Below are 72,089 nucleotides of genomic sequence, written 5' to 3' on the forward strand. Positions count from 1 at the left end.
CAGCCTTTCCTGAACGTCTATGACAGGCAGAGAGAGTGCTGTTTCTGGTGCGATCTTTTGCAGCTGACATTTCACTGTTTTAAACAAACAAGAAATTAGATTGCTCATAAATCAGTTATTCTATATAAACACAGCGTAATTGCCCTCCGAAAATCCTCTTTTTCTTGTTCGTTTTAGAGACCTTGATCGAAACTGATTTTAGATGTCAGAAAGGATTTATTTTCTCTGTATTTCCTACATTGCTTTGTCGAGATTTTAACTTTATATCTAACTTTATATCTAGGCTCAGATTTCAACTATAAATCGTACAGTAATTAATAGCAGTAAATACTGATGTTTTGCGCCCTCTTACCACAAAAATATATGTTTTGTAGTTGGGATTAACTTTATTTCGTATGCGTAGCTACTCCGATTCGGACACCGAACAGTTAAAGATGGCGGCAAATCAGACACCCAGAGAGGGGGGGGGGGTGGGGGGCGTCTTCTCGCCTCCATAACTAAAATGCCAAATAGGAGTGGCTTAAGCGACATACACAGTCGTGTAACTGACAGTTTGAGGTAGCCTATCGTGTAAATTTCGTTTTGTTGCTGATAGGTTAAGCTTTCGAAACTCTGCCCCAAAGTCATGTGACTGATTTTTCGCCCTGTTTCGTTGGTTAAATGCAATGATCACAAGCACCACCATGGTAACTGGGATGTGTAGTTTTTAATTCCGTTTGAATTATAACTGTACGTACTGTCTTCATATTTGGCCAGGGCTTTAAAGAGAAGGCGCGCCAAAAAAATTCGGTGCCGTCGTCTCCGCTTTAAAGGTGCCCCCGTGCTGGAAGAATTTGACCTCGGAACGTTTGCCCAGCGTAGTTATAGTGGACATAAAAACAAGAGTTCGCTGGCATTATATCCTAGAAGACACAGACCGGCACCAGACCGGTAAATGCTTGATGAACTAGGGATTGGACAGTTTCCAAGTGCTTGTACAATCGATGGAAATGTTCAAATAAATGTGCAAAAGAAATAAACAAAATAATCATTTATTTCTTTATCATATTGGCTAGCTAATGTCCTCTCTTTGCTAGTTAGTGGCTGTGTTTCTGCGTTGGGTAGCAACGGGTGACTGTTCTCAGGCGGAAGATGTAAACAGCTTAATTTTCGTCTTAAATAATTTTTAAAAATTAAAATTCATTCTATACAGCAATCACATATTTGGGTACCGTTTCATAAAACTTTCATGCTTAAAATGTTTAGGGAGAAATGGAAGACTGGTGTGTATTTTTTCTTTAAACTATTGTAGTGGCAATGCTTGTTAATAAGACAGAATTAAGCTTTGGTATGCTCCTAAAGGAGGCCCCATCTCACCCTCTATCTCTGTGGTGCAGCCACAGAGAAAGAATTCATGCAAGCTGATTTAAGATGTTTTTCTTTTGATAAGAAGCAAGCTCCCAGACGGGGATGCAATTAGCTAAGCCTGGCTATCATGATCAATGGTCATCCACTGGCGCCTATCTGTCTAGGGAGTGCCGAATGGACATCTGGACTGCATTTCTAAGTGTCAAGAGTAAGTGACTTATATCTCACCTTGACCAACCAATCAGGGACTGGCAGGGCGTGGTAATACCACGTGGGTCTCCAATGCCCGCCAAACTCTCAACCAATCAGCACACATCTGGGTCTTGATCAAAAAGGGAGCGCAAGCTCAGTTCTGGGCTCTCCTTGGCCATTTTCACGCATCCTCAGAGACAATCACGTGACAACTGCTGTTGTCTGCAAAAGGACTTGGACTTTGTTCTAAACGCGAGGCCGAGGATCCCGTACGTATTTAGAATTCTACCAACGTGAATGCTCCGCTTGATCAACGGCAGCCTACAGTTGGACCCTCGTCGACAACCTGAATAGCTTATTCAGAAGCAGCGCTGGACCGGGAACGAACCAGCTTCTTCCCAGGCAAAAGAGTGACTTGTGAGGACTCGCGGTCACACTCTGTGCATAGAGACTTTCTACTAGCCAGCCGGACTGCTGGTAGATCCCCTCGGAGCAACGACTGCCCTGCGCGCCGCATTCAGATTCCTCCGCCCGTCCTACTCCGAGCTGCACCTCGACTGGTTGGCCGGTAGCCAGAGGACGCCGACACAACGCCCATTGGACAACCGCTGCAACAGAGCCTGTCAGCTGGTTTGGTGTTCGTGCCGGGAAATTCCAAATCCAAACACAGTGGATAAGTAAACCCCATGTTCTACATTGCGTCTCGAGAATTTAATTGTACCTCAACACAAGTTGTTATCAATTTAATTCATGAGTAATGTATTTACTTCCGAGTTTAGAGTAACAGTGGGTAATAACACTGATTAGCGATTTGGTAACCGAACGATATATATTGACATATATTCTCTGTTGTGTATCTCTTTGTGTTTGCATCTCTTCGAGATTATATACCTTGTATATTGATAACCCTCACAGTAAGGTCTGCCGCTCGTATCCAGGCAGACTAGTATATGTTTGGTGCACAGTTTATATTAATAAATGTATCTCGTGTATTGAACCCGTGTGTGTGCGTTGTTAGTTGTTCTGACGATTGATTTTCTAAAAGCCCCAACGAACAACCTCGTGATTACTGCTACAATTGATAATTGTCTCAGTAAACCCATCAAACCACTACATTTAATGGCGTCCCTGGGTGGGCGAGTTTAGAATGAAATGAGAATCAATCGCACAGAATAACTGATATTGCTGTGAGTTCAAGTTCAGCACAGCACCGCGGCTTCTATACGCGAATACCGGGTGTGCTGATAACTGCGTAAAGAAATCCCCCTGTTTTCTAGCGTTTAGTGTAACGTGTACTGATTGGAAATCCATCTGCTCGGGTGTTTAGATTCCATACTGTATTTTGGTAAAAGAAAAAAAAGTAATACTCTTAAAGTTTCTCTGACGTAATGACAATGGCTGCTAAAATGTCTGAAGTGGAGTCGCTTATAAGTACTATTTCTAGCGACGACAATCCTGGTTACTGGAGCGGTATCGAAAAGTTGAACTTTGATGATATTGAGAAGCTGCAAGTAGATTTAGTAGCTAAGGTAGCGAACCAGCTTAACACAGGAGGGTCCGTGAACGCAGTTCAGGTCCTATCGAGTTTCGCCTTAAATCTAGCTAAACAGCTGGAACTGTCTTTGTCCGAGCTGACAAAGTTTCAAAAGCTTCAGGGAAAGCTAGAAAGATATAAGGCGGAGCGAGTTGAGTTGTTGGATATAATCAGAGAAAAGAGAGTGAAAAATGAGGAAAGTGAAGACAGACTCAGGGAAGTTTTAGGTAAATTAGATGACCTGTCTGCTAGAGAAACTGCGGCTGAGGTAGCTAGGAGAGACCTGGAAGCGAGCTTGAAAGAAAAAGAAAAAGAAATTGAGCGTTTAAATGAGCTCAGCCAGGAAAGGCAAAAGGAGTTAGATGCTGCCGTACTGGAAGCAAAACAGGCTAGATCCCACTTGCATGCCAGCCCACCTAGCAGCCCGGAGCGCTCACCCAGCGCGCCGGGAGGAGGTTTCTCCCGGCCAGGGTCTGTGGTCGGATCGGCATGGGGGAGATCGCCGAGTCCTGCGCGAGACGCAAGGGCGATGCAATTCAGGCATAGACCCCCTGCTCCTGATCACGGCCGTCCCCCTGCCCGTGGAGAAACCGTAAAAATTAACCTCCACTCCCTGAGGCAGTTAGCCAAAGATGTAGAAAGGTTTGACCCGTCAGTGTCAGGGAATAATGTGGAAACCTACATCGATGAGCTGAGACATACTTTGCAGTTTATGCCCGGAGCGTCCGAACAGGAAAAGGCTATGTTAGTAAGGAAAACTACTAGCCGAGCGGTCCACGAGTGGATGTCTAGACAAGGACCGGAGGTCTGTAATAGCTTTGAGGAGCTGTGTCAGGCAATGATCGGAGAATTTTCGGCTTTTATCGATCCCATAGCTGCCGTGGCCGCTGCGCACCATATTAAGCACGAAAAAGCTGAAGCCCCTCGCGACTATTATGAGAGGCTTAGGCGCACTTATTTTGCAGGGCGGAATGAAGAGGGTTGCGAAGAGAACGTGAATTTCAAAGGTTTATTCATTGCTAATCTGCATCCCTCAATCAGGAAAATGATTGTGATGCACACTGATGCAAAAGCGATGAAAATGGCTGACATTAGAAGGTTGGCTCAAAAAGCCTGGGGAGCTGAAGTCTCTGCTTCCTCAGAGCGAAAACCTGCTAAAACGGCCGTGTTCACCACTAAAGCCAGCAGGGTTGACGACTTGCCTCAGCTCGAGGGAGCTGAGGTTCCTGAGCCCGCTAAGCCCCGGCGCAAAATAGGCAGGCAGGACCGCACTAAGCGTCAGAGCCGCCGTGAGCGCTACGGGGAAGGCAAGGGCACAGGCAGAGCCTATCAGAAGGCTGGACGAAGGGAGTCGACTGCAACCCGCCTGGCCAGGCTTGAACAAGCCCTGCTTGAGAGATCAGGACAGGGTAAACCTTCCGCACTGAATGCCGGAAGCGTGAATGAGCTTAGTGGGACCACGCCCCTTCTCACTGGAGGAGGCGGGGATCCATCCCAAACCCCTCCCTCAGTCTATCTGATTGGGTGGGAGGGTTCCTGCCTGGAAGAAGGCTGTGACTCTGAGTTGGGCGCTGACCCCGCCCCTGAAGTCAAAGAAAAGGCAGGCTTCCAACAATTCTTAGGGAATCTCAGCCAGAAAGGCAAAGCAAGGCGTATTTATATCAAGGTTTCTCTTGAAAACGTCTTAGATAGAGAAGCACTGGTTGACACTGGGGCTGAAATTAGTTTGATGTCAGCCGATCTACTCAGCGAGCTCAAACGAGTAGCGAAAGGAAAAGGCATCAGACTTAAGGTAGAACCGTGTAAGATAGATATTTCCAGCTATACCCAGGATCATGCCAGGATCACACACCGAGTGTGGGTGGCACTTAGGTTCAGGCCAATGAACGTGGTGCATCCTGTTTACATCTCTAGGTTTAAAACAGAGCCACTACTCATTGGCCAAGACCTGCTTGACAGGCTGGAGCCTCTGGTGGACTGCCAGCGTGGAAAATTGTGGGCTCAGGTCAAGCACCCTAAGCCTGTCGTACAGCAAAAAGGGGGGTTCAGTGGTTATGCTGTGATCACACAGTGCCCACTGAACACCATAGCTGAGTTGGAGGATTCTCCTGGTTCCTCTGGACGAGAAATAAATGTCTCTTCTTGCTTTCCAAAACTACAGGGAAGTCCTGCCCAGGCCAGCACTCCCACGGTCTCCCATTTACAGGAGCAGTGCTCCGAGCAGCTGCTTGACCCGCCAGGTAAAGCACACCCCTTTTTCATCCCTGAAGAAGAGTGGATCTCCCTGTCCGGTAATGAATGGGAGTCCTTTCTGTGCGCCCTGGTACCTCAGGGGGACAAGGACTACCACCCCATGGTGGTGGGAGGGGTCCAGGTGGCAGAAGTGCAGGTTGATGATGTAATTCTCAGCCTCAGCTCTGAGAAGTCCATAATCAGTGAATGTCTGTTCGAGGACCTGTCGCGAAGCCGTCAGGTGACCCTGGTGACGCAATCACAGGGTCTGTGGTGGGCACCCCCACCTCATAGGTCCATTTGGAGCAAAGGAAGCTGTGCAGCTTCCATCTCCATCGGAAAAAGGAAGTTTGCTCACTACTTCCAGGTAGCACCTCAGCTGACCCATTCGGTCTGTATTGGTGCAGACCTGTTGGTTCGACTGGGCGCCCAGCTGGACACAGTAAACAGTGTGCTGTGGACACGGGTGAACCCAGATGCCCACTCTCTAAGCGGCGACCCCGAGAACATTCGGTCAGGTCAGACGATTCCTCAGGCCTGCCAGGTAGTAAACGAATCGGACCTGATCGTTCCTGCGTCAACAGCAGGGTTTCCGGTACGCCTTGTCCTAAAGAAGGGACAGAGGATGGATGCTGGCCGAGATCAGGCATGTGTTGACTCAGCTCTCCCGTGCAGGGGCCAAACTGTCTCTGGCTAAGGGACAGTGGTGTAGGACCCAAGTGGAGTACGTGGGACTATTGGTTGGAGCCCAAGGCATACAGCCACAGTCCAGCAGAGTCCAAGCTATCCAGAATATGAAGTCGCCCACTAACCTGTCTGAACTGCGCAGCTTTCTGGCAGTATGTAATTATTCCCGGCAGTTCATTGAGGATTACGCTGAAATAGCAAGGCCCCTCCACAAGCTGCTGCAGAAAGACGTGCCCTTTGAGTGGGGACCTTCCTCAGAACAGGCTGTGATGGAGCTGAAGCGCAGACTCGGTAGTGCGCCGTGCTTGGCCTACCCTGACAAAAATAAGGTCTTCTACCTTGAAGCAGGGTTCTCAGAGCACTGCCTTGGGGCTGCTCTGAGTCAGGAATATGACCAAGAGCGAAGGGTGGTGGCGTATGCCAGTCGAGCCCTGAACCCAGTGGAGCAAAAGTTCTTGGACTGCGAGAAGGCCCTGTTGTCTACGGTCTGGTCGGTAGAACACTTCCGTAGTTATGTAGGGGGACAAAAGATCATCATCGAAACCTGCCACCAACCTGTGACATTCCTGCATAGCCAGAGACTCAAAGCGGGCAGGGTGTCAAATAGCAGGATTGTGGCATGGATGATGGCCCTACAAGGCTATGAGATAGAGGTACGTTATGCACAGAGCAAGAAAATGTACCTGGGACAGGGCCTGGCTTTGGGCCAAGTGTGTCACGGCTGTGACACTGACATGGAAGCTCCAGAAACAATTCCCGCTGCTGAGCTACCGAACAATCACCGGTACTACGATGAAAACGTGGGCCAGGGCTTACCCATGGCCTATGTTGACGGTTGCTCTTTTCGCCACGAACAGCAGGTGCTAGCAGGGGTAGGAGTAGTCTGGCAAGACAATACTCCCTGTGGGCCGACCCGCTATAAGCTAGGACCAAAGACTAGTCAGTATGCGGAAGTAGCTGGGGTGCTGATCACCCTCCAGCAGGCCCTGACAAATGGCCTTAAACAATTTGTCATCTGTAGTGACTCGAACTACGCCCGACATAGCTTCGTGTCCCATCTTCCGTATTGGAAGGGTACCGGCATGAAAAATGCCCGGGGCAAGGAAGTAAAGAACAAAGAGTTGTTCCTGGCCAGTGACAAGCTCACGACCGAGGCTGGAATGATGGTTTACTGGAGGAAGGTGAAGGGACACTCCCAGGTGAAGGGACCCGACAAAGACGAGAATGATGAGGCCGACCGGCTGGCTAAATCTGGCGCCTTAGAGGGTGAACCCTGGCAGTTCCAGCAGGAATGGCTACCCCCAGAAACCGTGGCTGAGGTCAAGGCGGTCACCCGAAGCAGGGCTAGACAGGATGTCGGAGCTGACCCTCAATCTGTAGTGCTTGGGTCACAGGGTTTTAACACCGATCTTGCGGAAATGCAGAAACAGGACCCAGCAATTGGGCTAATGTATCAGCATATCGCTGACCCAGTGCATCAACCTCTTTCGGAGCAGGTGCTGAGCCAGTCTCCAGAGCTGAAGGAGCTGGCAGAGGTGAAAGACAACCTAAAAATTATAAAGGGGTTGTTGGTTTGTGTACCAGTTGCACAAGGTGTCCCAAAGTGGGTAGTTCCCCGCTGCCATCGGGGGGTCATGATCCAACACGCTCATGACGAGCCCTGTGGGGGTCACCGGGGAATCAAGGCCACGTACGACACTATCCAGCAGGTGGCATTCTGGCCTCACATGGGCCAAGACATCGCCGCGTATGTAAAGGGGTGTCTGACGTGTAGCCAGTTCCAACCATCACGGCCCTTGCACCGTGCACCACTCCAGAAAAAGGGCATGACATTCCCCTGGTCCAATCTACAAATGGATTGGGTGGGGCCGCTGGTGAGGTCATCCAGAGGGAACAAATATTTCCTCACGGTTACGTGTGCATTCACAAAATGGATTGAGTGCCTCCCAGCACCCAACGACACGGCAGAGACAACTGCAGTGCTGTTGGTGAACCATGTGTTCAGTCGATGGGGACTCCCCCTGACCGTGGACTCGGATCGGGGAACCCATTTTACAGCTACAGTAATGGCAACCCTGTGGAATATGCTTGGGGTCAAGGCCCAGTTGCATATCTCCTACCACCCTCAATCCTCGGGCCAGGCAGAAAGGGCAAACTGAACGGTGGTTAGTATGCTCAAAAAGTTTGTCTCCACCAGCAGTAGGGACTGGGACATTAAGCTGCCCCTGGTTCTGATGGCCATCCGAGCCACGCCCCATTGCTCTACGGGGGTCCCACCTTTTGAGATGATGACAGGTCGGAAGATGACTCTTCCCCTACACTGTCTTTATGGGGTGGAGGACCTGAGCACGACGGGGGCTGCTACGGCCCATCAGTATGTGTCAGCAAGCACATCTGCAGGCAACCTTTGCTTTTGCCCAGAACAATCTGGGAAGGAGTGCAGAGGGTAGGAAAGCATACTATGACCGAAAGGCAGTTAACCAGGAACTCCAAGTAGGAGACAAGGTCCTGTACTTCCAATTTGCCAAACCCACAGGGGTGGCCCGGAAATTCTTACCCAGTTGGACAGGACCCCACGAGATTGTTGATAAGGTATCACCGGTAGCTTATCGAATTCGGATTGAAAAAGGAAGGCAATCTCTGGTCTATAAGTGGGTGCATCGCAACCACCTCCGGTTGTATCGCCCACCTCAAATGGCGCCGGAGGACACAGAATAGGGTTAAAAGTCTAAACCCGATCAAGAGGGGGGTGCCCCTTTGTAGCTGCAGGTAGTTAGGTACTGTAGTGTAGGTCCTCCTAGGAAAATATATTCAAAATTATAGTGGAACTGTACCATGTGCCTCATCTGTGTTCCAGAATGGGAATCCTAAAACTGCCACGGCTGGTCCTGACAGTGCTGTGGATCGCTTCTACACAGCCCCTTGAAGTTGTGGAACCCGGTCCTCCTACCGGCATAGTCCTGCAGGACGCTCCCGGATTGTTGTTAACAAATTGCAGAACATATACTCAGCGAGTGTATGTGCGGCTGGACCCAAGTGATGTGTTTCGGAAGCACATCAACATGAACAGTAGGGTGTCCCATCATGGCAGGCAGTGGGCTAAGGATGCTGTATGGCATGCCCAGCTAGACACTATACACATGCTCCGCCAGCTGAGGAAGGCAACAGTCAGCCAGGAGGAGATGACAGGCCTCAGCCGCCCCAAAAGGTTCTTGGGGGGTCTGATTGCTGCGGCCTCCGCCGTGGGCTCGCTATTTTCAGCTGGTCTGTTTGCTGCTTACACTGTCACCCTGACCACCCTGAGAAGGCAGGTGTCTGGGTTACTTAAGGAAATGCCAGAAATTCAGGACAGGCTGTATCAACAGCAGCAGCGGCTGGAAAGCCTAGGGAAAACCTTACAGGGCACAATATTAGCAGTAAACCTTCATGCAGCAGTGTTAAATAACACCCTCCACACCGTGGGCAGGATTGTCGACGTGTTACAGTGGGATTATGCTTACGTGCAACAGGTCAGGATGCTGATGCAGGATTTGCTTAGGGAGCTTAGTGCCACCATAACTAGCTTAGCCATGGGACAGATTCCAACTTACTTGGTTCCACTGTCCTTAGTAGAAGAAGTACTTAGGACAACCACTTCTGAGATGGTGCAGCCATTACAGGTACATTTTGCATACAGTCTAGGGAGTGCCATTCCTATACATGTCAACCCTGAAGCCAAGGAAATAGGTTTCCTGTTGAACCTTCCCATCGTGAGTGGCAAGGATATCTATAGACTCAAGTCTATATCGAACGTTGGCTTCTGGAGGGGGGACATGCATGTGAAGTTGACCACCCCACCGCTCGTAGCTTACCAGGAGGATGATCCAAATTTGTATCTTGTTCCAAACCTGGAACTGTGTATATCAACCAAGGATATCCACTGGGTATGCCCAAGTAAGCCATTCCTTAGGGACACAACTCAGAGGTTGTGTGGTATCAGAAAGGGGGCTGCCACTGAAAAGTGTAAAGCCACAGTGACGAGCAAAAGTGAGGTTAACGAACCCCAGGTTGAGCAGGTGGGAAAGAAATGGCTGGTCAGCACACCACAGTTAACGGTTACAATAACATATGACAGGCATGATACAGCTACCGAAGTGCAGCTACCCAACCAAACAGTTTTTCTACAAGTTCCTGAAGGAGCGATAGTGCATCTCAACGATTTAGCACTGTATCACCTGGAGTCAGAACTATACGAAACGGAACTCGAGATTGTGGACGCTTTCAGAGGACACGGCATTGACTTGGATGAGAGAATCCAAGAGACAGTAAGTCTTGAGGGTGTACAGGTAGTCGAATTTGTTCTTAACGACACAAACTTAAAAACTACACTGGTAGGTCCCAAGCACAGTCGTTGTGGATCCTCTGGGGCGCTAGGAACAATAAACGTGGTCATCTTGACACTGCTGCTGGGTAGCTGGATCATGGCTGGGGTAATGTGTTGGATGCTGTTCTCTTGTATCAAAGCCTTGCGGGGTAGTTTGAATGAGACAAAGGGAGCAATGGTTTATCACCGAAATCAGGTAACCACTCCCAAACGTCTGCCTGCTGCAGAGCTATCCGATACTGATAGTGAACTGCCGGAAGTTTAAGGTCTAGAGCTAATGATGATGCCCAATGCCTCATTCCTAGGTACCTTATAACTGAGAGCAGGTATACGCAACGTTCTTTCCAACACTATTTCCTGTACAAATTCTCGAGAGGTAATGTGAATATTGGGTGGTAGAATCCACCGTGGTACAACAAACATCACTTAACTCTGTTTTTGTTTTGAAGGCAACAACGCCTCAGGACCTCGTGACCTTCAAAAAGGGGGGATATGTAGCGGCAATGCTTGTTAATAAGACAGAATTAAGCGTTGGTATGCTCCTAAAGGAGGCCCCATCTCACCCTCCATCTCTGTGGTGCAGCCACAGAGAAAGAATTCATGCAAGCTGATTTAAGATGTTTTTCTTTTGATAAGAAGCAAGCTCCCAGACGGGGATGCAATTAGCTAAGCCTGGCTATAATGATCAATGGTCATCCACTGGCGCCTATCTGTCTAGGGAGTGCCGAATGGACATCTGGACTGCATTTCTAAGTGTCAAGAGTAAGTGACTTATATCTCACCTTGACCAACCAATCAGGGACTGGCAGGGCGTGGTAATACCACGTGGGTCTCCAATGCCCGCCAAACTCTCAACCAATCAGCACACATCTGGGTCTTGATCAAAAAGGGAGCGCAAGCTCAGTTCTGGGCTCTCCTTGGCCATTTTCACGCATCCTCAGAGACAATCACGTGACAACTGCTGTTGTCTGCAAAAGGACTTGGACTTTGTTCTAAGCGCGAGGCCGAGGATCCCGTACGTATTCAGAATTCTACCAACGTGAATGCTCCGCTTGATCAACGGCAGCCTACAGTTGGACCCTCGTCGACAACCTGAATAGCTTATTCAGAAGCAGCGCTGGACCGGGAACGAACCAGCTTCTTCCCAGGCAAAAGAGTGACTTGTGAGGACTCGCGGTCACACTCTGTGCATAGAGACTTTCTACTAGCCAGCCGGACTGCTGGTAGATCCCCTCGGAGCAACGACTGCCCTGCGCGCCGCAGTCAGATTCCTCCGGCCTTCCTACTCCGAGCTGCACCTCGACTGGTTGGCCGGTAGCCAGAGGACGCCGACACAACGCCCATTGGACAACCGCTGCAACAGAGCCTGTCAGCTGGTTTGGTGTTCGTGCCGGGAAATTCCAAATCCAAACACAGTGGATAAGTAAACCCCATGTTCTACATTGCGTCTCGAGAATTTAATTGTACCTCAACACAAGTTGTTATCAATTTAATTCATGAGTAATGTATTTACTTCCGAGTTTAGAGTAACAGTGGGTAATAACACTGATTAGCGATTTGGTAACCGAACGATATATATTGACATATATTCTCTGTTGTGTATCTCTTTGTGTTTGCATCTCTTCGAGATTATATACCTTGTATATTGATAACCCTCACAGTAAGGTCTGCCGCTCGTATCCAGGCAGACTAGTATATGTTTGGTGCACAGTTTATATTAATAAATGTATCTCGTGTATTGAACCCGTGTGTGTGCGTTGTTAGTTGTTCTGACGATTGATTTTCTAAAAGCCCCAACGAACAACCTCGTGATTACTGCTACAATTGATAATTGTCTCAGTAAACCCATCAAACCACTACACTATCAAGACCAGCCATACACAGTACAGTTTATGTACATACAGTAATGTTTATGTTCCTAAATTAATATCGTTTATGACCTTCAGATGCGTTATGCTCCTCTTCTTTTTATGCTCAGCTACTAAAATTTCCCTTTAGTGGTAAAATTCCATATAAATATTCAAAACTAAGCGGATTGAAATGTGCACAGTAAAGACATTAGATGATGAAATCTTTTCACTACCAACCAATGCACCACGAGTGCCCCTGTCGGTCATTTTGGCCAGCCAATCACTTACCGCGGTGCCCTACGGTGCCCTGCGGGTTGGTTACTGTACTACGGGTTTTTACCGCTCATTTTGAATGGCTGCATCTGTAGGTTGTCTCTCGCAGTGTTCAGGAATTGCATTCCGAAACTGAGTCAGATCAAAAGTTGTAAGAAAAGCACCTATGGTGTCGGTTCTAACAGCTTTATTGATTCGATGTTAAAGGCCGGAAATGGGGCACAAGACACGCGACCGCAAAAAGCGTCGCCATCTGCTTCCAGCTGCAAAATGCCGTTTGCGGACGCTGAAGCATTTGAACTTGAACTTTATTGCCATATGTAACCGGTACTGGTACAATGGAATTCTTACTTACAGAAGGTCTCTCGATTGTAAAACAAGTGTAAAAAACAAGACAAAGTGCAAACAGTGCATCAAGACAATGTACAAACAAACAATAGACAATGTGCAAGTAAACATGTAGACATTTCTTTCCAAGGCAGCGGGTACAAGCGATCTCGCGTTTTTAAACCACCAGGAAAAGCAAAAAGGCACTTTTCCTTGCTTGCGCCGGCACACAACGACGTGAGGAGGACACCGTAGTCAGCAGGATTCGAACTTGCGCGGGGAGACCCCAATGGATTTCTAGTCCATTGCCTTAACCACTCGGACACGACTACAGCGAGCGCCGCCATTGCTGCGTTCTTGCTACAATCTCACATGGATCGCGAGGCGCCGGCGGAAACCTTTTTCAAAGTCGTTCTCCATTAAAAAAAAAACTTTTCCAAAATACAAGCCTTGCAGACAGACACACCTCAGAGGACTTAAGGGTTGCTTCATGTGGGAATGATAAAGTCTCCCCGTCCGGACAGGAAAATGGCACTTTGTTAGACACAAAAAAACAATCAACAACAGACAAATGTCTACAAGCATTTTAGAAGCCGCTCTTGAAATAGCTCTTACATTCGTGTTAGACGCAGGAATCGCCTTTTTATTGACGCTCTTACGAACGCCATGGAAAGCAAAACAAAGCAAAGCAGAGCAGAACAAAACGAACAAAATAAAACCCTCACGTCCTGCACTTGAATATAATGCCATTACGTTCCGAAGCGGTATTGGACGTCATCCTAGCACTGCAACCCGGGGCGTACGGTATATGGGAACGAGCACACGTCACGAATTGTCTCTAATCACTCTCTGCACTGTAAGGCGCCTTGAAGCGTGCACCCTCAGCATTCATCTTTGCGCATCTGTGAAAGGTAAACTCTTGAGCAAACTCTGAACCAGACACTCAAACTCCAGCTAGCATTAGGGGTGGCATTCCCACGCTACTTGAACACTTTGTTTACGCTCAGTGCTGGATTTTGGGAACTTTAGGACGAGTGGGACTTTTCTTCTATCTGTCAATTCGTTTTGTTTTGGAGACTCTTGGCTGTCTGTGTTGTATAGTGCAGCTTAAATAAAACGTTTTCGAAAACTGTGCCGGCTCAAAAGTTGTAAGAAATCCTCTCCAGCTCTTTTAAGTCTCTTCAGTTTTGTCATTTAAAGTGAAACTAGATGTATAACTGGAGCCTCACTTATGCAAATGGTGAGGCTCCAGTTCGACATCTAGTTTTACTTTATATGACAGAAGTACGTCAGACTGCGCCGGACTGGGGGATCACTTCCGGTTATTTTTACCATCTTAAACATTTGAAATCCTCCCCTAGGCAATTGTGACACTTCATCTTGGCTCCACCTAGGACACTCTTCAATCTTCCATCACTTCTCTCTTCTCCCGCAACACTCTCGTCTGTCGGTAGTATGTGGCGTCTTTGCATTACCACCAATCTCACCACAGCAAGAAAGCAACAGGTTTTGGCAAGAGAGGAGGAGACTGCCTGGCCCAAACAGGGATCGAACCAGAGACTGTGGCGTCACTAGCACCACGCTCAAACCAACTGAGCTAACAGGCCTTGTTCCCACTGTCCTCTCTGTGCTGCAAAAAATGGAATTCAGGGAAGTTTCTTTTGTCCTTCTTTGAATAGAAAGCCCTGCAATTCAGTGTACGGGCTTTCTCGTGCTGTTTAATGGTTCTTCAAAAATTCAAATTCAAATCCTACACTGGCCTGAAGTGCCCCCCCATTTCACAGCATTTTTCAGCTGATTTAAATGTACCTAAAGGAGAAGCATTATTGAAGACCATCAATTACCAAGAGCTTTTGTCAAAGGTTTTGGTGGTCACTTTTAATGACCACAGAGAGCTATGACCTCGGTTTTACATCTCATCCAAAAGACAGCGCCTTTTTACCACACAGCGTCTCCGTCACTATACTGGGGCATTGGGACCCGCACAGACGTCAGGGTGAGCGTCCCACCGCTGGCTCCATTAACACAGCTTCCAGCTGTAAGCTTTGCTTTTCCCTGTAGGTCATCCTCATCCGGGTACTGACCTGGCTCACAGCTTCTAAGCTTCAGTGGGTTTTCAGTTGCGAGTTGAAAGGGGATGCAAGTGATGGAGCCGCTCGCTGCAAAAGCCACTGCATTGGCCAGGAATCGAACCCGGGCCTCCCGCGTGGCAGGCGAGAATTCTACCACTGAACCACCAATGCACGCTGCAAGGGTCTATAAAAAAGACGCTTTTTTACCACTCTGTGCTGGATGTTGGGTCCCAAGGGAACTTCTGGACGAGTGAGAATTTTCTGCTATCAAAATTTGGTTTCGGAGACTTTTGGCAGCCTACAGATGCAGCCATTCAAAATGCGCGGGCGATACCGCATTATTTTGCGGTACGCTGTACGCAGTCTACCGCAAGCTACCGGTAAATACCGCGAGTTACCGTAAATTCTCCTATAATACGACAAGCAAAATAATAGTATCCGGAATTTCCGCAAGGTGGAGCTAATAAAGCTCAACCTCTCATGTTTGAGCTGTGGCCATCAAAGTCTTTAACGAAGATATTACTAATAGTATTAATAATGAATGACCTTGGACAAGCTGTAAGTGTAAACTCAAAGTATTGCCCTGGTCAACATTCTTTTTTTCATTGACCGTCTTTGTAAAAGTAACACCACAGCATTTCGCAATCACGCATTTGTTTCCAATCATGCAAAGTACAGTAATTTTTGAGAATCGATTCACCATGCCTTTCACATGCTCATAAAAGAGATTGATTTAGGAACATAAACATATTACCGTATGAAAACTGTACTGTATACAGTATGTATATGTATATTTAATGTCTTAACTGTGCCCGTTTAAGTATTGAATATTCATATCTGATTTTACCACTGAAGGGAAATCTTAGTAGCTGAGCATAAAAAGAATAGGAGCATACTGCAACGCGTGTGAAGGCCATAAACGATATTAATTTTGGAACATAAACATAGAGTATATGGCTGGTCTCGGTACTTTAAAGAAAACATACACGAAACATGGTTTCATTATGACCAGAATCGGTCTTGAGATATTTTTAACTTGATTTACAGTATTTGAGAGGTATGTCTTAACACCGATACTACAGTGCTTAAGTACTGCTCACGTATATGTTTCTAGGTTTATATTATGCATTTCATACGGTCAAATTACTTTTGAGCAACTAATAAGAAGCGCGAAACGGTATGCGTTTTAGTTTCGTTTTGTGCTGGGACCCGTGGATTGATTAGAGATATCAAGTACATACAAGTCATTTTTTAAATGTTGTAGTTCGTCTTGAAAAAATGTTACGAGTACATCATCTATCAACAATTACACAGGTTCTGTTTCCATATTGCGGATTTTGGTTACGTAATATTATTTTCTAGATTTCACGTTGTGAATATATGATTTGGGCAAACAGAGCCGCAAAGAAGTACATTATGGGTTGTTGTTGTTTTTTTTGCAGTTTTATCTAGAACAAGCGATGCTTAAACCTTTGTCTGATTCTTGTGAAACTATCCACACGACAGTTACAGTACCTAGGAGTTGACTTCAGTGATGTCACTGATGGGATGTTTCTAAAAATCCATCCTCTGTAAAACGTCTTCTCTAGTTGTCCTGCATATGTATTCGCTAATGAAGCTGTGTGTTCTGAGCCTGGATCTCTACATTTCTGTATGAACCAGCTTAGAGGGCTAAAGACAGCTTGTGTTTAAATTGAGTGTAAGGCAATTTATGCTTCTAAAGTCATGGTCAGCATTTATTATTGTACTGTGCTGTAAACTTGTTCTGTGCCTAGTCACATTATTTTATAGCGTTTTTATAGTGTTATCAAATCCGGTGGCGCTGTGTGTTAGTTTCCTGACTCCCATGTCACATGGTCTGTGATTGAAACCTGTGAAACCGGTTTAATTCGTCACAGCCAGCACTCCGGCAGAGAGGGGGTTGTGCTCGTAAAGTAGAAGCAGGCGAGATTTCCAGCGAAAGACACCTCCCCCCCACCCTCATACGATTCGCATTGTAATTACACATTCTAATTGTATTACACATTGTACACATGCTTAAAAGAGAAGAGAGAAAACGCAAGCCTTCTTCAGGTGTGAGGGTCTTCTGCTCAGAATGAAACGCTAAAATGTAATGTAGGCTCTGAATGGGTTCAATTCTGATTTGGGCTTGATTAAGGTCGCTGCCTTTCATCTAAAACCCTACTTGAATCCTTCTAAACTAAAAATCAGTGTTAGTGAGTTCTAAATAAAGAGGTATCCAGGTAACAGTGAAACGGGCGGACAGTCTGGGGAGATCGCCCGTTTTCCATGTAAATAGTTCCCTGGTTCCGCACCCCTTGGTGTTTCTCTCGCTCTCTCTCGGGTCACCTGATCATTAGCTCGAAAGATTTCAGTGCTTTGTGTATATTCTAATGGTAGTGGGGGCAGGGTGTGTGGGAACAGGTTTGGTTGAAATTGCATTGGAGATCTATGTTCTTCACACCTGAAACATTTTCTCTGAAAGCATTTTCTTCGCAGTTTAACCGATCTTGTTACAGCATGTTACAGTTTACTATTATTAACCATATTAATTTTAAGTGCTTAATGCCATTTTTTGACCAGGCACGAATATTCTTAAGTCCATATCTTCGCAAGGGAATCAGTGCGAATTGCAATACTAATTAAATTAAAACTACTAACTACTAACTAATACTAATTAAAACAAACCAGAAACATGTTGTTCTGTCTAATGACATTACAAGTGGAAAGATTACAGATTTTAATCGTCTTTAATTTTGTTACGTTATACATTTTAGAAACGTTTCATCCATACAAACACCACAAAACTATTTTCGATTGTATTTCTGAATAGTACAGATGCAGCCATTCAAAATGCGTGAGGTATTTCGCGGCATACCCCGGTGGGCGTGTCACAGTATCACGCGGTATGACGCAGTTAACGTGGTGTCACGTGGTTAACTATCCGGCGTCGCCTTGTAAAACCGCCAGGGGGAGCTTAACCTCTCATGTACAGCATTTGAGCCTTTAATTTTGAACTGTGTATTACAGCATGTTAATCATCAGTCATTAAAATGTTGGTATATTTTATGAAAGCAAGATTGCTCAGTTGGACAAAAGTACACAACCTACCTTTATCAGAAATATCAAAGCCTTTACTGAAGATATTACTAATAGTATTAATAATGGATGACTTTGGACAAGCTGTATACTCAAAGTATAATTTCTTTAGCACATTTGTACAAGCACTTGGAATCTGTCCAAGCCATACTTTGTCAGGCATTTTGTTTTACTTCAACGGGCATAAAAACTTCCTTGCTTTTAACAGGGCGTTTCATAATTTCTAGCTACGAAAATGATTTAAAATGCGACACCTATCATTCAACTAGAGCTTAAAATATCACAAGGAAAAATACACACCGGTATTCCATTTCTCCCTAAACATTGTAAGCTTCGAAGTCTTTAACTAACGTGATACCGGAGTCAACAAGCATACTTTTAGAATTTGATTAAAAGGGAATATAATATGGAATCGCGTATCTCAAGAATTTAATAACGGTATGATTACATCCGTGTACTGCGGCAGGGCTGTGTAGGGCTGTTTCGCCTGCCTGATCATGCGAGCTCTCTTGTAGCCTACTGGTCTAGGTGCGTGACTACCAACTGGCAGGTTGTGTATTCAAATCCAGCTGGTGCTGGACTTTTATTTTAACAAACATTTCTTCGAAAAAATAGGTAAGCGATATTATGGACAATCAGTTGACTTTTATATTTCAAAATATCGCAACATGATCGATATTTGCGATATTTTGAACATATCTTCCCTTCTGACAGCGGTTCCTGCTTCTATTGTGTGTGTGTGTGTGCAACAGTAAATTTTTATAGAGAAATGGAGGCTGGACAGTATGCGTTACAATATAAACATTTATATTGATTTTAATCGTGTTCTGATTTAAATCGCAAACGCGTGTTTAATTATGTGTTTTTAATCATAATCAGGCTAATGCATTTCTACATTTTCTGTATGAACCAGCTTAGAGGTTCATACAGAAAGACAGCTTGTGTTTAAATTGAGTGTAAGGTAATTTATGCTTCTAAAGTCATGGTCAGTATTATTGTACTGTGCTGTACTGTGTCACATTATTTTATAGCGTTTTTATTGCGTTATTAAATCCGGTGGCACTGTGTTAGTGTCCTGACTCACATTATTTAAACTACCACACTGATCATTCATCTCTAAATAAACTTTATTTTATATAGCGTTTTAAGCGATTAGGTAATTAGATTGCTCATAAACCTAATCGCTTTTTCTACATAAACACAGTGTGATTGCTCTCTGAAAATGCTTTTCCTTTATTTTTAAAGTAGGCTCAGATCGTATTATTATAAACTTTCTTGGAAAAATGTATTTTATGTAAACCATGTTTGCTATTAATTCATTTAGGGCTAAAATACGTTCATTGTCTTCCAATCGAGTCGAGTTGACATTGGAAGCCTGCCACACCCGGACTGTTAAACCAACGCATTAGCACGTCAAAGCCCATTGAGCCAGTATTGGCTTTAGTATCCCCCCCTTCTCCCCTCAATTCAATTCAATTCAAGGTGTTTTATTTGCATGACAGATGGGTACAAGCAGTGTTGGGTATGTATATTGTAACGCTTACAGCAGACAGGCACTGTGTAGGAGCCGACGCACCAGAGCAGCGCCTGCATTTATAACTTAGTTTTTAAAATTAGTCAAGCAATACGAAGCATCTCCTTTTACTTAGTGCCTGAGCATACTGCAACGCGTGTGAAGCCCATAAACGATATTAATTTTGGAACTTAAACATACAGTATATGGCTGGTCTCGGTACTTTAAAGAAAACATACACACCAGTATTCCATTTCTCCCTAAACATTTTAAGCATCGAAGTCTTTAACTAACGCGATACCGGAGTCAACAAGCATACTTTTAGAATTTGATTAAAAGGGAATATAATATGGAATCGCGTATCTCCAGAATTTAAAGACCAGACAATCGCAAACTCGTTTTCAATAAAATTATTTTATTCATTCAGCAGTTTGTGAGAGGGACATCCAGCAGGGAGAGACACACACACCGGTTTTCATTGACAACATTGTTTTTTTTTCAATTCCTCTTGTCTAACAGGAATGTTTTGTTTGTGGACAGACTGTTAGACAAGAGGAAAAGACCGCCTCCTCCTACGAAGCATTTCGTTGATCCGATCACGAATTCTTTTCCAGTCGTACGCAGCAAGGGTTGAGAATCTCCGATTCACCATCGTACTAATGGTTTCCCGGAGATTGCAAGGCAAGGCACTTTTGCCTCTGGACCCATCGAAATTTACAGACATGGTCCACCCCCAGTAAATTTCAAAAGTCACAAGATTTCGAAACACGAGGGCGGCGTAGCGGTCGGCTCTTGCTTTCCCGTCTATGCCGATGCACTGCAAGTACAACCCCCCCTCCATCTCCTGGGTGATGGGTAGCAGTTGGACATCTGGGAGAATTATTCGTCCCACTGGCATCTGTGAATTCCGCTGTGCTTCCTGGGGGGAGATAGCCGGCGGGGACAGCATCAACAGAGTCCTGCGCGGTGGTGAACTGAGAGGCCGGGATGGAGTGTCCTGAGGCGGTGTGTGCTCTGCGGGGGGCAGAGCTTCCGCCAGGCATTGCAACCTGCGCGGCGGGGAGAGGCACTTTTCAGGAGACAGCTGCTCAACTGTTTGACTGCTGGAACATACTGTCTCCTTCCTCTGCATTTTCAGGAGTGTCTCTAGCCTCCCAGTCCTCCCCAGTAATGCATCGTACTGCTCCCGCTGCTGCCGAAATGTCTCCATACAGGTGCTGCTTCTACAGGTTGGCACCCTGGCCAGTGGCCGAGAGCAGAGACCCACGGCCTGTGGCAAAATAACATAAGTCATGTAAGAAATAAAGTCACACAGTAGTATTCATCAGTCGCGGAACAGAAGTCAAAATAAACTTTTCTTTTTTTCCGTCTTACCGCTTTCTTTTTTACTGTCCTTGTGGTAGATCGTTTCGCCCGTGCGGTGTTTTCTTGAAGAACAGGCTACGAAGAAATAATTATAATTGAATTTAAAATTCAAAACGGCAATAATACCTTGTAATATGCGCTGTAATCGCGTATTTCAGATGAAGTCTGCTGTATTTGCTTACCCTTCGCTCTTTGGAAGCTGGGGCGGCAGAAGCACCTCGTCTCTTCCCGTAAAAGGTCTTGGTCTCCATACTGTACTATGGTCGCTGTAGTGCAGGTTCGCAGTTTTTTTTTTTGCGATGGGAGCTCACCCAATCCCTTGGTGTCTTTTATGCTATATTCACCTGTACGGCTAGAGTGTGTTCATTGTCTTCCAATGAAAGGCGGGTGCCTTTTGCCGAAGTCGGGAGACATTGGGGGCTTGCCACACCCGGACTGTTAAACCAACGCATTAGCACGTCAAAGCGCATTGAGGACCCGGGCGCAATAGTTGTTTTGTCCCTTGATTTACTGATCTGCATTAATTAAATCTTGTCAGTCAGGTCTTTTTTTCTCTATTTCAATTGTCGTTTACACATGCACGACTTTAAAAGCTAGCATGACAGGTTTCGATTCACATTAGCTGGCGAGCCTTGTTAAAAAAAACAATGACAATGTAACATGCCACTGTTTGTTCATGAACAAAGTTATACTGAGATTTCCTTAGATACGCGATTAAAAAATAAATAAAAATTTGAATCTCCTGCGGAACACATTCCATAAGAATCAGCGGTTCTACAACATATATCGCCTTTAAAGGTGGCTTCTCAAAACGCTTTACGGGATAAAAACAACCAGAACAGCAGCAACAACAATATTGTATTTCATTGCACTTTGAAAACCAAGTAATAACTTAACTCAGTACGTGCAAACGTTTTGTATGTTGCTGTCTTGAATGCCTGCGTACCCATAAGTATCTTATTTGCCTTGAGGCCTGTCTACAGTATATTTGTCCCCCTATCTCCCTCAATTCAATTCAATTCAAGGTGTTTTATTTGCATGACAGATGGGTACAATTCTTGTTGGGAATGTATACTTTGATATTTACACCCGGCGCGTCACCGAGGGAGCGTCTGCATTTATAACTTAGTTTTTAAAATTAGTCAAGCAATATGAAGCATCTCCTTTAGCTTTTAAGTCCCTTATGGTTTTTTCGTATTATATTCCCTATTAATCAAACTCTAAGAGTATGTATCGGCTTGTCAGTCAGGTCTTTTTTTCTCTTTTTCAATTGTCGTTTACACATGCACGACTTTAAAAGCTAGCAAGACAGGTTTCGATTCACATTAGCTGGCGAGCCTTGTTAAAAAAAACAATGACAATGTAACATGCCACTGTTTGTTCATGAACAAAGTTATACTGAGACTTCCTTAGATACGCGATTAAAAAATAAATAAAAATTTGAATCTCCTGCGGAACACATTCCATAAGAATCAGTGGTTCTACAACATATATCGCCTTTAAAGGTGGCTTCTCAAAACGCTTTACGGGATAAAAACAACCAGAACAGCAGCGACAACAATATTGTATTTCATTGCACTTTGAAAATTGCATTTGAGCACGGTTTTTGACTTTCTTAAAATTGCATTTTGGGCGCGGACAGCACATACAAGGGTTAATGAACTGCGCCAAGAAATTTAAAATAGTTTTCTTTAGGTGTGAGGGTAGGAATGGACCGCAGCAGGCATAATCAGCAAACCAGGAAAACAAAGAACAGGACAGGTGAGATGTGTAGCCAGAAAGCGAGTGATCAGAAAAAGGAAATGGATTTGTCAACTGATTGTCCATAATATCGCTTACCTATTTTTTCGAAGAAATGTTTGTTAAAATAAAAGTCCAGCACCAGCTGGATTCGAACACACAACCTGCCAGTTGGTAGGCACGCACCTAGACCAGTAGGCTACAAGACAGCTCGCATGATCAGGCAGGCGAAACAGCCCTACACAGCCCTGCCGCAGTACACGGATATAATCATACCGTTATTAAATTCTTGAGATACGCGATTCCATATTATATTCCCTTTTAATCAAATTCTAAAAGTATGCTTGTTGACTCCGGTATCACGTTAGTTAAAGACTTCGAAGCTTACAATGTTTAGGGAGAAATGGAATACTGGTGTGTATTTTTTTCTTGAAAGTACCAAGACCAGCTATATACTGTATGTTTATGTTCCAAAATTAATATCGTTTATGGCCTTCACACGCGTTACAGTATGCTCCTATTCTTTTTATGCTCAGCTACTAAGATTTCCCTTCAGTGGTAAAATTCAATATCTACAACGAGCACAGTAAAGACGTTTACAGTAAGTCTTTCTACGACAGACCAATGGACCATGAGTGCCCCTGTCGGTCAACCAATCACGCACCGCGGTATCCCGTGTCATCATACCTGCGGTATCTGTACCGCGGTGTCTGTACCGCGCACTTTGAATGGCTGCATCTGTATGTTACACTTAGTTCACTGTTTTAAATAGATCTAATTAAGAAAGTTAAGTGTTAGCATAAACTATTAGCAATCAATAATATTAAATTTAGCACTGTAATAAGCTGTTGCACTTTCCCCCGCATCTTGTAAAAATATATTTTCATTGTTCAAATATACATTAAGTCTGACTATCATATAATAAGTTAAATACAAAACTAAAGAAAAAATAGGGTTAAATATAATTCAAAATATTTTGCTAACAATGTTAACTGTTTATGAATAATAAAATGTATTAACTAAGGAGTAGGATGGCTCAGTTGTTAGTATGTTTTTTTGTTTTGTTTCTTTTTCATAAATACAACAGTAGTACCTGATGTCTCAGTGGCTTTCAAAAATAAATTATGCATGCAAACCTGTGAACTAGAAAGATAACTAAGATATCCATCCATCTATAATGGTGGCGAAGTGGTTAGCATTGCTATCTTGCAGCACTGGGGTCCTAGGTTCAATTCCTGCCATCCTGTGTGTGAGGGGTTTACATGTTCTCTCTGGGTTAGATGGTTTTTCTCCATATGTGTGATATGACTCCCTCTCGCACTCCAAAACATACTGGTAAGTTAATTGGTTTATGGGAAAACTGGCCCTGGCGTGTGTGTGTTTGTGTCTGTCTGTCCTGTGATGGACTGGCGCTATGTCCAGGGTGTATTCTGCCTTGTGTCCGTTGCTTACTGGGATAGGCTCCAAATCCTCTGTACTGGATAAAGAGATTAGAAATGGATGGAAGTAAAGGCACTGTGTGGATGGAACTATACACAGTGTTAGAAACCCACGATGAAATGGCAGCATCTCACTGAGAATAAAATATTTTATAGTGCTGGCTTAAGGAAACAGCCTTTCCACCTCTCTTGCACATCAGTATCCATACCTAGTTATTTAAACAAATTGCCTCTAAGTATAAACATCTTAATATGCTGGCTCTGTGGATCCGCATCAGCTATGTTTGCCCATTCCTTCAATTCATGTGCATCCAACACACAGTTCAATGCCAGCAACTACACATAATCTAAAATACAATCCTTATTTCAGTATCTATGTAAACATATAGTCTGTTAACTTCATCATCTTCATCAAAAGTATGCCTAACCCCATTAGGAAGTGTTCTTGTTATAAGTGTATTCCTCAGCTTTCCCCAAATTATCTTCTTCTTGCCAACATCTCTAGTCTTTTATCCTGCAATAACTCAGCCAACACTTAAATCTCCAAAAGCTGCTTGTGTTAATTTCTTTAAATCACAAATATCATGTGTAAATACTGGCCATGTAATACTCTGCATTGTGGAATAATAGTTTATTTTAAAGGGAACTAGAGAAATCAAGAAAGGCTTTTTTTCTAGAATTAATAAATGCACATCCTGTTCACTGGGGAAATTAAATCCACACTGAGCAATCTTCAATATGTTCAGAATATGACAGCAAGAATCCTATCAGGGATGCATTACACCTGTTTTCAAGTCCTTGCACTGGTTACCTATCAGATTTCGAGTCAACTTCAAAATCCTTATCCTCCTTATATACTGTCCTACAACTGTTATTATTGATCACCGAATTATTGTACTTGACATGACTTCATTCAGCCTTTCCTGAACGTCTATGACAGGCAGAGAGAGTGCTGTTTCTGGTGCGATCTTTTGCAGCTGACATTTCACTGTTTTAAACGAACAAGAAATTAGATTGCTCATAAATCAGTTATTCTATATAAACACAGCGTAATTGCCCTCCGAAAATCCTCTTTTTCTTGTTCGTTTTAGAGACCTTGATCGAAACTGATTTTAGATGTCAGAAAGGATTTATTTTCTCTGTATTTCCTACATTGCTTTGTCGAGATTTTAACTTTATATCTAACTTTATATCTAGGCTCAGATTTCAACTATAAATCGTACAGTAATTAATAGCAGTAAATACTGATGTTTTGCGCCCTCTTACCACAAAAATATATGTTTTGTAGTTGGGATTAACTTTATTTCGTACGCGTAGCTACTCCGATTCGGACACCGAACAGTTAAAGATGGCGGCAAATCAGACACCCAGAGGGGGGGCGTCTTCTCGCCTCCATAACTAAAATGCCAAATAGGAGTGGCTTAAGCGACATACACAGTCGTGTAACTGACAGTTTGAGGTAGCCTATCGTGTAAATTTCGCTTTGTTGCTGATAGGTTAAGCTTTCGAAACTCTGCCCCAAAGTCATGTGACTGATTTTTCGCCCTGTTTCGTTGGTTAAACGCAATGATCACATGCACCACCATGGTAACTGGGATGTGTAGTTTTTAATTCCGTTTGAATTATAACTGTACGTACTGTCTTCATATTTGGCCAGGGCTTTAAAGAGAAGGCGCGCCAAAAAATTTCGGTGCCGTCGTCTCCGCTTTAAAGGTACCCCCGTGCTGGAAGAATTTGACCTCGGAACGTTTGCCCAGCGTAGTTATAGTGGACATAAAAACAAGAGTTCGCTGGCATTATATCCTAGAAGACACAGACCGGCACCAGACCGGTAAATGCTTGATGAACTAGGGATTGGACAGTTTCCAAGTGCTTGTACAATCGATGGAAATGTTCAAATAAATGTGCAAAAGAAATAAACAAAATAATCATTTATTTCTTTATCATATTGGCTAGCTAATGTCCTCTCTTTGCTAGTTAGTGGCTGTGTTTCTGCGTTGGGTAGCAACGGGTGACTGTTCTCAGGCGGAAGATGTAAACAGCTTAATTTTCGTGTTAAATAATTTTTAAAAATTAAAATTCATTCTATACAGCAATCACATATTTGGGTACCGTTTCATAAAACTTTCATGCTTAAAATGTTTAGGGAGAAATGGAAGACTGGTGTGAATTTTTTCTTTAAACTATCAAGACCAGCCATACACAGTACAGTTTATGTACATACAGTAATGTTTATGTTCCTAAATTAATATCGTTTATGACCTTCAGATGCGTTATGCTCCTCTTCTTTTTATGCTCAGCTACTAAAATTTCCCTTTAGTGGTAAAATTCCATATAAATATTCAAAACTAAGCGGATTGAAATGTGCACAGTAAAGATATTAGATGATTAAATCTTTTCACTACTAACCAATGCACCACGAGTGCCCCTGTCGGTCATTTTGGCCAACCAATCACTTACCGCGGTGCCCTACGGTGCCCTGCGGGTTGGTTACTGTACCAGGGGTTTTTACCGCTCATTTTGAATGGCTGCATCTGTAGGTTGTCTCTCGCAGTGTTCAGGAATTGCATTCCGAAACTGAGTCAGATCGAAAGTTGTAAGAAAAGCACCTATGGTGTCGGTTCTAACAGCTTTATTGATTCGATGTTAAAGGCCGGAAATGGGGCACAAGACACGCGACCGCAAAAAGCGTCGCCATCTGCTTCCAGCTGCAAAATGCAGTTTGCGGACGCTGAAGCATTTGAACTTGAACTTTATTGCCATATGTAACCGGTACTGGTACAATGGAATTCTTACTTACAGAAGGTCTCTCGATTGTAAAACAAGTGTAAAAAACAAGACAAAAACAAGACAAAGTGCAAACAGTGCATCAAGACAATGTACAAACAAACAATAGACAATGTGCAAGTAAACATGTAGACATTTCTTTCCAAGGCAGCGGGTACAAGCGATCTCGCGTTTTAAAACCACCAGGAAAAGCAGAAAGGCACTTGCTTGCGCCGACACACGACGACGTGAGGAGGACACCGTAGTCGGCAGGATTCGAACCTGCGCAGGGAGACCCCAATGGATTTCTAGTCCATCGCCTTAACCACTCGGCCACGACTACAGCAAGCGCTGTGGTTGCTGCGTTCTTGCTACAATCTCACATGGATCGCGAGGCGCCGGCGGAAACCTTTTTCAAAGTCGTTCTCCATTAAAAAAAAAACCTTTCCAAAATACAAGACTTGCAGACAGACACGCCTCAGAGGACTTAAGGGTGGCTTCATGTGGGAATGATAAAGTCTCCCCGTCCGGACAGGAAAATGGCACTTTGTTAGACACAAAGAAACAATCAACAACAGACAAATGTCCACAAGCATTTAAGAAGCCGCACCGTGTTCTTGCTACAATCTCACACGGATCGCGAGACGCCGGCGGAAATCTTTTTCAAAGTCGTTCTCCGTTAAAAAAAAAAAACCTTTCCAAAATACAAACCTTGCAGACAGTCACGCCTCAGAGGACTTAAGGGTTGCTTCATGTGGGAATGATAAAGTCTCCCCGTCCGGACAGGAAAATGGCACTTTGTTAGACACAAAAAAACAATCAACAACATACAAATGTCTACAAGCATTTTAGAAGCCGCACTTGAAATAGCTCTTATATTCGTGTTAGACGCTGGAATCGCCTTTTTATTGACGCTCTTACGAACGCCATGGAAAGCAAAACAAAGCAAAGCAGAGCAGAACAAAACGAACAAAATAAAACCCTCACGTGCTGCACTTGAATATAATGCCGTTACGTGCCGAAGCGGTATTGGACGTCATCCTAGCACTGCAACCCGGGGCGTACGGTATATGGGAACGAGCACACGTCACGAATCGTCTCTAATCACTCCCTGCACTGTAAGGCGCCTTGAAGCGTGCACCCTCAACATTCATCTTTGCGCATCTGTGAAAGGTAAACTCTTGAGCAAACTCTGAACCAGACGCTCAAACTCCAGCTAGGATTAGGGGTTGCATTCCCACGCTACTTGAACACTTTGTTTACGCTCAGTGCTGGATTTTGGGAACTTTAGGACGAGTGGGACTTTTCTCCTATCTGTCAATTCGTTTTGTTTTGGAGACTCTTGGCTGTCTGTGTTGTATAGTGCAGCGTGAAGAAAACGTTTTCGAAAACTGTGCCGGCTCAAAAGTTGTAAGAAATCCTCTCCAGCTCTTTTAAGTCTCTTCAGTTTTGTCATTTAAAGTGAAACTAGATGTATAACTGGAGCCTCACTTATGCAAATGGTGAGGCTCCAGTTCGACATCTAGTTTCACTTTATATGACAGAAGTACGTCAGACTGCGCCGGACTGGGGGATCATTTCCGGTTATTTTTACCATCTTAAACATTTGAAATCCTCCCCTAGGCAATTGTGACACTTCATCTTGGCTCCACCTAGGACACTCTTCAATCTTCCATCACTTCTCTCTTCTCCCGCAACACTCTCGTCTGTCGGCAGTATGTGGCGTCTTTGCATTACCACCAATCTCACCACAACAAGAAAGCAACGGGTTTTGACAAGAGAGGAGGAGACTGCCTGGCCCGAACGGGGATCGAACCCGCGACCTTGGCGTTATTAGCACCACGCTCTAACCAACTGAGCTAACAGGCCTCGTGCCTGCTGTTCTCTCTGTGCTGCAAAAAATGGAATTCAGGGAAGTTTCTTTTGTCCTTCTTTGAATAGAAAGCCCTGCGATTCAGTGTACGGGCTTTCTCGTGCTGTTTAATGGTTCTTGTAACCCAAATCCTACACTGGCCTGAAGTGCCCCCCCATTTCATAGCATTTTTCAGCTGATTTCAAATGTACCTAAAGGAGAAGCATTATTGAAGACCATCAATTACCAAGAGCTTTTGTCAAAGGTTTTGGTGGTCACTTTTAATGAGCACAGAGAGCTATGACCTCGGATTTACATCTCATCCAAAAGACGGCGCCTTTTTACCACACAGCGTCTCCGTCACTATACTGGGGCATTGGGACCCGCACAGACCTCAGGGTGAGCGTCCCACCGCTGGCTCCATTAACACCGCTTCCAGCTGTAAGCTTTGCTTTTCCCTGTAGGTCACCCTCATGCGGTTACTGACCTGGCTCACAGCTTCTAAGCTTCAGTGGGTTTTCAGTTGCGAGTTGAAAGGGGATGCAAGTGATGGAGCCGCTAACTGCAAAAGCCACTGCATTGGCCGGGAATCGAACCCGGGCCTCCCACGTGGCAGGTGAGAATTCTACAACTGAACCACCAATGCACACTGCAAGGGTCTCCAAAAAAGACGTTTTTTTACCACTCTGTGCTGGATGTTGGGTCCCAAGGGAACTTCTGGACGAGTGAGAATTTTCTGCTATCAAAATTTGGTTTCGGAGACTTTTGGCAGCCTACAGATGCAGCCATTCAAAATCCGCAGGCGATACCGCATTATTTTGCGGTACGCTGTACGCAGTCTACCGCAAGCTACCGGTAAATACCGCGAGTTACCGTAAATTCTCCTATAATACGACAAGCAAAATAATAGTATCCGGAATTTCCGCAAGGTGGAGCTAATAAAGCTCAACCTCTCATGTTTGAGCTGTGCCCATCAAAGTCTTTAACGAAGATATTACTAATAGTATTAATAATGAATGACCTTGGACAAGCTGTAAGTGTAAACTCAAAGTATTGCCCTGGTCAACATTTTTTTTTTCATTGACCATCTTTGTAAAAGTAACACCACAGCATTTCGCAATCACGCATTTGTTTCCAATCATGCAAAGTACAGTAATTTTTGAGAATCGATTCACCATGCCTTTCACATGCTCATAAAAGAGATTGATTTAGGAACATAAACATATTACCATATGAAAACTGTAATGTATACAGTATGTATATGTATATTTAATGTCTTAACTGTGCCCGTTTAAGTATTGAATATTCATATCTAATTTTACCACTGAAGGGAAATCTTAGTAGCTGAGCATAAAAAGAATAAGAGCATACTGCAACGCGTGTGAAGGCCATAAACGATATTAATTTTGGAACATAAACATACAGTATATGGCTGGTCTCGGTACTTTAAAGCAAACATACACGAAACATGGTTTCATTATGACCAGAATCGGTCTTGAGATATTTTTAACTTGATTTACAGTATTTGAGAGGTATGTCTTAACACCGATACTACAGTGCTTAAGTACTGCTCACGTATATGTTTCTAGGTTTATATTATGCATTTCATACGGTCAAATTACTTTTGAGCAACTAATAAGAAGCGCGAAACGGTATGCGTTTTAGTTTCGTTTTGTGCTGGGACCCGTGGATTGATTAGAGATATCAAGTACATACAAGTCATTTTTTAAATGTTGTAGTTCGTCTTGAAAAAATGTTACGAGTACATCATCCATCAACAATTACACAGGTTCTGTTTTCATATTGCGGATTTTGGTTACGTAATATTATTTTCTAGATTTCACGTTGTGAATATATGATTTGGGCAAACAGAGCCGCAAAGAAGTACATTATGGGTTGTTGTTGTTTTTTTTGCAGTTTTATCTAGAACAAGCGATGCTTAAACATTTGTCTGATTCTTGTGAAACTATCCACACGACAGTTACCGTACCTAGGAGTTGACTTCAGTGATGTCACTGATGGGATGTTTCTAAAAATCCATCCTCTGTAAAACGTCTTCTCTAGTTGTCCTGCATATGTATTCGCTAATGAAGCTGTGTGTTCTGAGCCTGGATCTCTACATTTCTGTATGAACCAGCTTAGAGGGCTAAAGACAGCTTGTGTTTAAATTGAGTGTAAGGCAATTTATGCTTCTAAAGTCATGGTCAGCATTTATTATTGTACTGTGCTGTAAACTTGTTCTGTGCCTAGTCACATTATTTTATAGCGTTTTTATAGTGTTATCAAATCCGGTGGCGCTGTGTGTTAGTTTCCTGACTCCCATGTCACATGGTCTGTGATTGAAACCTGTGAAACCGGTTTAATTCGTCACAGCCAGCACTCCGGCAGAGAGGGGGTTGTACTCGTAAAGTAGAAGCAGGCGAGATTTCCAGCGAAAGACACCTCCCCCCCACACTCATACGATTCGCATTGTAATTACACATTGTAATTGTATTACACATTGTACACATGCTTAAAAGAGAAGAGAGAAAACGCAAGCCTTCTTCAGGTGTGAGGGTCTTCTGCTCAGAATGAAATGCTAAAATGTAATGTAGGCTCTGAATGGGTTCAATTATGATTTGGGCTTGATTAAGGTCGCTGCCTTTCATCTAAAACCGTACTTGAATCCTTCGAAACTAAAAATCAGTGTTTGTGAGTTCTAAATAAAGAGGTATCCAGGTAACAGTGAAACGGGCGGACAGTCTGGGGAGATCGCCCGTTTTCCATGTAAATAGTTCCCTGGTTCCGCACCCCTTGGTGTTTCTCTCGCTCTCTCTCGGGTCACCTGATCATTAGCTCGAAAGATTTCAGTGCTTTGTGTATATTCTAATGGTAGTGGGGGCAGGGTGTGTGGGAACAGGTTTGGTTGAAATTGCATTGGAGATCTATGTTCTTCACACCTGAAACATTTTCTCTGAAAGCATTTTCTTCGCAGTTTAACCGATCTTGTTACAGCATGTTACAGTTTACTATTATTAACCATATTAATTTTAAGTGCTTAATGCCATTTTTTGACCAGGCACGAATATTCTTAAGTCCATATCTTCGCAAGTGAATCAGTGCGAATTGCAATACTAATTAAATTAAAACTACTAACTACTAACTAATACTAATTAAAACAAACCAGAAACGTGTTGTTCTGTTTAATGACATTACAACTGGAAAGATTACAGATTTTAATCGTCTTTAATTTTGTTACGTTATACATTTTAGAAACGTTTCATCCATACAAACACCACAAAACTATTGTCGATTGTATTTCTGAATAGTATGTTACACTTAGTTCACTGTTTTAAATACATCTAATTAAGAAAGTTAGGTGTTAGCATAAACTATTAGCAATCAATAATATTAAATTTAGCACTGTAATAAGCTGTTGCACTTTCCCCCGCATCTTGTAAAAATATATTTTCATTGTTCAAATATACATTAAGTCTGACTATCATATAATAAGTTAAATACAAAACTAAAGAAAAAATAGGGTTAAATATAATTCAAAATATTTTGCTAACAATGTTAACTGTTTATGAATAATAAAATGTATTAACTAAGGAGTAGGATGGCACAGTTGTTAGTATGTTTTTTGTTTTGTTTCTTTTTCATAAATACAACAGTAGTACCTGATGTCTCAGTGGCTTTCAAAAGTAAATCATGCATGCAAACCTGTGAACTAGAAAGATAACTAAGATATCCATCCATTTATAATGGTGGCGAAATGGTTAGCATTGCTATCTTGCAGCACTGGGGTCCTAGGTTCAATTCCTGTCATCCTGTGTGTGTGGGGTTTACATGTTCTCTCTGGGTTACATGGTTTTTCTCCATATGTGTGATATGACTCCCTCTCGCACTCCAAAACATACTGGTAAGTTAATTGGTTTATGGGAAAACTGGCCCTGGTGTGTGTGTGTTTGTGTCTGTCTGTCCTGTGACGGACTGGCGCTATGTCCAGAGTGTATTCTGCCTTGTGTCCGTTGCTTACTGGGATAGGCTCCAAATCCTCTGTACTGGATAAAGAGATTAGAAATGGATGGAAGTAAAGGCACTGTGTGGATGGAACTATACAAAGTGTTAGAAACCCACGATGAAATGGCAGCATCTCACTGAGAATAAAATATTTTATAGTGCTGGCTTAAGGAAACAGCCTTTCCACCTCTCTTGCACATCAGTATCCATACCTAGTTATTTAAACAAATTGCCTCTAAGTATAAACATCTTAATATGCTGGGTCTGTGGATCCGCATCAGCTATGTTTGCCCATTCCTTCAATTCATGTGCATCCAACACACAGTTCAATGCCAGCAACTACACATAATCTAAAATACAATCCTTATTTCAGTATCTATGTAAACATATAGTCTGTTAACTTCATCATCTTCATCAAAAGTATGCCTAACCCCATTAGGAAGTGTTCTTGTTATAAGTGTATTCCTCAGCTTTCCCCAAATTATCTTCTTCTTGCCAACATCTCTAGTCTTTTATCCTGCAATAACTCAGCCAACACTTAAATCTCCAAAAGCTGCTTGTGTTAATTTCTTTAAATCACAAATATCATGTGTAAATACTGGCCATGTAATACTCTGCATTGTGGAATAATAGTTTATTTTAAAGGGAACTAGAGAAATCAAGAAAGGCTTTTTTTCTAGAATTTATAAATGCACATCCTGTTCACTGGGGAAATTAAATCCACACTGAGCAATCTTCAATATGTTCAGAATATGACAGCAAGAATCCTATCAGGGATGCATTACACCTGTTTTCAAGTCCTTGCACTGGTTACCTATCAGATTTCGAGTCAACTTCAAAATCCTTATCCTCCTTATATACTGTCCTACAACTGTTATTATTGATCACCGAATTATTGTACTTGACATGACTTCAATCAGCCTTTCCTGAACGTCTATGACAGGCAGAGAGAGTGCTGTTTCTGGTGCGATCTTTTGCAGCCTACATTTCACTGTTTTAAACGAACAAGAAATTAGATTGCTCATAAATCAGTTATTCTATATAAACACAGCGTAATTGCCCTCCGAAAATCCTCTTTTTCTTGTTCGTTTTAGAGACCTTGATCGAAACTGATTTTAGATGTCAGAAAGGATTTATTTTCTCTGTATTTCCTACATTGCTTTGTCGAGATTTTAACTTTATATCTAACTTTATATCTAGGCTCAGATTTCAACTATAAATCGTACAGTAATTAATAGCAGTAAATACTGATGTTTTGCACCCTCTTACCACAAAAATATATGTTTTGTAGTTGGGATTAACTTTATTTCGTACGCGTAGCTACTCCGATTCGGACACCGAACAGTTAAAGATGGCGGCAAATCAGACACCCAGAGAGGGGGGGGGGGGGCGTCTTCTCGCCTCCATAACTAAAATGCCAAATAGGAGTGGCTTAAGCGACATACACAGTCGTGTAACTGACAGTTTGAGGTAGTCTATCGTGTAAATTTCGCTTTGTTGCTGATAGGTTAAGCTTTCGAAACTCTGCCCCAAAGTCATGTGACTGATTTTTCGCCCTGTTTCGTTGGTTAAACGCAATGATCACAAGCACCACCGTGGTAACTGGGATGTGTAGTTTTTAATTCCGTTTGAATTATAACTGTACGTACTGTCTTCATATTTGGCCAGGGCTTTAAAGAGAAGGCGCGCCAAAAAAATTCGGTGCCGTCGTCTCCGCATTAAAGGTACCCCCGTGCTGGAAGAATTTGACCTCGGAACGTTTGCCCAGCGTAGTTATAGTGGACATAAAAACAAGAGTTCGCTGGCATTATATCCTAGAAGACACAGACCGGCACCAGACCGGTAAATGCTTGATGAACTAGGGATTGGACAGTTTCCAAGTGCTTGTACAATCGATGGAAATGTTCAAATAAATGTGCAAAAGAAATAAACAAAATAATTATTTATTTCTTTATCATATTGGCTAGCTAATGTCCTCTCTTTGCTAGTTAGTGGCTGTGTTTCTGCGTTGGGTAGCAACGGGTGACTGTTCTCAGGCGGAAGATGTAAACAGCTTAATTTTCGTGTTAAATAATTTTTAAAAATTAAAATTCATTCTATACAGCAATCACATATTTGGGTACCGTTTCATAAAAATTTCATGCTTAAAATGTTTAGGGAGAAATGGAAGACTGGTGTGTATTTTTTCTTTAAACTATTGTAGTGGCAATGCTTGTTAATAAGACAGAATTAAGTGTTGGTATGCTCCTAAAGGAGGCCCCATCTCACCCTCCATCTCTGTGGTGCAGCCACAGAGAAAGAATTCATGCAAGCTGATTTAAGATTTTTTCTTTTGATAAGAAGCAAGCTCCCAGACGGGGATGCAATTAGCTAAGCCTGGCTATCATGATCAATGGTCATCCACTGGCGCCTATCTGTCTAGGGAGTGCCGAATGGACATCTGGACTGCATTTCTAAGTGTCAAGAGTAAGTGACTTATATCTCACCTTGACCAACCAATCAGGGACTGGCAGGGCGTGGTAATACCACGTGGGTCTCCAATGCCCGCCAAACTCTCAACCAATCAGCACACATCTGGGTCTTGATCAAAAAGGGAGCGCAAGCTCAGTTCTGGGCTCTCCTTGGCCATTTTCACGCATCCTCAGAGACAATCACGTGACAACTGCTGTTGTCTGCAAAAGGACTTGGACTTTGTTCTAAGCGCGAGGCCGAGGATCCCGTACGTATTCAGAATTCTACCAACGTGAATGCTCCGCTTGATCAACGGCAGCCTACAGTTGGACCCTCGTCGACAACCTGAATAGCTTATTCAGAAGCAGCGCTGGACCGGGAACGAACCAGCTTCTTCCCAGGCAAAAGAGTGACTTGTGAGGACTCGCGGTCACACTCTGTGCATAGAGACTTTCTACTAGCCAGCCGGACTGCTGGTAGATCCCCTCGGAGCAACGACTGCCCTGCGCGCCGCAGTCAGATTCCTCCGGCCTTCCTACTCCGAGCTGCACCTCGACTGGTTGGCCGGTAGCCAGAGGACGCCGACACAACGCCCATTGGACAACCGCTGCAACAGAGCCTGTCAGCTGGTTTGGTGTTCGTGCCGGGAAATTCCAAATCCAAACACAGTGGATAAGTAAACCCCATGTTCTACATTGCGTCTCGAGAATTTAATTGTACCTCAACACAAGTTGTTATCAATTTAATTCATGAGTAATGTATTTACTTCCGAGTTTAGAGTAACAGTGGGTAATAACACTGATTAGCGATTTGGTAACCGAACGATATATATTGACATATATTCTCTGTTGTGTATCTCTTTGTGTTTGCATCTCTTCAAGATTATATACCTTGTATATTGATAACCCTCACAGTAAGGTCTGCCGCTCGTATCCAGGCAGACTAGTATATGTTTGGTGCACAGTTTATATTAATAAATGTATCTCGTGTATTGAACCCGTGTGTGTGCGTTGTTAGTTGTTCTGACGATTGATTTTCTAAAAGCCCCAACGAACAACCTCGTGATTACTGCTACAATTGATAATTGTCTCAGTAAACCCATCAAACCACTACATTTAATGGCGTCCCTGGGTGGGCGAGTTTAGAATGAAATGAGAATCAATCGCACAGAATAACTGATATTGCTGTGAGTTCAAGTTCAGCACAGCACCGCGGCTTCTATACGCGAATACCGGGTGTGCTGATAACTGCGTAAAGAAATCCCCCTGTTTTCTAGCGTTTAGTGTAACGTGTACTGATTGGAAATCCATCTGCTCGGGTGTTTAGATTCCATACTGTATTTTGGTAAAAGAAAAAAAAGTAATACTCTTAAAGTTTCTCTGACGTAATGACAATGGCTGCTAAAATGTCTGAAGTGGAGTCGCTTATAAGTACTATTTCTAGCGACGACAATCCTGGTTACTGGAGCGGTATCGAAAAGTTGAACTTTGATGATATTGAGAAGCTGCAAGTAGATTTAGTAGCTAAGGTAGCGAACCAGCTTAACACAGGAGGGTCCGTGAACGCAGTTCAGGTCCTATCGAGTTTCGCCTTAAATCTAGCTAAACAGCTGGAACTGTCTTTGTCCGAGCTGACAAAGTTTCAAAAGCTTCAGGGAAAGCTAGAAAGATATAAGGCGGAGCGAGTTGAGTTGTTGGATATAATCAGAGAAAAGAGAGTGAAAAATGAGGAAAGTGAAGACAGACTCAGGGAAGTTTTAGGTAAATTAGATGACCTGTCTGCTAGAGAAACTGCGGCTGAGGTAGCTAGGAGAGACCTGGAAGCGAGCTTGAAAGAAAAAGAAAAAGAAATTGAGCGTTTAAATGAGCTCAGCCAGGAAAGGCAAAAGGAGTTAGATGCTGCCGTACTGGAAGCAAAACAGGCTAGATCCCACTTGCATGCCAGCCCACCTAGCAGCCCGGAGCGCTCACCCAGCGCGCCGGGAGGAGGTTTCTCCCGGCCAGGGTCTGTGGTCGGATCGGCATGGGGGAGATCGCCGAGTCCTGCGCGAGACGCAAGGGCGATGCAATTCAGGCATAGACCCCCTGCTCCTGATCACGGCCGTCCCCCTGCCCGTGGAGAAACCGTAAAAATTAACCTCCACTCCCTGAGGCAGTTAGCCAAAGATGTAGAAAGGTTTGACCCGTCAGTGTCAGGGAATAATGTGGAAACCTACATCGATGAGCTGAGACATACTTTGCAGTTTATGCCCGGAGCGTCCGAACAGGAAAAGGCTATGTTAGTAAGGAAAACTACTAGCCGAGCGGTCCACGAGTGGATGTCTAGACAAGGACCGGAGGTCTGTAATAGCTTTGAGGAGCTGTGTCAGGCAATGATCGGAGAATTTTCGGCTTTTATCGATCCCATAGCTGCCGTGGCCGCTGCGCACCATATTAAGCACGAAAAAGCTGAAGCCCCTCGCGACTATTATGAGAGGCTTAGGCGCACTTATTTTGCAGGGCGGAATGAAGAGGGTTGCGAAGAGAACGTGAATTTCAAAGGTTTATTCATTGCTAATCTGCATCCCTCAATCAGGAAAATGATTGTGATGCACACTGATGCAAAAGCGATGAAAATGGCTGACATTAGAAGGTTGGCTCAAAAAGCCTGGGGAGCTGAAGTCTCTGCTTCCTCAGAGCGAAAACCTGCTAAAACGGCCGTGTTCGCCACTAAAGCCAGCAGGGTTGACGACTCGCCTCAGCTCGAGGGAGCTGAGGTTCCTGAGCCCGCTAAGCCCCGGCGCAAAATAGGCAGGCAGGACCGCACTAAGCGTCAGAGCCGCCGTGAGCGCTACGGGGAAGGCAAGGGCACAGGCAGAGCCTATCAGAAGGCTGGACGAAGGGAGTCGACTGCAACCCGCCTGGCCAGGCTTGAACAAGCCCTGCTTGAGAGATCAGGACAGGGTAAACCTTCCGCACTGAATGCCGGAAGCGTGAATGAGCTTAGTGGGACCACGCCCCTTCTCACTGGAGGAGGCGGGGATCCATCCCAAACCCCTCCCTCAGTCTATCTGATTGGGTGGGAGGGTTCCTGCCTGGAAGAAGGCTGTGACTCTGAGTTGGGCGCTGACCCCGCCCCTGAAGTCAAAGAAAAGGCAGGCTTCCAACAATTCTTAGGGAATCTCAGCCAGAAAGGCAAAGCAAGGCGTATTTATATCAAGGTTTCTCTTGAAAACGTCTTAGATAGAGAAGCACTGGTTGACACTGGGGCTGAAATTAGTTTGATGTCAGCCGATCTACTCAGCGAGCTCAAACGAGTAGCGAAAGGAAAAGGCATCAGACTTAAGGTAGAACCGTGTAAGATAGATATTTCCAGCTATACCCAGGATCATGCCAGGATCACACACCGAGTGTGGGTGGCACTTAGGTTCGGGCCAATGAACGTGGTGCATCCTGTTTACATCTCTAGGTTTAAAACAGAGCCACTACTCATTGGCCAAGACCTGCTTGACAGGCTGGAGCCTCTGGTGGACTGCCAGCGTGGAAAATTGTGGGCTCAGGTCAAGCACCCTAAGCCTGTCGTACAGCAAAAAGGGGGGTTCAGTGGTTATGCTGTGATCACACAGTGCCCACTGAACACCATAGCTGAGTTGGAGGATTCTCCTGGTTCCTCTGGACGAGAAATAAATGTCTCTTCTTGCTTTCCAAAACTACAGGGAAGTCCTGCCCAGGCCAGCACTCCCACGGTCTCCCAACTACAGGAGCAGTGCTCCGAGCAGCTGCTTGACCCGCCAGGTAAAGCACACCCCTTTTTCATCCCTGAAGAAGAGTGGATCTCCCTGTCCGGTAATGAATGGGAGTCCTTTCTGTGCGCCCTGGTACCTCAGGGGGACAAGGACTACCACCCCATGGTGGTGGGAGGGGTCCAGGTGGCAGAAGTGCAGGTTGATGATGTAATTCTCAGCCTCAGCTCTGAGAAGTCCATAATCAGTGAAGGTCTGTTCGAGGACCTGTCGCGAAGCCGTCAGGTGACCCTGGTGACGCAATCACAGGGTCTGTGGTGGGCACCCCCACCTCATAGGTCCATTTGGAGCAAAGGAAGCTGTGCAGCTTCCATCTCCATCGGAAAAAGGAAGTTTGCTCACTAATTCCAGGTAGCACCTCAGCTGACCCATTCGGTCTGTATTGGTGCAGACCTGTTGGTTCGACTGGGCGCCCAGCTGGACACAGTAAACAGTGTGCTGTGGACACGGGTGAACCCAGATGCCCACTCTCTAAGCGGCGACCCCGAGAACATTCGGTCAGGTCAGACGATTCCTCAAGCCTGCCAGGTAGTAAACGAATCGGACCTGATCGTTCCTGCGTCAACAGCAGGGTTTCCGGTACGCCTTGTCCTAAAGAAGGGACAGAGGATGGATGCTGAGATGGTTTTCTTCCAACCATCAGCTCAGTTTATCAGACTGAACCTAGCAGTCTGTGGTACCCCCAGACTGGAAAGGAATGGCCGAGCCACCTGCCTGTTGGTGCAAAACATAGCAAAACAAGATGTCAAAATCCCTGCTCGCACTGACATGGGACTGGTAATTGACAATGGGTTCTATGATTTCGAACTGGCCATCCCAGTACTGGGGCAGCTCCCTGGTCCCTTGGCCAGGGAGGGGGGGACCGAGCAGGTGTACTACACCTACCCCCGGCGGATGATTGCAATTATGCCAATAGAGGGATTCTGCAACCAGGAGGTGTGCAGAGTGGACCTTAGCGATAAGGATGAGATGGTTGTGTATACAGTACACGCAGGGGTTCCGACGGACCACTCAGCCGAGAGTGCGACCCGGGATACCGCCATGCCGTCAAAAGCGGGGTTCCTAGAGCAGGTACAGGATCAGGTTGGTAAGGCAGATGCCCTGGAAACGGAAAGCCAGCGTCAGCAGCTGCATCAGATCTTCCAGGATTTCCAGGAAGTGTTTGCACGGGACGCCTATGACTGCGGGGTGACGGATTTGCACACAGTGCGCATTCCTACGGCCCCTGGCGCCCGCCCAACCTATGTCAGGCAGTATCGCATTCCCCTCACGGCATACGAGTACATAAAGCAGACGTTGGATGCTCTACTAGAGCGTCAGATCATAAGGGAGTGTAACTCCACTTATAACTCCCCACTGTGGCCGGTGCTGAAACCCAATGGTAAGTGGCGTCTGACCATTAACTACCGGCAGTTGAATAAACAGGTTCCTTTGTCACGATGGCCAATGATCTACCTAGATCGGGAGTTAGCCAAGGTGACAACAGCAAAATATTTCACCACAGTGGATGTGGCCAATGGGTTCTGGACCCTTAAGGTAGAACCGACAGACCAGTACAAACTGGCCTTTTCCTTTGGAAACAGGCAGTTCACCTGGAATCGATGCCCCTTTGGGTATTCCAACTCCCCAGCGGAGTTCAACATATTTCTGCACAAAGCCATGAGTGATGCAGCCGCCAGGGGCAACCTGGTCTATGTGGACGATATTCTGATGCGGAGTCAGACCTGGGAAGAACACATGGCCGAGATCAGGCATGTGTTGACCCAGCTCTCCCGTGCAGGGGCCAAACTGTCTCTGGCTAAGGGACAGTGGTGTAGGACCCAAGTGGAGTACGTGGGACTATTGGTTGGAGCCCAAGGCATACAGCCACAGTCCAGCAGAGTCCAAGCTATCCAGAATATGAAGTCGCCCACTAACCTGTCTGAACTGCGCAGCTTTCTGGGAGTATGTAATTATTCCCGGCAGTTCATTGAGGATTACGCTGAAATAGCAAGGCCCCTCCACAAGCTGCTGCAGAAAGACGTGCCCTTTGAGTGGGGACCTTCCTCAGAACAGGCTGTGATGGAGCTGAAGCGCAGACTCGGTAGTGCGCCGTGCTTGGCCTACCCTGACAAAAATAAGGTCTTCTACCTTGAAGCAGGGTTCTCAGAGCACTCCATTGGGGCTGCTCTGAGTCAGGAATATGACCAAGAGCGAAGGGTGGTGGCGTATGCCAGTCGAGCCCTGAACCCAGTGGAGCAAAAGTTCTTGGACTGCGAGAAGGCCCTGTTGTCTACGGTCTGGTCGGTAGAACACTTCCGTAGTTATGTAGGGGGACAAAAGATCATCATCGAAACCTGCCACCAACCTGTGACATTCCTGCATAGCCAGAGACTCAAAGCGGGCAGGGTGTCAAATAGCAGGATTGTGGCATGGATGATGGCCCTACAAGGCTATGAGATAGAGGTACGTTATGCACAGAGCAAGAAAATGTACCTGGGACAGGGCCTGGCTTTGGGCCAAGTGTGTCACGGCTGTGACACTGACATGGAAGCTCCAGAAACAATTCCCGCTGCTGAGCTACCGAACAATCACCGGTACTACGATGAAAACGTGGGCCAGGGCTTACCCATGGCCTATGTTGACGGTTGCTCTTTTCGCCACAAACAGCAGGTGCTAGCAGGGGTAGGAGTAGTCTGGCAAGACAATACTCCCTGTGGGCCGACCCGCTATAAGCTAGGACCAAAGACTAGTCAGTATGCGGACGTAGCTGGGGTGCTGATCACCCTCCAGCAGGCCCTGACAAATGGCCTTAAACAATTTGTCATCTGTAGTGACTCGAACTACGCCCGACATAGCTTCGTGTCCCATCTTCCGTATTGGAAGGGTAACGGCATGAAAAATGCCCGGGGCAAGGAAGTAAAGAACAAAGAGTTGTTCCTGGCCAGTGACAAGCTCATGACCGAGGCTGGAATGATGGTTTACTGGAGGAAGGTGAAGGGACACTCCCAGGTGAAGAGACCCGACAAAGACGGGAATGATGAGGCCGACCGGCTGGCTAAATCTGGCGCCTTAGAGGGTGAACCCTGGCAGTTCCAGCAGGAATGGCTACCCCCAGAAACCGTGGCTGAGGTCAAGGCGGTCACCCGAAGCAGGGCTAGACAGGATGTCGGAGCTGACCCTCAATCTGTAGTGCTTGGGTCACAGGGTTTTAACACCGATCTTGCGGAAATGCAGAAACAGGACCCAGCAATTGGGCTAATGTATCAGCATATCGCTGACCCAGTGCGTCAACCTCTTTCGGAGCAGGTGCTGAGCCAGTCTCCAGAGCTGAAGGAGCTGGCAGAGGTGAAAGACAACCTAAAAATTATAAAGGGGTTGTTGGTTTGTGTACCAGTTGCACAAGGTGTCCCAAAGTGGGTAGTTCCCCGCTGCCATCGGGGGGTCATGATCCAACACGCTCATGACGAGCCCTGTGGGGGTCACCGGGGAATCAAGGCCACGTACGACACTATCCAGCAGGTGGCATTCTGGCCTCACATGGGCCAAGACATCGCCGCGTATGTAAAGGGGTGTCTGACGTGTAGCCAGTTCCAACCATCACGGCCCTTGCACCGTGCACCACTCCAGAAAAAGGGCATGACATTCCCCTGGTCCAATCTACAAATGGATTGGGTGGGGCCGCTGGTGAGGTCATCCAGAGGGAACAAATATTTCCTCACGGTTACGTGTGCATTCACAAAATGGATTGAGTGCCTCCCAGCACCCAACGACACGGCAGAGACAACTGCAGTGCTGTTGGTGAACCATGTGTTCAGTCGATGGGGACTCCCCCTGACCGTGGACTCGGATCAGGGAACCCATTTCACAGCTACAGTAATGGCAACCCTGTGGAATATGCTTGGGGTCAAGGCCCAGTTGCATATCTCCTACCACCCTCAATCCTCGGGCCAGGCAGAAAGGGCAAACCGAACGGTGGTTAGTATGCTCAAAAAGTTTGTCTCCACCAGCAGTAGGGACTGGGACATTAAGCTGCCCCTGGTTCTGATGGCCATCCGAGCCACGCCCCATTGCTCTACGGGGGTCCCACCTTTTGAGATGATGACAGGTCGGAAGATGACTCTTCCCCTACACTGTCTTTATGGGGTGGAGGACCTGAGCACGACGGGGGCTGCTACGGCCCATCAGTATGTGTCAGCAAGCACATCTGCAGGCAACCTTTGCTTTTGCCCAGAACAATCTGGGAAGGAGTGCAGAGGGTAGGAAAGCATACTATGACCGAAAGGCAGTTAACCAGGAACTCCAAGTAGGAGACAAGGTCCTGTACTTCCAATTTGCCAAACCCACAGGGGTGGCCCGGAAATTCTTACCCAGTTGGACAGGACCCCACGAGATTGTCGATAAGGTATCACCGGTAGCTTATCGAATTCGGATTGAAAAAGGAAGGCAATCTCTGGTCTATAAGTGGGTGCATCGCAACCACCTCCGGTTGTATCGCCCACCTCAAATGGCGCCGGAGGACACAGAATAGGGTTAAAAATCTAAACCCGATCAAGAGGGGGGTGCCCCTTTGTAGCTGCAGGTAGTTAGGTACTGTAGTGTAGGTCCTCCTAGGAAAATATATTCAAAATTATAGTGGAACTGTACCATGTGCCTCATCTGTGTTCCAGAATGGGAATCCTAAAACTGCCACGGCTGGTCCTGACAGTGCTGTGGATCGCTTCGACACAGCCCCTTGAAGTTGTGGAACCCGGTCCTCCTACCGGCATAGTCCTGCAGGACGCTCCCGGATTGTTGTTAACAAATTGCAGAACATATACTCAGCGAGTGTATGTGCGGCTGGACCCAAGTGATGTGTTTCGGAAGCACATCAACATGAACAGTAGGGTGTCCCATCATGGCAGGCAGTGGGCTAAGGATGCTGTATGGCATGCCCAGCTAGACACTATACACATGCTCCGCCAGCTGAGGAAGGCAACAGTCAGCCAGGAGGAGATGACAGGCCTCAGCCGCCCCAAAAGGTTCTTGGGGGGTCTGATTGCTGCGGCCTCCACCGTGGGCTCGCTATTTTCAGCTGGTCTGTTTGCTGCTTACACTGTCACCCTGACCACCCTGAGAAGGCAGGTGTCTGGGTTACTTAAGGAAATGCCAGAAATTCAGGACAGGCTGTATCAACAGCAGCAGCGGCTGGAAAGCCTAGGGAAAACCTTACAGGGCACAATATTAGCAGTAAACCTTCATGCAGCAGTGTTAAATAACACCCTCCACACCGTGGGCAGGATTGTCGACGTGTTACAGTGGGATTATGCTTACGTGCAACAGGTCAGGATGCTGATGCAGGATTTGCTTAGGGAGCTTAGTGCCACCATAACTAGCTTAGCCATGGGACAGATTCCAACTTACTTGGTTCCACTGTCCTTAGTAGAAGAAGTACTTAGGACAACCACTTCTGAGATGGTGCAGCCATTACAGGTACATTTTGCATACAGTCTAGACAGTGCCATTCCTATACATGTCAACCCTGAAGCCAAGGAAATAGGTTTCCTGTTGAACCTTCCCATCGTGAGTGGCAAGGATATCTATAGACTCAAGTCTATATCGAACGTTGGCTTCTGGAGGGGGGACATGCATGTGAAGTTGACCACCCCACCGCTCGTAGCTTACCAGGAGGATGATCCAAATTTGTATCTTGTTCCAAACCTGGAACTGTGTATATCAACCAAGGATATCCACTGGGTATGCCCAAGTAAGCCATTCCTTAGGGACACAACTCAGAGGTTGTGTGGTATCAGAAAGGGGGCTGCCACTGAAAAGTGTAAAGCCACAGTGACGAGCAAAAGTGAGGTTAACGAACCCCAGGTTGAGCAGGTGGGAAAGAAATGGCTGGTCAGCACACCACAGTTAACGGTTACAATAACATATGACAGGCATGATACAGCTACCGAAGTGCAGCTACCCAACCAAACAGTTTTTCTACAAGTTCCTGAAGGAGCGATAGTGCATCTCAACGATTTAGCACTGTATCACCTGGAGTCAGAACTATACGAAACGGAACTCGAGATTGTGGACGCTTTCAGAGGACACGGCATTGACTTGGATGAGAGAATCCAAGAGACAGTAAGTCTTGAGGGTGTACAGGTAGTCGAATTTGTTCTTAACGACACAAACTTAAAAACTACACTGGTAGGTCCCAAGCACAGTCGTTGTGGATCCTCTGGGGCGCTAGGAACAATAAACGTGGTCATCTTGACACTGCTGCTGGGTAGCTGGATCATGGCTGGGGTAATGTGTTGGATGCTGTTCTCTTGTATCAAAGCCTTGCGGGGTAGTTTGAATGAGACAAAGGGAGCAATGGTTTATCACCGAAATCAGGTAACCACTCCCAAACGTCTGCCTGCTGCAGAGCTATCCGATACTGATAGTGAACTGCCGGAAGTTTAAGGTCTAGAGCTAATGATGATGCCCAATGCCTCATTCCTAGGTACCTTATAACTGAGAGCAGGTATACGCAACGTTCTTTCCAACACTATTTCCTGTACAAATTCTCGAGAGGTAATGTGAATATTGGGTGGTAGAATCCACCGTGGTACAACAAACATCACTTAACTCTGTTTTTGTTTTGAAGGCAACAACGCCTCAGGACCTCGTGACCTTCAAAAAGGGGGGATATGTAGCGGCAATGCTTGTTAATAAGACAGAATTAAGCGTTGGTATGCTCCTAAAGGAGGCCCCATCTCACCCTCCATCTCTGTGGTGCAGCCACAGAGAAAGAATTCATGCAAGCTGATTTAAGATGTTTTTCTTTTGATAAGAAGCAAGCTCCCAGACGGGGATGCAATTAGCTAAGCCTGGCTATAATGATCAATGGTCATCCACTGGCGCCTATCTGTCTAGGGAGTGCCGAATGGACATCTGGACTGCATTTCTAAGTGTCAAGAGTAAGTGACTTATATCTCACCTTGACCAACCAATCAGGGACTGGCAGGGCGTGGTAATACCACGTGGGTCTCCAATGCCCGCCAAACTCTCAACCAATCAGCACACATCTGGGTCTTGATCAAAAAGGGAGCGCAAGCTCAGTTCTGGGCTCTCCTTGGCCATTTTCACGCATCCTCAGAGACAATCACGTGACAACTGCTGTTGTCTGCAAAAGGACTTGGACTTTGTTCTAAGCGCGAGGCCGAGGATCCCGTACGTATTCAGAATTCTACCAACGTGAATGCTCCGCTTGATCAACGGCAGCCTACAGTTGGACCCTCGTCGACAACCTGAATAGCTTATTCAGAAGCAGCGCTGGACCGGGAACGAACCAGCTTCTTCCCAGGCAAAAGAGTGACTTGTGAGGACTCGCGGTCACACTCTGTGCATAGAGACTTTCTACTAGCCAGCCAGACTGCTGGTAGATCCCCTCGGAGCAACGACTGCCCTGCGCGCCGCAGTCAGATTCCTCCGGCCTTCCTACTCCGAGCTGCACCTCGACTGGTTGGCCGGTAGCCAGAGGACGCCGACACAACGCCCATTGGACAACCGCTGCAACAGAGCCTGTCAGCTGGTTTGGTGTTCGTGCCGGGAAATTCCAAATCCAAACACAGTGGATAAGTAAACCCCATGTTCTACATTGCGTCTCGAGAATTTAATTGTACCTCAACACAAGTTGTTATCAATTTAATTCATGAGTAATGTATTTACTTCCGAGTTTAGAGTAACAGTGGGTAATAACACTGATTAGCGATTTGGTAACCGAACGATATATATTGACATATATTCTCTGTTGTGTATCTCTTTGTGTTTGCATCTCTTCGAGATTATATACCTTGTATATTGATAACCCTCACAGTAAGGTCTGCCGCTCGTATCCAGGCAGACTAGTATATGTTTGGTGCACAGTTTATATTAATAAATGTATCTCGTGTATTGAACCCGTGTGTGTGCGTTGTTAGTTGTTCTGACGATTGATTTTCTAAAAGCCCCAACGAACAACCTCGTGATTACTGCTACAATTGATAATTGTCTCAGTAAACCCATCAAACCACTACACTATCAAGACCAGCCATACACAGTACAGTTTATGTACATACAGTAATGTTTATGTTCCTAAATTAATATCGTTTATGACCTTCACATGCGTTATGCTCCTCTTCTTTTTATGCTCAGCTACTAAAATTTCCCTTTAGTGGTAAAATTCCATATAAATATTCAAAACTAAGCGGATTGAAATGTGCACAGTAAAGACATTAGATGATGAAATCTTTTCACTACCAACCAATGCACCACGAGTGCCCCTGTCGGTCATTTTGGCCAGCCAATCACTTACCGCGGTGCCCTACGGTGCCCTGCGGGTTGGTTACTGTACCACGGGTTTTTACCGCTCATTTTGAATGGCTGCATCTGTAGGTTGTCTCTCGCAGTGTTCAGGAATTGCATTCCGAAACTGAGTCAGATCAAAAGTTGTAAGAAAAGCACCTATGGTGTCGGTTCTAACAGCTTTATTGATTCGATGTTAAAGGCCGGAAATGGGGCACAAGACACGCGACCGCAAAAAGCGTCGCCATCTGCTTCCAGCTGCAAAATGCCGTTTGCGGACGCTGAAGCATTTGAACTTGAACTTTATTGCCATATGTAACCGGTACTGGTACAATGGAATTCTTACTTACAGAAGGTCTCTCGATTGTAAAACAAGTGTAAAAAACAAGACAAAGTGCAAACAGTGCATCAAGACAATGTACAAACAAACAATAGACAATGTGCAAGTAAACATGTAGACATTTCTTTCCAAGGCAGCGGGTACAAGCGATCTCGCGTTTTAAAACCACCAGGAAAAGCAAAAAGGCACTTTTCCTTGCTTGCGCCGGCACACAACGACGTGAGGAGGACACCGTAGTCGGCAGGATTCGAATTTACGCGGGGAGACCCCAATGGATTTCTAGTCCATTGCCTTAACCACTCGGACACGACTACAGCGAGTGCCGCCATTGCTGCGTTCTTGCTACAATCTCACATGGATCGCGAGGCGCCGGCGGAAACCTTTTTCAAAGTCGTTCTCCATTAAAAAAAAAACCTTTCCAAAATACAAGCCTTGCAGACAGACACACCTCAGAGGACTTAAGGGTTGCTTCATGTGGGAATGATAAAGTCTCCCCGTCCGGACAGGAAAATGGCACTTTGTTAGACACAAAAAAACAATCAACAACAGACAAATGTCTACAAGCATTTTAGAAGCCGCTCTTGAAATAGCTCTTACATTCGTGTTAGACGCAGGAATCGCCTTTTTATTGACGCTCTAACAAACGCCATGGAAAGCAAAACAAAGCAAAGCAGAGCAGAACAAAACGAACAAAATAAAACCCTCATGTCCTGCACTTGAATATAATGCCGTTACGTGCCGAAGCGGTATTGGACGTCATCCTAGCACTGCAACCCGGGGCGTACGGTATATGGGAACGAGCACACGTCACGAATCGTCTCTAATCACTCCCTGCACTGTAAGGCGCCTTGAAGCGTGCACCCTCAACATTCATCTTTGCGCATCTGTGAAAGGTAAACTCTTGAGCAAACTCTGAACCAGACGCTCAAACTCCAGCTAGCATTAGGGGTAGCATTCCCACGCTACTTGAACACTTTGTTTACGCTCAGTGCTGGATTTTGGGAACTTTAGGACGAGTGGGACTTTTCTCCTATCTGTCAATTCGTTTTGTTTTGGAGACTCTTGGCTGTCTGTGTTGTATAGTGCAGCGTGAAGAAAACGTTTTCGAAAACTGTGCCGGCTCAAAAGTTGTAAGAAATCCTCTCCAGCTCTTTTAAGTCTCTTCAGTTTTGTCATTTAAAGTGAAACTAGATGTATAACTGGAGCCTCACTTATGCAAATGGTGAGGCTCCAGTTCGACATCTAGTTTTACTTTATATGACAGAAGTACGTCAGACTGCGCCGGACTGGGGGATCACTTCCGGTTATTTTTACCATCTTAAACATTTGAAATCCTCCCCTAGGCAATTGTGACACTTCATCTTGGCTCCACCTAGGACACTCTTCAATCTTCCATCACTTCTCTCTTCTCCCGCAACACTCTCGTCTGTCGGTAGTATGTGGCGTCTTTGCATTACCACCAATCTCACCACAGCAAGAAAGCAACAGGTTTTGGCAAGAGAGGAGGAGACTGCCTGGCCCGAACAGGGATCGAACCAGCGACTTTGGCGTTACTAGCACCACGCTCAAACCAACTGAGCTAACAGGCCTTGTTCCCTCTGTCCTCTCTGTGCTGCAAAAAATGGAATTCAGGGAAGTTTCTTTTGTCCTTCTTTGAATAGAAAGCCCTGCAATTCAGTGTACGGGCTTTCTCGTGCTGTTTAATGGTTCTTCAAAAATTCAAATTCAAATCCTACACTGGCCTGAAGTGCCCCCCCCATTTCACAGCATTTTTCAGCTGATTTCAAATGTACCTAAAGGAGAAGCATTATTGAAGACCATCAATTACCAAGAGCTTTTGTCAAAGGTTTTGGTGGTCACTTTTAATGACCACAGAGAGCTATGACCTCGGTTTTACATCTCATCCAAAAGACAGCGCCTTTTTACCACACAGCGTCTCCGTCACTATACTGGGGCATTGGGACCCGCACAGACCTCAGGGTGAGCGTCCCACCGCTGGCTCCATTAACACCGTTTCCAGCTGTAAGCTTTGCTTTTCCCTGTAGGTCATCCTCATCCGGGTACTGACCTGGCTCACAGCTTCTAAGCTTCAGTGGGTTTTCAGTTGCGAGTTGAAAGGGGATGCAAATGATGGAGCCGCTCGCTGCAAAAGCCACTGCATTGGCCAGGAATCGAACCCGGGCCTCCCGCGTGGCAGGCGAGAATTCTACCACTGAACCACCAATGCACGCTGCAAGGGTCTACAAAAAAGACGCTTTTTTACCACTCTGTGCTGGATGTTGGGTCCCAAGGGAACTTCTGGACGAGTGAGAATTTTCTGCTATCAAAATTTGGTTTCGGAGACTTTTGGCAGCCTACAGATGCAGCCATTCAAAATGCGCGGGCGATACCGCATTATTTTGCGGTACGCTGTACGCAGTCTACCGCAAGCTACCGGTAAATACCGCGAGTTACCGTAAATTCTCCTATAATACGACAAGCAAAATAATAGTATCCGGAATTTCCGCAAGGTGGAGCTAATAAAGCTCAACCTCTCATGTTTGAGCTGTGGCCATCAAAGTCTTTAACGAAGATATTACTAATAGTATTAATAATGAATGACCTTGGACAAGCTGTAAGTGTAAACTCAAAGTATTGCCCTGGTCAACATTCTTTTTTTCATTGACCGTCTTTGTAAAAGTAACACCACAGCATTTCGCAATCACGCATTTGTTTCCAATCATGCAAAGTACAGTAATTTTTGAGAATCGATTCACCATGCCTTTCACATGCTCATAAAAGAGATTGATTTAGGAACATAAACATATTACCGTATGAAAACTGTACTGTATACAGTATGTATATGTATATTTAATGTCTTAACTGTGCCCGTTTAAGTATTGAATATTCATATCTGATTTTACCACTGAAGGGAAATCTTAGTAGCTGAGCATAAAAAGAATAGGAGCATACTGCAACGCGTGTGAAGCCATAAACGATATTAATTTTGGAACATAAACATACAGTATATGGCTGGTCTCGGTACTTTAAAGAAAACATACACGAAACATGGTTTCATTATGACCAGAATCGGTCTTGAGATATTTTTAACTTGATTTACAGTATTTGAGAGGTATGTCTTAACACCGATACTACAGTGCTTAAGTACTGCTCACGTATATGTTTCTAGGTTTATATTATGCATTTCATACGGTCAAATTACTTTTGAGCAACTAATAAGAAGCGCGAAACGGTATGCGTTTTAGTTTCGTTTTGTGCTGGGACCCGTGGATTGATTAGAGATATCAAGTACATACAAGTCATTTTTTAAATGTTGTAGTTCGTCTTGAAAAAATGTTACGAGTACATCATCTATCAACAATTACACAGGTTCTGTTTCCATATTGCGGATTTTGGTTACGTAATATTATTTTCTAGATTTCACGTTGTGAATATATGATTTGGGCAAACAGAGCTGCAAAGAAGTACATTATGGGTTGTTGTTGTTTTTTTTGCAGTTTTATCTAGAACAAGCGATGCTTAAACCTTTGTCTGATTCTTGTGAAACTATCCACACGACAGTTACAGTACCTAGGAGTTGACTTCAGTGATGTCACTGATGGGATGTTTCTAAAAATCCATCCTCTGTAAAACGTCTTCTCTAGTTGTCCTGCATATGTATTCGCTAATGAAGCTGTGTGTTCTGAGCCTGGATCTCTACATTTGTGTATGAACCAGCTTAGAGGGCTAAAGACAGCTTGTGTTTAAATTGAGTGTAAGCCAATTTATGCTTCTAAAGTCATGGTCAGCATTTATTATTGTACTGTGCTGTAAACTTGTTCTGTGCCTAGTCACATTATTTTATAGCGTTTTTATAGTGTTATCAAATCCGGTGGCGCTGTGTGTTAGTTTCCTGACTCCCATGTCACATGGTCTGTGATTGAAACCTGTGAAACCGGTTTAATTCGTCACAGCCAGCACTCCGGCAGAGAGGGGGTTGTGCTCGTAAAGTAGAAGCAGGCGAGATTTCCAGCGAAAGACACCTCCCCCCCACCCTCATACGATTCGCATTGTAATTACACATTCTAATTGTATTACACATTGTACACATGCTTAAAAGAGAAGAGAGAAAACGCAAGCCTTCTTCAGGTGTGAGGGTCTTCTGCTCAGAATGAAACGCTAAAATGTAATGTAGGCTCTGAATGGGTTCAATTATGATTTGGGCTTGATTAAGGTCGCTGCCTTTCATCTAAAACCCTACTTGAATCCTTCTAAACTAAAAATCAGTGTTAGTGAGTTCTAAATAAAGAGGTATCCAGGTAACAGTGAAACGGGCGGACAGTCTGGGGAGATCGCCCGTTTTCCATGTAAATAGTTCCCTGGTTCCGCACCCCTTGGTGTTTCTCTCGCTCTCTCTCGGGTCACCTGATCATTAGCTCGAAAGATTTCAGTGCTTTGTGTATATTCTAATGGTAGTGGGGGCAGGGTGTGTGGGAACAGGTTTGGTTGAAATTGCATTGGAGATCTATGTTCTTCACACCTGAAACATTTTCTCTGAAAGCATTTTCTTCGCAGTTTAACCGATCTTGTTACAGCATGTTACAGTTTACTATTATTAACCATATTAATTTTAAGTGCTTAATGCCATTTTTTGACCAGGCACGAATATTCTTAAGTCCATATCTTCGCAAGGGAATCAGTGCGAATTGCAATACTAATTAAATTAAAACTACTAACTACTAACTAATACTAATTAAAACAAACCAGAAACGTGTTGTTCTGTCTAATGACATTACAAGTGGAAAGATTACAGATTTTAATCGTCTTTAATTTTGTTACGTTATACATTTTAGAAACGTTTCATCCATACAAACACCACAAAACTATTTTCGATTGTATTTCTGAATAGTATGTTACACTTAGTTCACTGTTTTAAATACATCTAATTAAGAAAGTTAGGTGTTAGCATAAACTATTAGCAATCAATAATATTAAATTTAGCACTGTAATAAGATGTTGCACTTTCCCCCGCATCTTGTAAAAATATATTTTCATTGTTCAAATATACATTAAGTCTGACTATCATATAATAAGTTAAATACAAAACTAAAGAAAAAATAGGGTTAAATATAATTCAAAATATTTTGCTAACAATGTTAACTGTTTATGAATAATAAAATGTATTAACTAAGGAGTAGGATGGCACAGTTGTTAGTATGTTTTTTGTTTTGTTTCTTTTTCATAAATACAACAGTAGTACCTGATGTCTCAGTGGCTTTCAAAATTAAATCATGCATGCAAACCTGTGAACTAGAAAGATAACTAAGATATTGTCATGGAAATATAACTATCAAGGAAGCCACAAAAGAGAGTTCTCACCTGAGTAAGGTCTTTATTTCAATATTGCAATATTGGGAGCCCTGCTGCCACTTCGCAAAGTGCAACCAGAGACTCAATTTGTTACAAGCAGTACAGGGTTTTTATAAGACGTTGCGCTGTAAAAAAGTTCAGCACTTGGTCCCTTCTAAAACTTCCCCTTTCTCTAAGAGAAAACAGATTACATCATAGAGCGAGAGAAGAAAAACTAGATTTGTTATTCAAAGCTTATCGGTTACTTTCAGCTAATTCTAATGACCCAGACAGCATATATTGTTTTGGTACATTGTCTTCTAAACTAACCTAAACAGTGTACTTTGTTGACGAACTGTTTTCTAAAATTCTGCACGCACTGTAGCACAGCAGTTACATCCTTGAAATATATTATCTAAAAGCACCAATATATTTTTTTCAAAGCTCTCTACATTTTTAAGAATCAATTTACTTATTAGATTTCCACTTCAATATCCATCCATTTATAATGGTGGCGAAGTGGTTAGCATTGCTATCTTGCAGCTGAAGAAAGATGTGAAGACGGGGGTTTGAATTTAATCCTTTCTGTAGGGGGTTTAGACTTCTAAGTCACAAGCTGGGGTTTATGGCAGGAAAGGGGGTTAACTGATAAGGATTGCAGATGCAAGCTAGGAACCCCCCTGGGTGTAATGTTAAACTGACCATTTGCCCAGAACATCGTAAACTGGCCAAATACCATGAACCCCCCTCTTTACCATCAGACCGAGTGACGTCAGAAACGGAGAAGAAAACACTATATAACCCAAAAGTTTGTAACAGTACGTTGAAGAATGCTTCGGTTTTGTTGTTTCTTGCGGGAAACAAGACTTCGGCTTTATTGTTCCTTGCATGCAATAAACTCATCTGTTTTACTTCATCTCAGGATCAAGAACCTTATTTCTTCTGTTACAACAAATTTGGCATAGTCGGCGGATGCTCCAGAAGGCGCAGAACTTCCCATCGGCAGGAGAGATGGTCAGCGCGCACATAACTAAGAGGTAAGGACTCCTCTTTTATTTAAAAGTCCTGACTCTCTCTGACCGATTGGGAAATCTCTGCTCCCTGCGAGAATCGCCCGAGATGACGGAGTAAACGTGAGTTTCTGAATTCCTCTGGCCCGGGGAAGGCACCGGTGTATGTAATGGGTTGGTTGCTGTAAGCCCAGAATTTGGTCTGGCAGGGGTTCCGCGGTATTGTGTACAGGCGTTCGAAGCTGGTGTATGCCTTAATTGCGCGTGGAGTTTTGAACGGGTTTTGGACCCTTACCGTGAAGTTCAGGACTGGTGTGGGTCTTAATTGCACCCGGAGTTCTGAAGGTCAGAACTGGTTTGGGTCTTAATTGCACCCGGAGTTCTGAGGCTCAGAATCGGTGTGGGCCTTAATTGCGCCCGGGGTTGTAGAGCAAGTGGTGCATTAAATGCACGTAGTTCAGGACTGGTGTGGGTCTTAATTGCACCCGGAGTTCTGTGGCTCGGGATCGGTGTGGGCCTTAATTGCGCCCGGGGTTCTGGAGCTGAGTGGTGCATTAAATGCACGTATAATCCAGGATTGGTGTGGGCTTTAATTACGCCCGGGGTCCTGAGATTAGCTACGCCTTGATCGTGCACAGATTGGAGTGGCGTGGTTTCTGGCGTGGCGTGGGTTTTTTTGTTTTAAAGGAAACAGGAGTAGAAGAGATATATGCATGTATGTTTTTGGTGTTTTCCTTGTTTGTGAAATACATATACACACGCACGACACTAACATAAACACACCTCATAATAAAAGAGCAAAGCATTAAGTAGCAGGATTTAAAGGATGTTGAGACCCGAGAATCGCCCTGATTGAGCTCAGTGCGTAAGTCCACCCCGGGGCAAAAGCAGCGATGCTGGCGTTCTGGGGATGGTGAATTACTGATCAAGAAAGGGGGTTTTCGAGGTCTCGTTTCTTACCTGTGAACAGTGCGGTGTAAATCCTCTCTAAAGTCTCTGAGAGGTATTTAGATCCGGAGGTAACAGACGCCCTTGGCTGAATGAGTGCAGGAATGCACAGGTTTTTCAAGTGAAAGCATCCCCCTACTGAATGAGCTGTTACCTCACACACGACTTAAAGTAAATCTTAAAGAGACCGAACATGTGCGCTAACTGATGGTTTGAGAAAGTGGTGGAAGGGTCCGTTTAAATATCGGAAAAGTGTAAGTTGACGGAAAAGAAGGAGAAAAATATGGAAAAAGCTGAGTTTGTCAGAGGGAATTTGGGGCGAAGACGCCTGTAAAGAAAGCATATGAGTATTGATTGGCAAAAGCACAAGCATGTAGCTCCCACCCTGGTGCACGGCCGGCACCAGTAGTGGCAGATACATGACGAAAAAGAAAGAAATTGGGATGTGACTTAAAAGTGTGTTTACGGGGAAAATAAAAACCCGGAAGAAAATATACTTTACTCGCTACGAAAGAGTATAGAAAAAAAAAGCTAAAAGAGGCAGTACAGGAGAATGAGAAACTAAAGAAGGAATTAACTTCTGGTCACGCTGCACTGGTTAATGTGCTGCAGCCAGCGACTAAGTTATATCCTGCTCTCCCACAGGGGAACAAACAGGCAGGAAACGAAAATAATTGGGATCAATTCCCTCAGTGGCCATATGGAGAAGGGGGGTCTGATTGGGATAACACTTGGTATGAGTGTGATAAAGACGGATCAGGGTCTCCCCTGTTAGAGGGAGGGCGCCCGCAGATCTGTACTCTCACTCGAAGTGGGAAAGGACTTGATGTAGCAGGGGCTGGCGCCGTTGATGACAGCGCCACTCTAACACTGTCTCGCACCCCGTCGAGGGGGTCTGCAATCGCACCTACCTTCCCTGATTTCCCCCATACGATCAAATCCAAAACCGTAAGATATTGACCGGTGGGCTAAAGTACCGCACCCGAAATTAGAAATGCAGCGAACCTGGAGTGCGCTTCAGGAATTAAAAGGATTCATGTAGAAGTAAAACAAGAATACAGCACATTGTATTACGAAGAGAAAAATATATTCTCGATGTGTATGTGTGTTTTATGAATTTGTGTGCCGGCATGTATGTGTGTAACTGTGAGTTTTGGTATACTAAATGACGGTGTGAGTGTGTTTAGCCAGCGGGACTGGCTAGAGACGTAACTAAAGAGACTTGACGAAAATCAACTTAAGGAGATTGGAAAATATAAGAGCGTCTGAAACGTATAAGTACAGTACAGGTGGACGTAAAAGTAGTTAAACAGTTTTTGTATTATTATAAATTATTATAAATTGTAATTTATACAATTAGTTGCAATAGTGGAAACAATTTGGTTTTATTCGAATGTCTCGAAACCAGACATGCTGAAACGCTGTAGGTTTAGAATCGAGACTGGGGAGAATAACGTCTTGTGAGAAAATCTGTTTACCTAACGATTAGATCCTGTAAATCCCTTGTAGCCTCCCTAAGTCTGTCCCAGTCCAGTGGATAAAAATGTACTGTTAATGGAGTGTTGGTTTCTCTGTTAGGGGATACTGGAGCACTACTGTCCTGCTTGTTTCACTCCTCTGTTCAACAGTGTACTATAGAGCAATGTATAGGGGAAGATGGCAGGAGGCCACAGGAGTATTGGGACAGCAAGTTTTACTTGCCGAGTACCAGATTTTAATGGGTGGTTTTATTCCAGATCTATTGGGTTGGAATATTATGCATTACAAAGAATGACTATGCAGAACAGGGTATCACGTAGCTTCAACTGGCTGTGATCACTCAGTATGTTGATGGTATTCTGAGTGCTTCCCCTGATGAGGAAACCCACAAGTCTGAGTTGCTTCAGCTTTAGAGTGTCTAATAGAAGCAGTTATGATAAGGCCCTTTTGTGTCTAGCATTGTGAAATTTTAACAGGGCCTGGGTGCAATGTTTTTTACAGGGTGAGCACAACTCTTAACAGATCTGCTTAAGGGGGGAGTGCAGTACAAGGACAAGATTGCCTTGGTTCCCGCAGCAAAAGCCGCCTTTAATAATTTGAAACAAGTTCTCTTACAGGTGCTGAGACTGGGGTTTCCTCAGATGGATCAACCATTCCTTTGTATTATTGCAAGTTGCTGACAGAGGCCACCCAAGGAGCCCGCGAGCAGGTCCTGGAGGCGTGGGGACCACCACCTGAAGGAGGGCACAACCTCATCCCAGGAGAGTGGGTGTGGATCAGGAAATTTCCTTCACAGGTTCTCCAGCCCAGGTGGGACGGACCCTACCAGATCCTGTTGACAACCGAGTCTGCGGTTCGAGTGGAAGGAAAAGATCGCTGGATCCACGCGCCACACTGCCGACGAGCCTCATCCCCATTTACAGACTCAGAAAGAAATCATTTCTGTTTATAAGAATAATTGTTGCTGTAGGACTATGTTCCGCAGGAATTAATGATCATCTCTCCCACAAAGGAGAACATGGAATTAATTCCTTTTTAGGCCTCTCCTATCTGACAGCTAAGAAAACCAACCAAAGTGCCTGCTGGGTGTGTGCCACATTACCCAAATATGTACAGGGAGGACTTCCTATGGGAGCCATTCCTTGGCGTCTCGAGGAAGTCATAGGCATGATCATTTGGAGGGATAATTTAGGAGATTTTAATATGACAAACTATGGGGGGTTGCCATAACACGACTTTAACCTGCACAACATTACAATATCTACAGGAGCGAGGCTTAGAGCCCACGAGTTTCACAGGCTCTTACGCTCCTAAATATAACAGAAGCCATACACCACCATACCTGACTCTCAATAAGGAACGTGAGGGAAACATATGTTTTCAGCACACTAATTGGTCTGCACTTGGTTGGATGGAGTCGTTGCAACCTTACCATCGCTGCAAATATATCCACCTCTACCTTCCAAATTCCAGGATGGGATCGGCACACCCCACAATTCAGTATAAGCTTCTTGTTTTCAGAGGCATGGGGAGCGCCAAACGGAACATCTTTCATTTGTGGAAAATGAGCCTACCCATGGTTGCCAGCCCAGTGGTCTGGCTCATGTTATTTAGGATATGTGGTTCCTCATATCCGTGTTCAAATCCACAGCCCCTTCGGACCTAACCACAGACCACAAAGAAAATTGGCTGATTGGGAATATTATTTAGGTATAATATTTCCACAAGCCGGCATGAACTTTCTGAGTCGAGAGTTAATTCAAATGGCCTCGACTTTAGAAGAATTAGCAAATTCTACCTCATCTAGTCTGAAGGCTGTTAATGATGAGATGGTAGCCCTCAGAACAGTGGCCATGCAGAACCGACTAGCTTTAGATTATGTACTGGCGGCCCAAGGAGGAACTTGTGCAGTAATTGACACTGAATGCTGCACATATATTCCTGATAATTCTGAGCACGTCTCAGATCTGGCCCAACACATTTACAATGAGGGACAGAAATATCAGGACTATTATACTGAAAATTGGGGAATTGGGTCTTGGGTAAAGTCTGTGTTTGGGGCCTGGGGTGGAACCTTTTTATAGTGTGTATCTGTAGGAGTAGTATTGTTTATATGTATAATTGTAATCATCACATTCACAAAAACATGTATCACATCTTGCTATAACCGTGGAACGTACAATGACATGGCAATACATACCTGTTCGCCAAGAAAGGAAAGATCTGCCCTGACATTGTATGTATAAAAATAGGCTACACTGACGTATGCCATATTTTATAAGGGGGGAATGAAGAAAGATGTGAAGACGGGGGTTTGAATTTAATCCTTTCTGTAGGGGGTTTAGACTTCTAAGTCACAAGCTGGGGTTTATGGCAGGAAAGGGGGTTAACTGATAAGGATTGCAGATGCAAGCTAGGAACCCCCCTGGGTGTAATGTTAAACTGACCATTTGCCCAGAACATCGTAAACTGGCCAAATACCATGAACCCCCCACTTTACCATCAGACCGAGTGACGTCAGAAACGGAGAAGAAAACACTATATAACCCAAAAGTTTGTAACAGTACGTTGAACAATACTTTGGTTTTGTTGTTTCTTGCGGGAAACAAGACTTCGGCTTTATTGTTCCTTGCATGCAATAAACTCATCTGTTTTACTTCATCTCAGGATCAAGAACCTTATTTCTTCTGTTACAACACAGCACTGGGGTCCTAGGTTCAATTCCTGCCATCCTGTGTGTGAGGGGTTTACATGTTCTCTCTGGGTTAGATGGTTTTTCTCCATATGTGTGATATGACTCCCTCTCGCACTCCAAAACATACTGGTAAGTTAATTGGTTTATGGGAAAACTGGCCCTGGCGTGTGTGTGTTTGTGTCTGTCTGTCCTGTGATGGACTGGCGCTATGTCCAGGGTGTATTCTGCCTTGTGTCCTTTGCTTACTGGGATAGGCTCCAAATCCTCTGTACTGGATAAAGAGATTAGAAATGGATGGAAGTAAAGGCACTGTGTGGATGGAACTATACACAGTGTTAGAAACCCACGATGAAATGGCAGCATCTCACTGAGAATAAAATATTTTATAGTGCTGGCTTAAGGAAACCTTTCCACCTTTCCACCTCTCTTGCACATCAGTATCCATACCTAGTTATTTAAACAAATTGCCTCTAATTATAAACATCTTAATATGCTGGCTCTGTGGATCCGCATCAGCTATGTTTGCCCATTCCTTCAATTCATGTACATCCAACACACAGTTCAATGCCAGCAACTACACATAATCTAAAATACAATCCTTATTTCAGTATCTATGTAAACATATAGTCTGTTAACTTCATCATCTTCATCAAAAGTATGCCTAACCCCATTAGGAAGTGTTCTTGTTATAAGTGTATTCCTCAGCTTTCCCCAAATTATCTTCTTCTTGCCAACATCTCTAGTCTTTTATCCTGCAATAACTCAGCCAACACTTAAATCTCCAAAAGCTGCTTGTGTTAATTTCTTTAAATCACAAATATCATGTGTAAATACTGGCCATGTAATACTCTGCATTGTGGAATAATAGTTTATTTTAAAGGGAACTAGAGAAATCAAGAAAGGCTTTTTTTCTAGAATTAATAAATGCACATCCTGTTCACTGGGGAAATTAAATCCACACTGAGCAATCTTCAATATGTTCAGAATATGACGGCAAGAATCCTATCAGGGATGCATTACACCTGTTTTCAAGTCCTTGCACTGGTTACCTATCAGATTTCGAGTCAACTTCAAAATCCTTATCCTCCTTATATACTGTCCTACAACTGTTATTATTGATCACCGAATTATTGTACTTGACATGACTTCATTCAGCCTTTCCTGAACGTCTATGACAGGCAGAGAGAGTGCTGTTTCTGGTGCGATCTTTTGCAGCTGACATTTCACTGTTTTAAACGAACAAGAAATTAGATTGCTCATAAATCAGTTATTCTATATAAACACAGCGTAATTGCCCTCCGAAAATCCTCTTTTTCTTGTTCGTTTTAGAGACCTCGATCGAAACTGATTTTAGATGTCAGAAAGGATTTATTTTCTCTGTATTTCCTACATTGCTTTGTCGAGATTTTAACTTTATATCTAACTTTATATCTAGGCTCAGATTTCAACTATAAATCGTACAGTAATTAATAGCAGTAAATACTGATGTTTTGCGCCCTCTTACCACAAAAATATATGTTTTGTAGCTAGGATTAACTTTATTTCGTACTGGTAGCTACTCCGATTTAGACACCGAACAGTTAAAGATGGCGGCAAATCAGACACCCAGAGGGGGGAGAGGGGGGGCGTCTTCTCGCCTCCATAACTAAAATGCCAAATAGGAGTGGCTTAAGCGACATACACAGTCGTGTAACTGACAGATTGAGGTAGCCTATCGTGTAAATTTCGCTTTGTTGCTGATAGGTTAAGCTTTCGAAACTCTGCCCCAAAGTCATGTGACTGATTTTTCGCCCTGTTTCGTTGGTTAAACGCAATGATCACAAGCACCACCATGGTAACTCGGATGTGTAGTTTTTAATTCCGTTTGAATTATAACTGTACGTACTGTCTTCATATTTGGCCAGGGCTTTAAAGAGAAGGCGCGCCAAAAAATTTCGGTGCCGTCGTCTCCGCTTTAAAGGTACCCCCGTGCTGGAAGAATTTGACCTCGGAACGTTTGCCCAGCGTAGTTATAGTGGACATAAAAACAAGAGTTCGCTGGCATTATATCCTAGAAGACACAGACCGGCACCAGACCGGTAAATGCTTGATGAACTAGGGATTGGACAGTTTCCAAGTGCTTGTACAATCGATGGAAATGTTCAAATAAATGTGCAAAAGAAATAAAATAATCATTTATTTCTTTATCATATTGGCTAGCTAATGTCCTCTCTTTGCTAGTTAGTGGCTGTGTTTCTGCGTTGGGTAGCAACGGGTGACTGTTCTCAGGCGGAAGATGTAAACAGCTTAATTTTCATGTTAAATAATTTTTAAAAATTAAAATTCATTCTATACAGCAATCACATATTTGGGTACTGTTTCATAAAACTTTCATGCTTAAAATGTTTAGGGAGAAATGGAAGACTGGTGTGTATTTTTTCTTTAAACTATCAAGACCAGCCATACACAGTACAGTTTATGTACATACAGTAATGTTTATGTTCCTAAATTAATATCGTTTATGACCTTCAGATGCGTTATGCTCCTCTTCTTTTTATGCTCAGCTACTAAAATTTCCCTTTAGTGGTAAAATTCCATATAAATATTCAAAACTAAGCGGATTGAAATGTTCACAGTAAAGACATTAGTAAAGGTGCACAGTAAAGGCACCACGAGTGCCCCTGTCGGTCATTTTGACCAGCCAATCACTTACCGCGGTGCCCTACGGTGCCCTGCGGGTTGGTTACTGTACTACGGGTTTTTACCGCTCATTTTGAATGGCTGCATCTGTAGGTTGTCTCTCGCAGTGTTCAGGAATTGCATTCCGAAACTGAGTCAGATCAAAAGTTGTAAGAAAAGCACCTATGGTGTCGGTTCTAACAGCTTTATTGATTCGATGTTAAAGGCCGGAAATGGGGCACAAGACACGCGACCGCAAAAAGCGTCGCCATCTGCTTCCAGCTGCAAAATGCCGTTTGCGGACGCTGAAGCATTTGAACTTGAACTTTATTGCCATATGTAACCGGTACTGGTACAATGGAATTCTTACTTACAGAAGGTCTCTCGATTGTAAAACAAGTGTAAAAAACAAGACAAAGTGCAAACAGTGCATCAAGACAATGTACAAACAATAGACAATGTGCAAGTAAACATGTAGACATTTCTTTCCAAGGCAGCGGGTACAAGCGATCTCGCGTTTTAAAACCACCAGGAAAAGAAGAAAGGCACTTTTCCTTGCTTGCGCCAGCACACAACGATGTGAGGAGGACACCGTAGTCGGCAGGATTCGAACCTGCGCGGGGAAACCCCAATGGATTTCTAGTCCATCGCCTTAACCACTCGGCCACAACTACAGCGAGCACCACCGTTGCTGCGTTCTTGCTACAATCTCACATGGATCGCGAGGCGCCGGCGGAAACATTTTTCAAAGTCAGTCTCCATTAAAAAAAAAACCTTTCCAAAATACAAGCCATGCAGACAGACACGCCTCAGAGGACTTAAGGGTGGCTTCATGTGGGAATGATAAAGCCTCCCCGTCCGGACAGGAAAATGGCACTTTGTTAGACACAAAGAAACAATCAACAACAGACAAATGTCCACAAGCATTTAAGAAGCCGCACCATGTTCTTGCTACAATCACACACGGATCGCGAGACGCCGGCGGAAATCTTTTTCAAAGTCGTTCTCCGTTAAAAAAAAAAAACCTTTCCAAAATACAAACCTTGCAGACAGACACGCCTCAGAGGACTTAAGGGTTGCTTCATGTGGGAATGATAAAGCCTCCCCGTCCGGACAGGAAAATGGCACTTTGTTAGACACAAAGAAACAATCAACAACAGACAAATGTCCACAAGCATTTAAGAAGCCGCACCATGTTCTTGCTACAATCACACACGGATCGCGAGACGCCGGCGGAAATCTTTTTCAAAGTCGTTCTCCGTTAAAAAAAAAAACCTTTCCAAAATACAAACCTTGCAGACAGACACGCCTCAGAGGACTTAAGGGTTGCTTCATGTGGGAATGATAAAGTCTCCCCGTCCGGACAGGAAAATGGCACTTTGTTAGACACAAAAAAACAATCAACAACAGACAAATGTCTACAAGCATTTTAGAAGCCGCACTTGAAATAGCTCTTATATTCGTGTTAGACGCAGGAATCGCCTTTTTATTGACGTTCTTACGAACACCATGGAAAGCAAAATAAAGCAAAGCAGAGCAGAACAAAACGAACAAAATAAAACCCTCACGTCCTGCACTTGAATATAATGCCGTTACGTGCCGAAGCGGTATTGGACGTCATCCTAGCACTGCAACCCGGGGCGTACGGTATATGGGAACGAGCACACGTCACGAATCGTCTCTAATCACTCCCTGCACTGTAAGGCGCCTTGAAGCGTGCACCCTCAACATTCATCTTTGCGCATCTGTGAAAGGTAAACTCTTGAGCAAACTCTGAACCAGACGCTCAAACTCCAGCTAGGATTAGGGGTCGCATTCCCATGCTACTTGAACACTTTGTTCAAACCAGGCTGTCCGGACATGAGTTGGCGCGCTCCAGATTTTCTTTTTCTTTTTTTTCCCTCGTACTCGAGGGTCATTTTCCTGTTCCACATGCAATTTCAACATCTTCCTTGGGAGATGTCAAGCCAGCAAGCCACTGCTGTGCTTCAGTGGCCGGTGTGGAGTTCAGTGGCCCTGTTGTACACGGAAAGCACATTGAGCTCCTTGGACATGAAAAGTTCCAGTTAAAAGCCATTTGTCATCCTTTCTCTTGGTGTCGATGTTGCTATTGTATGTAAAGGTGGCAACTTGCTCAGCGAGCAGGCGGAGCGCACAGCGAATGCAGATGTGTCTGAGTTGTGTGTCCAAGTGGCTGCAAAAGGACAGAGCTCCTGGCGCGCTATGGCTTAGTTGGTTAAAGCGCCTGCCTAGTAAACAGGAGATCCCGGGTCCGAATCCCAGCGGTTCCTTTTTTTGTTCTGTCTTCTCGAACAGGACTGGTCATTATGGACAACCGCCTACGGCTAGACTTAATTAAATGCAAGTATTCATTTCCTGTCTTGAACGACTTGTTTTTCTTAGAATGCAACTTGCAAAACATGAAATGCAAACCTTGCTAATCAGCGCTCGCGGCTGGAAAACAAAAAAGAAGTCAGCAATGTTTTTTCTTTAACCTTAACCCTGCTAATGGAGAAGAGTTAAACGACCGAGTCTACGCAGCTTAAATGGTCCGCACGTCGGGTTCTTAGCTGAAAGGGTGGTAAATCAGGCTCACCCAGTCCTTAATCTTTTAAAGAGGATAAAAAATTGAACCTAGTCGCCACATCACATACATCCTGTTCAATGATAAGAAGGTGACATCTGTCCTCGCTCCAGAGTAAATCACAAGTTGAGGGCATTTTTTTTCCACTTTACCGTGAGTCGGGCTCGGCTGCACACAGGCGAGAGCAGAGCAATGAGGTCACGGGGACAGGGGAGTCACACGCTGGCGGTTTGAACACGCGGAAGATCACTGAGGGATCTACAGTATATGGACCCTCTGTGCGCCACCCGTCCAAACTCTGGACTCTGAATCCTGCCATCCGAGTTTAGATCTCGGCGGAACCTGAGCCGCAGTTCCTTCTTAAAACGTAATCTGGTGAGCATTTCTAGAATCGTACTTGTATAGATGCAGCCTTTAATGTGTTGCTAGGTTAAAATTGATGACTTCTTGAACTTCAGTAGGCAATTGCCCTCTTGATTTCGGATTTAATTGCTTTACTACAGGGGTGCTTTTATGATGACAGAGTCATGTTCAGGTACTTTGCTGGATGGAGGAAGCTCATTTCGGACTCTGTGATCTGCTCACCTGGAAAGGTCTGCTGTACTACTACAAGAGAGAAGTAGAGTCTGGAAGAAGGGACAATTTTATGATGCTTTGGAAGAAAGTGTTTTTTTTTTCTTTGAAATCGAAATGAATCAGAATATCAGTGCAAAGGACAAACTCTTGGTTTGGTTTAAAGAGATATGGTTTTAAACAGACACAATGTAGAAAACAGGTGTTTCTCACTTTTGGAAAAGAATGGACCGGGGGTAATGTTTTACTAGTTGCAGTGCTGAGCTCACTGGGTTGCAGTCGTGCAGTGTGACACCAGGGCCAGTGGCGCAATGGATAACGCGTCTGACTACGGATCAGGAGATTGTAGGTTCGACTCCTGCCTGGCTCGGGTCACTTTTAAACGCATCAGGCTACTCCCTAAGTAGCCTGTGCTACTTACTGTATGTGGGTGTAATCGTACCCACTATGAGATTTCCTTCATGTAAATGAACTGCACCTGGGCTCAGTACGGTGCTGAGAGCCCAGCGCTGCTGTTCTAATTAGCACGCACTGCATCGGCTATGAACCCGAACATTTCAATTATTCCGATCAGTAAGTCAACACGTAGTCCACATGAAAGGTAGAAATATTCTCGTCTGTCTCTTGTTTGTATATAACTGAATGTCCCTGACAATGTACTGTTAGTTTTAATTGAAGAACGGCATTTGTGTTCAAATATAGCAGACAAGTTTACGTAACTGCTCATGCGACACTCAGTTGTAATTAGTCAAGAAATAAAGTCGAACAACAGCTGAGGGTTTGAATGTGAACGTATCAGATTGCAGCACCTTTTACTTCCATTGACAAATGATAGAGATTCGAAGAGAGATCCTTCAGACCGGCAAGCAAACCCACGGCTTTTTCGGTTTTCTATCTAGGCAACGTTGGTGTCTGCAATAGCATAAATGAAAGCACGATGCAATTTCTGTGGCTACATTTGTTGCACTTCATGCACAGTAAGAGTGTTTCTAACACCAAATAAAAACTCAACAATTAGCGATCACGCCTTCTCCTCAGTTAACCCACTGAAACCCTCGCTGATAAGAGTTCTTTACTGCGTGCTTTACGAGCACCTATCGTGTCGGTTCTTTGAGCTTTATTGATCCGGTTTTCAAAGGCATAAGTAGAGCACCAGACGTGCGAACGCAAAATGTGTGGTTATCTGAAGAATTGATTTCCATGGCAGCGGGTCCAAGCGATTTAGCGTTTTTATAGTACCAGAAAAGGAGAAGCGGCACTTCGCCTCTGCCGCACAGGCACACTACAACATGCGGCAGACGCCGTAGACGGCAGGATTTGAACCTGCGCGGGGAGTCCCCACCAGATTTCTAGTCCATCGCCTTAACCACTCGACCACGACTACAGCGAGCGTCGCCGTTGCTGTGTTCTTGCTACAATCTCACATGGATCGCGAGGCGCCGGCGGAAACCTTTTTCAAAGTCGTTCTCCATTAAAAAAAAAACCTTTCCAAAATACAAGCCTTGCAGACAGACACGCCTCAGAGGACTTAAGGGTGGCTTCATGTGGGAATGATAAAGTCTCCCCGTCCGGACAGGAAAATGGCACTTTGTTAGACACAAAGAAACAATCAACAACAGACAAATGTCCACAAGCATTTAAGAAGCCGCACCATGTTCTTGCTACAATCTCACACGGATCGCGAGACGCCGGCGGAAATCTTTTTCAAAGTCGTTCTCCGTTAAAAAAAAAAACCTTTCCAAAATACAAACCTTGCAGACAGACACGCCTCCGAGGAATTAAGGGTTGCTTCATGTGGGAATGATAAAGTCTCCCCGTCCGGACAGGAAAATGGCACTTTGTTAGACACAAAAAAACAATCAACAACAGACAAATGTCTACAAGCATTTTAGAAGCCGCACTTGAAATAGCTCTTACATTCGTGTTAGACGCAGGAATCGCCTTTTTATTGACGCTCTTACAAACGCCATGGAAAGCAAAACAAAGCAAAGCAGAGCAGAACAAAACGAACAAAATAAAACCCTCATGTCCTGCACTTGAATATAATGCCGTTACGTGCCGAAGCGGTATTGGACGTCATCCTAGCACTGCAACCCGGGGCGTACGGTATATGGGAACGAGCACACGTCACGAATCGTCTCTAATCACTCCCTGCACTGTAAGGCGCCTTGAAGCGTGCACCCTCAACATTCATCTTTGCGCATCTGTGAAAGGTAAACTCTTGAGCAAACTCTGAACCAGACGCTCAAACTCCAGCTAGCATTAGGGGTAGCATTCCCACGCTACTTGAACACTTTGTTTACGCTCAGTGCTGGATTTTGGGAACTTTAGGACGAGTGGGACTTTTCTCCTATCTGTCAATTTGTTTTGTTTTGGAGACTCTTGGCTGTCTGTGTTGTATAGTGCAGCGTGAAGAAAACGTTTTCGAAAACTGTGCCGGCTCAAAAGTTGTAAGAAATCCTCTCCAGCTCTTTTAAGTCTCTTCAGTTTTGTCATTTAAAGTGAAACTAGATGTATAACTGGAGCCTCACTTATGCAAATATTGCAAATTTACATAAGTGAGGCTCCAGTTCGACATCTAGTTTCACTTTATATGACAGAAGTACATCAGACTGTGCCGGACTGGGGGATCACTTCCGGTTATTTTTACCATCTTAAACACTTGAAATCCTCCCCTATGCAATTGTGACACTTTATCTTGGCTCCACCTAGGACACTCTTCAATCTTCCATCACTTCTCTCTTCTCCCACAACACTCTCGTCTGTCGGCAGTATGTGGCGTCTTTGAATTACCACCAATCTCACCACAGCAAGAAAGCAACGGGTTTTGGCAAGAGAGGAGGAGACTACCTGGCCCGAACGGGGATCGAACCCGCGTCCTTGGCGTTATTAGCACCACGCTCTAACCAGCTGAGCTAACAGGCCTCGTGCCTGCTGTCCTCTCTGTGCTGCAAAAAATGGAATTCAGGGAAGTTTCTTTTGTCCTTCTTTGAATAGAAAGCCCTGCGATTCAGTGTACGGGCTTTCTCGTGCTGTTTAATTGTTCTTGTAACCCAAATCCTACAATGGCCTGAAGTGCCCCCCCATTTCACAGCATTTTTCAGCTGATTTCAAATGTACCTAAAGGAGAAGCATTATTGAAGACCATCAATTACCAAGAGCTTTTGTCAAAGGTTTTGGTGGTCACTTTTAATGACCACAGAGAGCTATGACCTCGGTTTTACATCTCATCCAAAAGACGGCACCTTTTTACCACACAGCGTCTCCGTCACTATACTGGGGCATTGGGACCCGCACAGACCTCAGGGTGAGCACCCCACAGCTGGCTCCATTAACACCGCTTCCAGCTGTAAGCTTTGCTTTTCCCTGTAGGTCACCCTCATCCGGGTACTGACCTGGCTCACACCTTCTAAGCTTTAGTGGGTTTTCAGTTGCGAGTTGAAAGGGGATGCAAGTGATGGAGCCGCTCGCTGCAAAAGCCACTGGATTGGCCGGGAATTGAACCGGGGCCTCCCGCGTGGCAGGCAAGAATTCTACCACTGAACCACCAATTCACGCTGCAAGGGTTTACAAAAAAGACGCTTTTTTACCACTCTGTGCTGGATGTTGGGTCCCAAGGGAACTTCTGGACGAGTGAGAATTTTCTGCTATCAAAATTTGGTTTCGGAGACTTTTGGCAGCCTACAGATGCAGCCATTCAAAATGCGCGGGCGATACCGCGTTATTTTGCGGTACGCTGTACGCAGTCTACCGCAAGCTACCGGTAAATACCGCGAGTTACCGTAAATTCTCCTATAATACGACAAGCAAAATAATAGTATCCGGAATTTCCGCAAGGTGGAGCTAATAAAGCTCAACCTCTCATGTTTGAGCTGTGGCCATCAAAGTCTTTAACGAAGATATTACTAATAGTATTAATAATGAATGACCTTGGACAAGCTGTAAGTGTAAACTCAAAGTATTGCCCTGGTCAACATTCTTTTTTTCATTGACCGTCTTTGTAAAAGTAACACCACAGCATTTCGCAATCACGCATTTGTTTCCAATCATGCAAAGTACAGTAATTTTTGAGAATCGATTCACCATGCCTTTCACATGCTCATAAAAGAGATTGATTTAGGAACATAAACATATTACCGTATGAAAACTGTACTGTATACAGTATGTATATGTATATTTAATGTCTTAACTGTGCCCGTTTAAGTATTGAATATTCATATCTGAGTTTACCACTGAAGGGAAATCTTAGTAGCTGAGCATAAAAAGAATAGGAGCATACTGCAACGCGTGTGAAGGCCATAAACGATATTAATTTTGGAACATAAACATAGAGTATATGGCTGGTCTCGGTACTTTAAAGAAAACATACACGAAACATGGTTTCATTATGACCAGAATCGGTCTTGAGATATTTTTAACTTGATTTACAGTATTTGAGAGGTATGTCTTAACACCGATACTACAGTGCTTAAGTACTGCTCACGTATATGTTTCTAGGTTTATATTATGCATTTCATACGGTCAAATTACTTTTGAGCAACTAATAAGAAGCGCGAAACGGTATGCGTTTTAGTTTCGTTTTGTGCTGGGACCCGTGGATTGATTAGAGATATCAAGTACATACAAGTCATTTTTTAAATGTTGTAGTTCGTCTTGAAAAAATGTTACGAGTACATCATCTATCAACAATTACACAGGTTCTGTTTCCATATTGCGGATTTTGGTTACGTAATATTATTTTCTAGATTTCACGTTGTGAATATATGATTTGGGCAAACAGAGCCGCAAAGAAGTACATTATGGGTTGTTGTTGTTTTTTTTGCAGTTTTATCTAGAACAAGCGATGCTTAAACCTTTGTCTGATTCTTGTGAAACTATCCACACGACAGTTACAGTACCTAGGAGTTGACTTCAGTGATGTCACTGATGGGATGTTTCTAAAAATCCATCCTCTGTAAAACGTCTTTTCTAGTTGTCCTGCATATGTATTCGCTAATGAAGCTGTGTGTTCTGAGCCTGGATCTCTACATTTCTGTATGAACGAGCTTAGAGGGCTAAAGACAGCTTGTGTTTAAATTGAGTGTAAGGCAATTTATGCTTCTAAAGTCATGGTCAGCATTTATTATTGTACTGTGCTGTAAACTTGTTCTGTGCCTAGTCACATTATTTTATAGCGTTTTTATAGTGTTATCAAATCCGGTGGTGCTGTGTGTTAGTTTCCTGACTCCCATGTCACATGGTCTGTGATTGAAACCTGTGAAACCGGTTTAATTCGTCACAGCCAGCACTCCGGCAGAGAGGGGGTTGTACTCGTAAAGTAGAAGCAGGCGAGATTTCCAGCGAAAGACACCTCCCCCCCACCCTCATACGATTCGCATTGTAATTACACATTGTAATTGTATTACACATTGTACACATGCTTAAAAGAGAAGAGAGAAAACGCAAGCCTTCTTCAGGTGTGAGGGTCTTCTGCTCAGAATGAAACGCTAAAATGTAATGTAGGCTCTGAATGGGTTCAATTATGATTTGGGCTTGATTAAGGTCGCTGCCTTTCATCTAAAACCCTACTTGAATCCTTCGAAACTAAAAATCAGTGTTTGTGAGTTCTAAATAAAGAGGTATCCAGGTAACAGTGAAACGGGCGGACAGTCTGGGGAGATCGCCCGTTTTCCATGTAAATAGTTCCCTGGTTCCGCACCCCTTGGTGTTTCTCTCGCTCTCTCTCGGGTCACCTGATCATTAGCTCAAAAGATTTCAGTGCTTTGTGTATATTCTAATGGTAGTGGGGGCAGGGTGTGTGCGAACAGGTTTGGTTGAAATTGCATTGGAGATCTATGTTCTTCACACCTGAAACATTTCCTCTGAAAGCATTTTCTTCGCAGTTTAACCGATCTTGTTACAGCATGTTACAGTTTACTATTATTAACCATATTAATTTTAAGTGCTTAATGCCATTTTTTGACCAGGCACGAATATTCTTAAGTCCATATCTTCGCAAGGGAATCAGTGCGAATTGCAATACTAATTAAATTAAAACTACTAACTACTAACTAATACTAATTAAAACAAACCAGAAACGTGTTGTTCTGTCTAATGACATTACAAGTGGAAAGATTACAGATTTTAATCGTCTTTAATTTTGTTACGTTATACATTTTAGAAACGTTTCATCCATACAAACACCACAAAACTATTTTCGATTGTATTTCTGAATAGTATGTTACACTTAGTTCACTGTTTTAAATACATCTAATTAAGAAAGTTAGGTGTTAGCATAAACTATTAGCAATCAATAATATTAAATTAAAGTTAAATACAAAACTAAAGAAAAAATAGGGTTAAATATAATTCAAAATATTTTGCTAACAATGTTAACTGTTTATGAATAATAAAATGTATTAACTAAGGAGTAGGATGGCACAGTTGTTAGTATGTTTTTTGTTTTGTTTCTTTTTCATAAATACAACAGTAGTACCTGATGTCTGAAGTGGAAATCTAATAAGTAAATTGATTCTTAAAAATGTAGAGAGCTTTGAAAAAAAATATATAAAAAATATAAAAATATATCATATATTATAATATATTTCAAGGATGTAACTGCTGTGCTACAGTACGTGCAGAATTTTAGAAATCAGTTTGTCAACAAAGTACACTGTTTAGGTTAGTTTAGAAGACAATGTACCAAAACAATATATGCTGTCTGGGTCATTAGAATTAGCTGAAAGTAACTGATAAGCTTTGAATAACAAATCTAGTTTTTCTTCTCTCGCTCTATGATGTAATCTGTTTTCTCTTAGAGAAAGGGGAAGTTTTAGAAGGGACCAAGTGCTGAACTTTTTTACAGCGCAACGTCTTATAAAAACCCTGTTCTGCTTGTAACAAATTGAGTCTCTGGTTGCACTTTGCGAAGTGGCAGCAGGGCTCCCAATATTGCAATATTGAAATAAAGACCTTACTCAGGTGAGAACTCTCTCTTGTGGCTTCCTTGATAGTTATATTTCCATGACAATTTGGGGGCTCGTCCGGGATCACAAACCTGAGCGCGAACGGCTGCTGAAACTCCATCCGGACCCGGACAATTTTAGCAAATTGGACGAACCTCGGAGGATAAACTGTTTATCCTTCCAGAGACGCGTCTGGAGAATTGGCAGCTGTCTGACGTCAGTAAGTGATCCTTTAAAATTAATAGTTTGAGAAGCGAGCCACAGGGGTGTTCTCACGCGGGTTTGATGAGTCTAGGACTCATATAAAGAACTTATCTTAACACAGACGTGTGGTTTTTGCTCTGCGGAGTAGTTAATATGAT

General features: G+C 44.2%; 7 non-coding genes across 7 annotated transcripts; 1 reads left to right on the forward strand and 6 right to left on the reverse strand.

Moving 5' to 3' along the window:
* Positions 1-14,977: 14,977 nt before the first annotated feature.
* On the reverse strand, positions 14,978-15,048 carry trnag-gcc (transfer RNA glycine (anticodon GCC)). Its single transcript has one exon. It is a non-coding gene; the product is annotated as a tRNA-Gly (tRNA).
* A 12,012-nt stretch (positions 15,049-27,060) lies between these two features.
* Positions 27,061-27,142, reverse strand: trnas-aga (transfer RNA serine (anticodon AGA)). Its single transcript has one exon. It is a non-coding gene; the product is annotated as a tRNA-Ser (tRNA).
* Positions 27,143-28,594: 1,452 nt separating this feature from the next.
* trnai-aau (transfer RNA isoleucine (anticodon AAU)) lies at positions 28,595-28,668 on the reverse strand. The gene has a single exon. It is a non-coding gene; the product is annotated as a tRNA-Ile (tRNA).
* A 20,996-nt stretch (positions 28,669-49,664) lies between these two features.
* Positions 49,665-49,735, reverse strand: trnag-gcc (transfer RNA glycine (anticodon GCC)). The gene has a single exon. It is a non-coding gene; the product is annotated as a tRNA-Gly (tRNA).
* A 12,483-nt stretch (positions 49,736-62,218) lies between these two features.
* trnas-aga (transfer RNA serine (anticodon AGA)) lies at positions 62,219-62,300 on the reverse strand. The gene has a single exon. It is a non-coding gene; the product is annotated as a tRNA-Ser (tRNA).
* A 2,780-nt stretch (positions 62,301-65,080) lies between these two features.
* On the forward strand, positions 65,081-65,153 carry trnar-acg (transfer RNA arginine (anticodon ACG)). Its single transcript has one exon. It is a non-coding gene; the product is annotated as a tRNA-Arg (tRNA).
* A 2,481-nt stretch (positions 65,154-67,634) lies between these two features.
* trnai-aau (transfer RNA isoleucine (anticodon AAU)) lies at positions 67,635-67,708 on the reverse strand. The gene has a single exon. It is a non-coding gene; the product is annotated as a tRNA-Ile (tRNA).
* Positions 67,709-72,089: the final 4,381 nt, after the last annotated feature.

This window comes from Atractosteus spatula, unplaced genomic scaffold (assembly GCF_055471065.1).
Source record: "Atractosteus spatula isolate fAtrSpa1 unplaced genomic scaffold, fAtrSpa1.hap1 Scaffold_4, whole genome shotgun sequence".
In the NCBI taxonomy this organism is placed as follows: domain Eukaryota; kingdom Metazoa; phylum Chordata; class Actinopteri; order Semionotiformes; family Lepisosteidae; genus Atractosteus; species Atractosteus spatula.